The 61,972-nt window shown below is 51.1% G+C and overlaps 1 protein-coding gene across 1 annotated transcript; it reads left to right on the top strand.

Annotated features, from left to right (window-relative positions):
• Window positions 1–12,084: 12,084 nt before the first annotated feature.
• Window positions 12,085–23,267, top strand: LOC144676803 (uncharacterized; the record flags this gene model as incomplete). The annotated part of the gene is made up of 4 exons (XM_078537126.1): window positions 12,085–12,378; window positions 17,163–17,450; window positions 20,885–21,001; window positions 23,157–23,267. Coding segments are annotated over 4 exons (779 nt in total), but the record flags the coding sequence as incomplete, so codon positions are not given.
• Window positions 23,268–61,972: the final 38,705 nt, after the last annotated feature.

The following is a 61,972-nucleotide window of genomic DNA, read 5'->3' as shown; positions in this document are numbered from 1 at the left end:
GAGAGAGCGAGAGGGGTAGAGAGAGAGAGACGGTGAGAGAGAGAGAGTGTGACAGAGAGAGAGAGTGAGACAGAGAGAGAAAAAGAGAGAGAGAGAGACTGAGAGAGAGAGAGAGAGACTGAGAGAGACAGAGAGAGACAGAGAAAGACAGAGAGAGAGACAGAGAGAGGCAGAGAGAGAGACTGAGAGAGACAGAGACCGAGAGAGAGACTGAGAGAGAGAGAGAGACAGAGAGAGAGACAGAGAGAGGCAGAGAGAGACAGAGAGAGACAGAGAGTGACAGAGAGAGAGAGAGATAGAGAGACAGAGAGAGAGGCAGAGAGAGAGACTGAGAGACAAGAGAGAGACAGAGAAAGAGACAGAGAACGAGACAGAGAGAGAGAGAGAGAGAGATAGAGAGACAGAGAGAGAGACAGAGAGAGAGACAGAGAGAGAGAGAGAGACTGAGAGAGAGACTGAGAGAGAGACTGAGAGAGAGACAGAGAGAGACAGAAAGAGAGACAGTGTGAAAGAGAGAGACAGAGAGAGACAGAGAGAGAGAGACTGAGAGAGAGACACAGAGAGAGAGAGACTGAGAGAGAGACACAGAGAGAGAGAGACTGAGAGAGATAGAGACTGAGAGAGAGACAGAGAGAGAGAGGGAGACTGAGAGAGAGACAGAGAGAGAGAGAGACAGAGAGAGAGACAGAGAGACAGAGAGAGACAGAGAGAGACAGAGAGAGACAGAGAGACAGAGAGAGACAGAGAGATTGAGAGAGAGAGAGAGATAGAGACAGAGAGAGAGACAGAGAAAGAGAGACTGAGAGAGAGACAGAGAGAGAGACAGAGAGGGAGACAGAGAGGGAGACAGAGAGGGAGACAGAGAGAGAGAGAGACTGAGAGAGAGACAGAGAGAGAGGGAGATAATGAGAGAGAGACAGAGAGACAGAGAGAGAGAGAGAGAGAGAGAGACTGAGAGAGAGCGAGAGGGGGAGCAAGAGAGAGCCAGCGAGAGATACAGACAGAGAGAGAGAGAGACAGAGAGAAAGAGAGAGAGAGAGACTAAGAGAGAGCGAGAGGGGTAGAGAGAGAGAGAGACGGCGAGAGAGAGAGATAGAGTGTGACAGAGAGAGAGAGAGAGACTGAGAGAGAGAGACAGAGAGAGACAGGGAGAGACAGAGAGTGACAGAGAGCGAGAGAGATAGAGAGACAGAGAGAGAGACAGAGAGAGACAGAGAGAGGGACAGAGAGAGAGAGAGAGAGACTGAGAGAAAGACAGAGAGAGAGACTGAGAGACAAGAGAGAGACAGAGAAAGAGACAGAGAGAGAGAGATAGAGAGACAGAGAAAGAGACAGAGAGAGAGAGACTGAGAGAGAGACAGAGAGAGACAGGGAGAGACAGAGAGAGAGAGAGAGAGACAGAGAGATAGACAGAGAGAGACAGGGAGAGACAGAGAGAATGTCAGAGAGAGAGAGACAGAGAGAGAGAGAGAGACTGAGAGAGAGAGTGAGAGAGAGACTGAAGAGAGACAGAGAGAGAGACAGAGAAAGAGAGAGAGAGACTGAGAGAGAGACCGAGAGAGAGAGAGAGAGAAAGAGAGAGAGTGAGACTGAGAGAGAGAGAGAGAGAGAGAGAAAGACTGAGAGAGAGTCAGAGAGAGAGAGAGAGAGATCTACTGTGAGAGAGACAGACAGAGAGAGACAGAGAGAATGAGAGAGAGAGACTAATAGAGAGCGAGAGGGGTAGAGAGAGAGACGGCGATAGAGAGAGATAGAGTGTGACAGAGAGAGAGAGTGAGACAGAGAGAGAGACAGAGAGAGAGACTGAGAGAGAGACTGAGAGAGAGAGAGAGAGAGAGAGACAGAGAGAGAGACAGAGAGAGGTAGAGAGAGAGACTGAGAGAGACAGAGAGAGAGACTGAGAGAGACAGAGAGACTAAGAGAGAGCGAGAGGGGTAGAGAGAGAGAGATGGCGATCGAGAGAGATAGAGTGTGACAGAGAGAGAGAGAGAGAGACTAGAGAGAGACTGAGAGAGAGAGAGAGAGAGAGACAGAGAGAGACAGAGAGAGACAGAGAGAGAGAAAGAGAGACTGAGAGAGAGAGAGGGAGAGAGAGAGACTGAGAGAGGGAGACTGAGAGAGAGAGACTGAGAGAGAGAGACTGAGAGAGAGAGAGAGACAGAGAGAGTGAGACAGAGAGAGAGAGAGAGACTGAGCGAGAGACAGAGAGAGACAGAGAGAGGGAGACAGAGAGAGAGAGAGACTGAGAGAGAGACTGAGAGAGAGACAGAGAGAGAGAGAGACTGAGAGAGAGAGACTGAGAGAGAGACAGAGAGAGAGAGAGAGACTGAGATAGAGACACAGAGTGAGAGAGAGAGAGACAGAGAGAGAGAGACTGAGAGAGAGCAAGAGGGGGAGCAAGAGAGAGCCAACGAGAGAGAGAGACAGACAAAGAGAGAGACAGAGAGAAAGAGAGAGACTAAGAGAGAGCGAGAGGGGTAGAGAGCGAGAGACGGTGAGAGAGAGAGAGTGTGACAGAGAGAGAGAGTGAGACAGAGAGAGAGAGAGAGAGAGAGAGAGACTGAGAGAGTGAGAGAGACTGAGAGAGACAGAGAGAGACAGAGAAAGACAGAGAGAGAGACAGAGAGAGGTAGAGAGAGACTGAGAGAGACAGAGACAGAGAGAGAGACTGAGAGAGAGAGACAGACAGAGAGAGAGACAGAGAGAGACAGAGAGTGACAGAGAGAGAGAGAGATAGAGAGACAGAGAGAGAGACAGAGAGAGAGACAGAGAGAGAGACAGAGAGAGAGACTGAGAGACAAGAGAGAGACAGAGAAAGAGACAGAGAACGAGACAGAGAGAGAGACAGAGAGAGAGAGAGAGAGACAGAGAGAGAGACAGAGAGAGAGACAGAGAGAGAGAGAGAGAGAGACTGAGAGAGAGACTGAGAGAGAGACTGAGAGAGAGACTGAGAGACAGAGAGAGACAGAAAGAGAGACAGAGTGACAGAGAGAGACAGAGAGAGAGAGAGAGAGAGAGACAGAGAGAGAGACAGAGAGATAGACAGAGAGAGAGACAGAGAGAGAGACAGAGAGAGAGACAGAGAGAGAGACTGAGAGACAGAGAGAGACAGAGAGACAGAGTGACAGAGAGAGACAGAGAGAGACAGAGAGAGAGACTGAGAGAGAGAGAGAGAGACTGAGAGAGAGACACAGAGAGAGAGAGACTGATAGAGATAGAGACTGAGAGAGAGACAGAGAGAGAGAGGGAGACTGAGAGGGAGATAGAGAGAGACAGAGAGAGAGAGAGACAGAGAGAGACAGAGAGAGACAGAGAGAGACAGAGAGAGACAGAGAGAGACAGAGTGACAGAGAGAGACAGAGAGACTGAGAGAGAGAGAGAGAGATAGAGACAGAGAGAGAGACAGAGAAAGAGAGACTGAGAGAGAGACAGAGAGAGAGACAGAGAGAGTGACAGAGAGAGAGAGAGACTGAGAGAGAGACAGAGAGAGAGATAGACTGAGACAGAGAGAGACAGAGAGATAGAGAGAGATAGACTGAGAGAGAGACAGAGAGAGAGGGAGACAATGAGAGAGTGACAGAGAGAGAGACAGAGAGAGAGAGAGAGAGACTGAGAGAGAGCGAGAGGGGGAGCAAGAGAGAGCCAGCGAGAGAGACAGACAGAGAGAGAGAGAGACAGAGAGAAAGAGAGAGAGAGACTAAGAGAGAGCGAAAGGGGTAGAGAGAGAGAGAGAGACGGCGAGAGAGAGAGATAGAGTGTGACAGAGAGAGAGAGAGAGACAGAGAGAGAGACTGAGCGAGAGAGACAGAGAGAGACTGAGAGAGAGAGACAGAGAGAGACAGAGAGAGGGACAGAGAGAGAGAGAGAGAGACTGAGAGAGAGACAGAGAGAGAGACTGAGAGACAAGAGAGAGACAGAGAAAGAGACAGAGAAAGAGACAGAGAGAGAGAGATAGAGAGACAGAGAGAGAGACTGAGAGAGAGACAGAGAGAGACAGGGAGAGACAGGGAGAGACAGAGAATGTCAGAGAGAGAGAGACAGAGAGAGAGAGAGAGACTGAGAGAGAGACTGAGAGAGAGACTGAGAGAGAGACAGAGAAAGAGAGAGAGAGACTGAGAGAGACTGAGAGAGAGACCGAGAGAGAGAGAGAGAGAAAGAGAGAGAGTGAGACTGAGAGAGAGAGAGAGAGAGAGAGAGAGAAAGACTGAGAGAGAGAAAGACTGAGAGTCAGAGAGAGAGAGTGAGAGAGCTACTGAGAGAGAGAGAGAGGGGGAGCAAGAGAGAGAGCCAGCGAGAGAGAGAGACAGACAGAGAGAGACAGAGAGAATGAGAGAGAGAGACTAATAGAGAGCGAGAGGGGTAGAGAGAGAGAGAGAGACGGCGATAGAGAGAGATAGAGTGTGACAGAGAGAGAGAGTGAGACAGAGAGAGAGACAGAGAGAGAGACTGAGAGAGAGACAGAGAGAGAGAGAGAGAGAGAGAGAGACAGAGAGAGAGACAGAGAGAGGTAGAGAGAGAGACTGAGAGAGACAGAGAGAGAGACTGAGAGAGACAGAGAGACTAAGAGAGAGCGAGAGGGGTAGAGAGAGAGAGATGGCGATCGAGAGAGATAGAGTGTGACAGAGAGAGAGAGAGCGAGAGACTAGAGTGAGACTGAGAGAGAGAGAGAGAGAGAGACAGAGAGAGAGAGGTAGGGAGAGAGACTGAGAGAGAGACTGAGAGATAGACAGAGACAGAGAGAGAGACAGAGAGAGAGACTGAGAGAGAGAGAGACTGAGAGAGGGAGACTGAGAGAGAGAGACAGAGAGAGAGAGACTGAGAGAGAGACAGAGAGAGAGAGAGACTGAGAGAGACAGAGAGAGAGAGAGAGACAGAGAGAGAGACTGAGAGACAGAGAGAGAGAGACTGAGAGAGACTGAGAGAGAGACTGAGAGAGAGAGAGAGAGAGAGACTGAGAGAGAGACTGAGAGAGAGACAGTGAGAGAGACAGTGAGAGAGACAGAGAGAGAGACAGAGAGAGAGAGAGACAGAGAGAGAGACAGAGAGAGAGAGAGAGAGACTGAGAGAGCGACAGAGAGAGAGAGACTGTGAGAGAGAGAGAGACAGAGAGAGAGCGAGAGGGGGAGCAACAGAGAGCCAGTGAGAGAGAGAGAGAGAGACTGAGAGAGAGCCAGCGAGAGAGAGAGAGAGACTGAGAGAGAGACAGAGAGAGAGACAGAGAGAGACAGAGAGAGAGACAGAGAGACACTGAGAGAGAGACAGAGATAGAGAGAGACTGAGCGAGAGACAGAGAGAGAGAGAGAGAGACAGAGAGAGAGACAGAGAGAAAGAGACAGAGAGAGAGAGAGACTGAGAGAGAGACAGAGAGGGAGAGAGAGAGAGAGAGACTGAGAGAGAGAGACTGAGAGAGAGACAGAGAGAGAGAGAGAGAGAGAGAGACTGAGAGAGAGAGACACAGAGAGAGAGGGACTGAGACAGAGAGAGAGAGACTGAGAGAGAGCAAGAGGGGGAGTAAGAGAGAGCCAGCAAGAGAGAGAGACAGACAAAGAGAGAGACAGTGAGAAAGAGAGAGAGAGACTAAGAGAGAGCGAGAGGGGTAGAGAGAGAGAGAGACGGTGAGAGAGAGAGAGTGTGACAGAGAGAGAGAGAGAGACTAGAGAGAGACTGAGAGAGAGAGAGAGAGAGAGAGACAGAGAGAGACAGCGAAAGACAGAGAGAGAGACAGAGAGAGGTAGAGAGAGAGACTGAGAGAGACAGAGACAGAGAGAGAGACTGAGAGAGAGAGACTGAGAGAGAGAGAGAGACTGAGAGAGAGAGAGTGAGACAGAGAGAGAGTGAGAGAGACAGAGAGAGAAAGTGAGAGAGCGAGAGGGGGAGCAAGAGGGAGAGCCAGCGAGAGAGAGAGACAGACAGAGAGAGACAGAGAGAATGAGAGAGAGAGACTAATAGAGAGCGAGAGGAGTAGAGAGAGAGAGACGGCGATAGAGAGAGATAGAGTGTGACAGAGAGAGAGAGTGAGACAGAGAGAGAGACAGAGAGAGAGACTGAGAGAGAGAGAGAGACAGAGAGAGACAGAGAGAGAGACAGAGAGAGGTAGAGAGAGAGACTGAGAGAGACTGAGAGAGAGAGAGAGAGAGAGAGAAAGAGAGAGAGAGAGAGACTAAGAGAGAGCGAGAGGGGTAGAGAGAGAGAGACGGCGATAGAGAGAGATAGAGTGTGACAGAGAGAGAGAGAGAGAGAAAGAGAGAGAGAGAGAGACTAAGAGAGAGCGAGAGGGGTAGAGAGAGAGAGAGGGCGATAGAGAGAGATAGAGTGTGACAGAGAGAGAGACTAGAGAGAGACTGAGAGAGAGAGAGAGACGGAGAGAGACAGAGAGAGAGACATAGAGAGGTAGAGAGAGAGACTGAGAGAGAGACTGAGAGAGAGACAGAGACAGAGAGAGAGACTGAGAGAGAGAGATAGAGAGACAGAGAGAGAGACTGAAAGAGAGATACTGAGAGAGAGAGACTGAGAGAGAGAGACTGAGAGAGAGACAGAAAGAGAGACAGAGAGAGAGACAGAGAGAGAGACAGAGATAGAGACAGAGAGAGAGACTGAGAGAGAGACTGAGAGAGAGAGAGACAGAGAGAGAGAGAGAGATAGACTGAGAGAGACAGAGAGAGAGAGATAGACTGAGAGAGAGACAGAGAGAGAGACTGAGAGAGAGACAGAGACAGAGACAGAGATAGACTGAGAGAGAGACAGAGAGAGAGACTGAGAGAGAGACAGAGAGAGAGAGAGCCAGCGAGAGAGACTGACAGAGAGAGAGAGAGACAGAGAGAATGAGAGAGAGAGACTAAGAGAGAGCGAGAGCAGTAGAGAGAGAGACAGCGAGAGAGACTGAGCGCGAGAGAGAGAGACTGAGAGAGAGAGAGAAAGAGAGAGACTGAGAGAGAGACAGAGAGAGAGACAGAGAGCGAGACAGAGAGAGACAGAGCGAGAGAGAGAGAGAGACTGAGATAGAGAGAGAAAGAGAGAGACTGAGAGAGAGACAGAGAGAGAGACAGAGAGAGAGAGAGAGAGAGAGAGGTAGAGAGAGAGACTGAGAGAGAGACAGAGAGAGACAGGGAGAGACAGAGAGAAAGTCAGAGAGAGAGACAGAGAGAGAGAGAGAGACTGAGAGAGAGACTGAGAGAGAGACTGAGAGAGAGACAGAGAGAGAGAGACTGAGAGAGATACAGAGAGAGAGAAAGAGAGAGAGTGAGACTGAGAGAGCGAGAGAGAGAGAGAGAAAGACTGAGAGGGAGACAGAGAGAGAGAGAGAGAGGGCTACTGTGAGAGAGAGACAGAGAGAGAGCGAGAGGGGGAGCAAGAGAGAGAGCCAGCGAGAGAGAGCGAGACAGACAGAGAGAGACAGAGAGAATGAGAGAGAGAGACTAATAGAGAGCGAGAGGGGTAGAGAGAGAGAGAGAGACGGCGATAGAGAGAGATAGTGTGACAGAGAGAGAGAGTGAGACAGAGAGTGACACAGAGAGAGAGACAGAGAGAGAGACTGAGAGAGAGACAGAGAGAGAGAGAGAGCGACTGAGAGAGACAGAGAGACTGAGAGAGACAGAGAGAGAGAGAGAGAGCTACTGTGAGAGAGAGAGACAGAGAGAGAGCGAGAGGGGGAGTAAGAGAGAGCCAGCGAGAGAGAGAGAGACTGAGAGAGAGCCAGTGAGAGAGAGAGAGAGAGACCGAGAGACTGAGAGAGAGACAGAGAGAGAGTGACTTAGAGAGAGACAGAGAGAGGGAAAGAGAGAGAGAGAGACTGAGAGAGACAGAGAGAGAGACTGAGAGAGACAGAGAGAGAGAGAGAGCTACTGTGAGAGAGAGAAACAGAGAGAGAGAGCGAGAGGGGGAGCAAGAGAGAGCCAGCGAGAGAGAGAGAGACTGAGAGAGAGCCAGCGAGAGAGTTAGAGAGAGAGAGACTGAGAGAGACAGAGAGAGAGACTGAGAGAGAGACAGAGAGAGATACAGAGTGAGACAGAGGGAGAATGACAGAGACATGGGGCCGGAGGGAGAGGGACGGAGAGCGACAGAGAGTTGGAGTGAGAGAGAGAGAGAGACAGGGATAGAGTGGTGAGAGAGAGAGAGAGAGAGAGGCCATCGTGTGAAAGAAGAAGTGATGAAATTCAATTCAGAGTGACCTGGAGGAGCAAAATGGTGAAGGCTCTGCTCGTTGGCTGGGAAGGAAGGGATGCGATCGTGCCTCCCGGTCATAGGGACAGACACAAGAAAGCCAAATTTCAGAGGGTAACGGCAATAGATAGGGCAGGAGGAAAGGGCATGACAACACCCCGACCAATCAGAATCGGCTGACTAACCAATCGCCAAGGGCGTTGAAGACCCGGCACAAGATTTGATAGGCTCTTGGGAATGGGTGCGTTTTCCCCTCCTATGTGGGATGTTGGCATCGCTGGCAATGCCAGCATGTGGCGCCCGCCCTTAACTGGGCAGAGGGCAGTTTAGATTCAACCACTATGCTGTGGCTTGAGAGGGACCAAGTGAGGGTGGCTGATTCCCTCCCCAAAATGGCATGAGTGAACCGGATGGGTTTGTACCACCATCAATGATCCTTTCGCCGTTACTGACGCTCGATTTCAATTCCCATTCTTAAAATTGATTCACTTGCGCTATTAACATGGAAACTAGGAGCAGGAGTAGGCCATTCGGCCCTTCGAGCCTGCTCCGCCATTCATTATGATCGTGGCTGGTCATCCAACTCGATAGCCTGCTCCCCGCTTTCTCCCCATATCCTTTGATCCCTTTCGCCCCAAGAGCTATATCTAACTCCTTCTTGAAAACATACAATGTTTTGGCCTCAATTACTTTCTGTGGTAACAAATTCCACAGTCTCACCACTCTCTGGGTGAAGACATTTCTCCTCATCTCAGTCCTAAATGGTCCATCCCGTATCCTCAGACTGTGACCCCTGGTTCTGGACTCCCCCACCATCGGGAACATCCTTCCTGCATCTACCCTGTCCAGTCCTGTTAGAATTTTATAGGTTTCTATGAGATCCCCCCTCATTCTTCTGAACTCCAGCGAATATAATCCTAATCGACTCAATCTCTCCTCATATGTCAGTCCCGCCATCCCAGGAATCAGTCTGGTAAACCTTCGCTGCACTCCCTCTACAGCAAGAACATCCCTCCTCAGATAAGGAGACCAAAACTGCTCACAATATTCCAGGTGTGGTCTCACCAAGGCCCTGTATAATTGCAGAAAGACATCCCTGCTCATGTACTCGAATCCTCTCGCTATGAAGGCCAACATCCCATTTGCCTTCTTTACCGCCTGCTGCACCTGCATGCTTACCTTCAGCGACTGGTGTACGAGGACACCCAGGTCTCGTTGCACATTCCCCTCTCTCAATTTATAGCCATTCAGATAATAATCTGCCTTCCTGTTTTTTCAACCAAAGTGGATAACCTCACATTGATCCACATTATACTGCATCTGCCATGCATTTGCCCACTCACTCAGCTTGTCCAAATCACACTGAAGCATCTCTGCATCCTCCTCACAGCTCGCCCTCCCACCCAGCTTTGGGTCATCTGAAAATTTGGAGATATTACATTTAGCTCCCTCACCTAAATCATTAATATATATTGTGAATAGCTGGGGTCCCAGCGCCGATCATTAACTGAATTCTGTGAGTGGGACTTCAACTTACTGCTGGAGGTGTCAGCTGTGGCTCAGTTCATAGCACCCTCACCTTTGAATCAGAGGGTTGTGGGTTCATGTCCCACTCATGGAAACAAAGAACTGTGATTGTACTCGAAAGAGTGCAATCTGTGACTGTTGATAACTCGAAAGAGTTTTAACCCACTGCTACATCCATGACCTTCCTTCCATCAAAATGTCCGAAGCGGGGATGTTCCCTGATATTGCACAATGTTCAGCACCATTCGCAGGCTGGATGTGGAGAGGATATTTCCTCTTGTGGGAGAATCAGGAACCAGGGGTCTCTGCTTCAATATAAGGGGTCCCCAGTCAAGTCGGCGATGAGGAGAATATTTTTTTTCTCTCAGGGGGTTGTGAGTCTCCGGAACTCTCTTCCTGCAAAGGATTTGGAAGCTGAGCCTTTGGATATTTTGCAGCTGGAGTTGGAGAGATTCTTGGTGAGCAAGGGTGGGGTGATAGGTTATCGGGGGGGGAGAGGGAGGTGGGATGCAGATTTCAGGTTACGATCAGATCAGCCACGGTCTTATTAAATGGCGGAACAGGCTTGAGGGGCCGAGTGGCCTCCTCCTGCTTCTTTTCCATATGTTGGTATTCCCACCTAGCCTAGTATGGCTGCATTATGGTCAGTCTCTTCGCCTGGGTAATTGATGTAGATTGCAAAATAGACAGCGCTGACCCGCCTTGCCCTTCACTACTTAAATATAATATTGGGCTGGACATTGAAGAACCATAGAACCATAGAGAACTACAGCACAGAAAAACAGGCCATTCGGCCCTTCTAGCCTGTGCCGAAATATTATTCCGCTAGTCCCATTGACCTGCGCCCAGTCCATAGCCCTCCAGACCTCTCCCATCCATGTCTCTATCCAATTTATCCTTAAAACTTAAGAGTGAGCCCGAATTTACCACATCAGATGGTAGCTCGTTCCACACTCTCACCACTCTCTGAGTGAAGAAGTTCCCCCTAATGTTCCCCCTAAACCTTTCCCCTTTCACCCTAAAGCCATGTCCTCTCGTGTTTATCTCTCCTAATCTAAGTGGAAAGAGCCTACTCGCGTTGACTCTGTCTCTACCCCTCACCATTTTGTAAACTTCTATCAAATCTCCCCTCATCCTTCTACGCTCCAAGGAATAAAGTCCGAACCTGTTTAATCTTTCCCTGTAACTCAACTCCTGAAGACCCGGCAACATCCTAGTAAATCTTCTCCGCACTCTCTCGATCTTACTGATATCCTTGAGGGAATTCCGCCGCTCTTGTTTGGGTAGCGGCATGGTGCTTTATTCTTAACCTCTAGCTGAGAGGCCTGAGCCAAGATCCAAAGAAAAAAGCTCCACCGGCAATGTTGCACTCCCTCAGTAATGGCCGCACCCACCCCTCCATCCCCACCCCGGGTGTCAGTCCCAGGCTGGTGATGCGGAGGACATTGGGTTCCCATTGGGGCCAGATTGGCAACGCTGATCTTTGGTGAGGGGAAGTAATTCAAGATCACGCCCTCTCCCTGCCCCTTTTCAGGGAGAGAGTTCCAGGAACTCACGACCCCTCCGAAAGAGAGAGAGAGAGAGAGAGAGAAACCTCCTCATCTGTTTTAAATGGGGGGACCCCTTAATTTTTAAGCAGCGACTCCTCGTTCTAGACTCTCCCAGAAGAGGAAACATCCTCTCCACACCCACCCGGTCAAGACCCCTTCAGGATCTTTAAATGTTTCAATGAAGCCACCTCTTACTGTCCTCCTGGTTACTGTGTCAGCTGTGGCTCAGTGCATAGCACCCTCGCCTTTGAATCAGAAAGGTTGCGGGTTCACGTCCCTCTCCCGGAAACCAAGAACTGTGAATGTACTCGAAAGAGTTACATGCGATCTGTCGGTAACTCGAAAGAGTTACTGTTCATTTCCATTTGATGGCATCACTAACTTCCTTAACCACCGATGGTGCAAGGTTCTTGCAACACTGTTCTTCCTTGGTGAAATATATCCCCGCCCTGCCTCAACCTTTCTGTTTAACTCTCTAAAATTCCACATCTCGCTATTTAGTTTAAAGCCCTCTCGCCTGCCCTAGTTATAGGACTCGTCAGATCACTGGGCCCAGCACGGTTGATGTGAAAGCCAGTTAGTGATGCTATCGAATTGAAATGAACAGTAACTGGGAGATCAGTAAGAGGGTGACTTAACTGAAACATGTCGGATCCTGAGGGGTCCTGACAGGGTGGGTGTGGAGAGGGTGCTTCCTCTTGTGGGAGAATCTCTTCTCGAGTAGGAACTCCAAGCGGATACAAGCTGAGCCTGTCCAGCCTGGTCCTGGTACCCGTCCGGTGAACCTTCCCGGAACTGCTAGCCTTTTCTCTAACTGCTTCCGTCCGCCGTGTTATTCCCCCACCAGGGGTCAGACCCACCATCCTGCTGGAGCCCAACTACAGTGTATTCCTCAAAGGAGAGTCGGTTAATGTTACCTGCACCATCTGGGAACGCAACACCAGCCGGGGGATTGATTTTTACCTGGACGGCTCCTTCCTGACCCATCGTGACATCGGGCCCGGGAGAAACTCCGCCAGTGTGCGAGTGGCCAACTTGACCTCCAAGGGCGCTGGGAGGTACAGCTGCAAATATGGGAACCAGCTGGCCGGGGAGTACGCGAATTCTTCCCTCGATGCCTCGGTGCACATCGCCGTGACAGGTGAGCAGGGGAGACGTTTTACAAGCACTGCTCGGGTACCGATGCGCGCTCACCTGAAGGGGACGCGTGGCGTGGGTGGGGGTGATAGATACAGAAGGGGAAGATGGACGGTGGGGCGACTGAATGTGACTCAGGCTGAGGCAAATCGAGGGAGAATGGCGAAGAGAGAGTGAGAGAAACCAAAAAAAAGAGGGAGGGAGGGAGAGAGACAGAGGGAGACAGACAGAGACAGGGAGGGAGAGAGAGAGAGAGAGGCAGAAAGGGAGATACAGAGAGAAGGGGAGAGACAGAAGGAATGAGAGAGAAGGGGCGACAGAGGGCGACAGGGGTAGGCAGAGGGAGAGAAAGAGACAGAGAGGGGGAGAGGCAGAGAAAGATAGAGACATGGGGACAGAGAGAGAGAGAGATGGAGAAAGAGAAAGAGAGAAAGATCGAGAGATAGACAGGTAGACAGACAGAAGGAGAGAGAGACTGAGAGAGAGAGAGAGAGAGAGGCAGAGAGTGGGAGGCAGAGAAAGAGAGAGAGAGTGACAGAGACAGACAGACAGAGAGACAGAGAGAGAGAGAGATAGAGAGAGAGATAGACAGGTAGACAGACAGAAGGAGAGAGAGACTGAGAGAGAGAGAGAGGCAGAGAGTGGGAGGCAGAGAGAGAGAGAGAGTGACAGAGAGACAAGGGGGAGAGAGAGAGGCAGAGACAGAGAGAGACAGGTAGAGAGAGACAGAGGGGGAGAGACAGAGGCAGAGACAGAGTGGGACAGGGTGAGGGAGACAGGGTGAGGGAGACAGAGAGAGAGAGAGACAGAGAAAGAGAGAGAAAGATCGAGAGATAGACAGGCAGACAGACAGAAGGAGAAAGAGACCGAGAAAGAGAGAGGGAGAGAGAGACAGAGAGATAGGCAGAGAGTGGGAGGCAGAGAGAGAGAGAGTGACAGACAGACAGACAGAGGGAGGGAGAGAGAGCGACAGATAGAGAGAGACAGAGGGGGAGAGAGAGGCAGAGACAGAGAGAGACAGAGAGAGAGAGAGAGAGAGAGGGAGAGAGAGATAGGCAGAGAGTGGGAGGCAGAGAGAGAGAGAGAGTGACAGAGTGACAGACAGACAGACAGAGAGAGGGAGAGAGAACGACAGATAGAGAGAGACAGAGGGGGAGAGAGAGAGACAGAGGGGGAGAGAGAGGCAGAGACAGAGAGAGACAGATAGAGAGAGACAGAGGGGGAGAGAGAGAGACAGAGACAGAGAGAGAGACAGAGAGCGACAGAAGGGGAGAGAGAGAGGCAGAGACAGACAGGGTGGGACAAGGTGAGAGAGAGAGAGACAGCTGTAGATAGATAGAGAAAGAGGAAGTGTGTGCGTGTGTGAGAGAGAGAGAGAGTGAGAGTGAGTGTGAGAGAGACAGGCAAAGAGGGAGAGAGAGAGAGAGAGTGCGAGACAGAAACAGAGAAAGCAAAAAGAGAGAGACTGAGAGGTAGACCGTGAGAGACAAAGAGAGAGAGAGAGAGAGGGGGACAGAAACAGAGAGAGAGAGAGCAAAAAGGAAGAAAGAGAAAAGGAAAGGAAGAAAGGAAGATGGAGAAAAAGGAAGGGAAAAAGTAATAAAGAAAGAAGGAACGAAGGAAACAAATAATAAAGGAAGTAAGAATGAAATAAAGAAAGGAAAAGAACGCAGGGAGGAAAGCTGGGAAAGAGGAAAATAAAAACAAAGGAGAGGTGGTGGGTTATCTTAAAAAAAGAAACATTCTGAATCTCAGAGCCTCACAAGCTGAGGTTACGTCCCACTCAGTAAGTTTCCTGTCCGCAATGCAGGCGGGAGGCAGCACCTTAGCGCACAGCAAGATCCCACAAAGCGTAAGGTGGTCAGCAAACCCGGGCCGCCTGCTTTGCTGCCGCCGGGCAGCGGGTCCCACGGCTGCGCAGGTCAGCACCTTGCGGAGGCCCCTAACAGTGTCGGCTAACCGTCATACTGCATTGCTCCGAGGGCTTGCCCAGTTTTCACCAATCGGTGTTGGCCCTGGGCACGGGAAGGGTAACAGAAGGAGGGAGCCAAAGGAAAGAGCGGGAGAGCAGAGAAATAGAGAGAGAGAGCGAGCTCGAATTCGTACCGCACGTGTTGGGAACTCCCCGGGGAAGTTGAGAGGCAAGTGCGTAATTTGGAGGAGATGGGAATATCCACCTAAACAGCCTCGATTGGCTCGAGCGCAGATGGGATCAATCCCGTTTCGCGTCGTGGGAGTTTGCAAATTGCTCCATGCGCAGTTTCTGCGCTGAATAGTGGGAAGTAGGGAGGTCATGTTGGAGTTGTATAGAGCCTCGGTGAGGCCACAGCTGGAGTACTGGGTGCAGTTCTGGTCGCCACATTATAGGAAGGATGTGAGGGCACTGGAGGGGGTGCAGAGGAGATTCACCAGGATGTTGCCTGGGATGAAACGTTTAAGTGATGAAGAGATGTTGGATAGACTTGAGTTGTTGTCGTTGGAGCAGAGAAGACTGAGGGGCGACCTGATCGAGGTGTACAAGATTATGAGGGTCATGGACAAGGTGGATAGGGAGCAGCTGTTCCCCTTTAGTTGAAGGGTCAGTCACAAGGGGGCATAAGTTCAAGGTGAGGGGGGCAGGAGGTTTAGGGGAGTGGTAAGTGAGGAAAAGCTTTTTGACCCAGAGGGTGGTGAGGGTCTGGAATGCGCTGCCTGGGAGGGTGGTGGAGTCGGGTTAGCCTCACATCCTTTAAAAAGTACCTGGATGAGCACTTGGCATCGTCATAACATTCAAGGCTATGGGGCCAAGTGCTGGTCAATGGGATTAGGTAGGTAGGTCAGGTGTTTCTCACGTGTCGGTGCAGACTCGATGGGCCGAAGGGCCTCTTCTGCACTCTGTGTGATTCTGTGGAGTGCAGCAGGTTTGGGAAGATATAAGCCTTTCTTAAACATACAGATACACTCCCTATCATCCACACACACACACACGCACACACACACACGATCTCTCACACACACTGTCACGTTTACACGTACTCTCATACACTCATACTCTCAGACACTCTCTCACATATACACTCAGACACACACGTACACACACACACTCTCTCTCACACACAGACACAAACTCTCTCTCTCACACACACATACACACACACACACTCTCTCTCACACACAGACACAAACTCTCTCTCTCACACACACACACACACACACTCTCTCTCTCACACACAGACACAAACTCTCTCTCTCACACACACATACACACACACACTCTCTCTCTCACACAGACACAAACTCTCTCTCTCACACACACATACACACACACACTCTCTCTCTCACACAGACACAAACTCTCTCTCTCACACACACATACACACACACACTCTCTCTCTCACACAGACACAAACTCTCTCTCTCACACACGTACACACACACACACTCTCTCTCTCACACACAGACACAAACTCTCTCTCTCACACACTTTCATTCACTTCCTCTCATCCGCACTCACACGTTGACACACAGACGCTCAAACACGTACACACTCGCATACACACACACACAGTCTCATACACACACGCACACACTCACACACACGCACACACACTCACTCTCTCATACACACAAACACACATTGGCAGACACAGACAATCAAACACACACGTCCTCGCACACACACACTTTCATGCACACTTACCCATTGACACACACCAACATTCAAACACACACACACACTCTCACACAGTCCCTCTCTCTCACACACGCACTCTCATAAACATGCACATGCACACACTCACAGGCCCCCACACACAGACACTAATACGCACAACTCACACACACACGCAAACGCATTCTGTCTCGTGCAAATACACACACTCACGCATTCACACACAAACTCAAATGCTGCAGCCCATGCAGTGTCGGTACACCCACAGTGCTGTTAGGGAGGGAGTTCCAGGATTTTGTCCGTGTGGTGTAGGTACACCCACAGTGCTGTTAGGGAGGGAGTTCCAGGATTTTGTCCCTGTAGTGTAGGTACACCCACAGCGCTGTTAGGGAGGGAGCTCCAGGATTTTGTCCCTGTGGTGTAGGTACACCCACAGTGCTGTTAGGGAGGGAGTTCCAGGATTTTGTCCCTGTGGTGTAGGTACACCCACAGTGCTGTTAGGGAGGGAGTTCCAGGATTTTGTCCCCTGTGGTGTAGGTACACCCACAGTGCTGTTAGGGAGGGAGTTCCAGGATTTTGTCCCTGTGTTGTAGGTACACCCATGGCGCTGTTAGGAAGGGAGTTCTATGATTTTGACCCAGCGACAGTGAAGGAACGGCCGATATATTTCCAAGTCAGGATGTTGAGTGACTTGGAGGGGAACTTCCAGGTGGTGGTGTTCCCCATGTGTCTGCTGCCCTTGTCCTTCTAGATGGTAGTGGTCGTGGGTTTGGAAGGTCTGTCGAAGGAGCCTTGGTGAGTTATTGCAGTGCATCTTGTAGATGGTACACACACTGCTGCTACTGTGCGTCGGTGGTGGAGGGAGTGAATGTTTGTGGATGGGGTGCCGATCAAGCGGGGCTGCTGCGTCCTGGATGGTGTCGAGCTTCTCGAGTGTTGTGGGAGCTGCACCCATCCAGGCAAAGTGGGGAGTATCCCATCACACTCCTGACTCGTGCCTTGTAGATGGTGGACAGGCTTTGGGGGAGTCAGGAGGGTGAGTGACTCTCCGCAGGATTCCCAGCCTCTGACCTGCTCAAGTGGCCACTGCCTTTATCTGCCGCACGGTTATTCATTCTTCTGCATGTTCATCCAAACAGATCCCCTGCAGACTCCCAATATAGCCTTATTCACCGTCAGAGGGATGAATCTCATCAACTGCACGGTCCAGAACAACACAGGGAACGGCACAATGTACTTACTGGAGTTGGAGGCCAGCGGGTCTAGGCAAGTTCAACACGCGGAAGTGTTGAATTTCACCTCGACGTTTCCGTTGAATAACAGCGATGGCAACATTGCTGGCCGCTACGTCTGTTTATACGAGGTGCAAGTCAAGGGTAGATCGTTCAACTCCACCTACACCGAGTCTGTCCTAGTCGCTGTTCCAGGTGAGTGAGATTCAACTTTCCATCAACGCTCTTGGTAAACTAAGGCACCAGGCATTCTTCATGTTCTTGTGGTCAGCAGTAGTTGACCAAATGTCAAGCCAGATAACATTGACTTTTCCTCATTCACTGAGGGGGTGTGGGCGTCGCTGGCTGGGCCCAGCTTTTATTGCCCGTCCCTAATCGCCCCTTGAGGTGGTGGATGAGCCGCCTTCTTGACCTGCAGCAGTCCCTGTGGTTTAGGGTACACCCACAGTGCTGTTAGGGAGGGAGTTCCAGGATTTTGTCCCTGTGGTGTAGGTACACCCACAGTGCTGTTCGGGAGGGAGTTCCAGGATTTTGTCCGTGTGGTTTAGGATACACCCACAGTGCTGTTAGGGAGGGAGTGCCAGGATTTTGTCCCTGTGGTGTAGGTACACCCACAGTGCTGTTAGGGAGGGAGTTCCAGGATTTTGTCCCTGTGGTGTAGGTACACCCACAGCGCTGTTAGGGAGGGAGTTCCAGGATTTTGACCCAGCGACAGTGAAGGAACGGCCGATATATTTCCAAGTCAGGATGGTGAGCGACTCGGACAGGAACTTCCAGGTGGTGGTGTTCCCATCTGTCTGCTGCCCTTGTCTTTCTAGATGGTAGTGGTCGTGGGTTTGGAAGGCGCTGTCGAAGGAACCTTGGTGAGTTCCTGCAGTGCATCTTGTAGATGGTACACATGCTGCTGCTACTGTGCGTCGGGGGTGGAGGGAGTGAATGTTTGTGGATGGGGTGCCGATCAAGCGGGGCTGCTTTGTCCTGGACGGTGTCGAGCTTCTTGAGTGTTGTGGGAGCTGCAACTCATCCAGGCAAGTGGGGAATGTCCCGTGGTGGAATTTGAGAATGTTTGTGGACGAGTTTACTGAGACAGGGAGAGTCAGTTCTCTGGAGGGTTTGGAAACAAGGTTGAGAAGCGATGGACAAAATCAAATTTTTTTAAAAAGCAGACACGTGAAAATATACAATTTTCTGAGCAAAATTGAAATGTCAAAAGAGTAAATTGTCAAGATGTTTAAAAAGTGAACAGAGTGGGTGAGTGTGTGTGTGGTGGGGTGAATGTGAATGAGAACACTTGAGACTGGGAGTGCGGCAGACATAAACGGTGTCCCTTCCCTCTCACTCTCCCTACACACAGGCACTGACACACGCACAACACACACACACACACACACACACACACACACACTCACCCCTCACACACACACACACGCACACATAACCATCTCAGGCACACACTCTCCCTTTCACACATATAAACCCACCACTCTCACACACACACTCTCAACCCTCACACACACACACGCTCACCCATCACTCACACACACACTCACCCATCACTCACACACACGCTCACCCATCACTCACACACACGCTCACCCATCACTCACACACACGCTCACCCATCACTCACACACACGCTCACCCATCACTCACACACACGCTCACCCATCACTCACGCACACACTCACCCCCACACCCCCATCACACCCTACGCAAACACACACATACACACACTCCTAGACACACACACAGACAAACACACACACATACTCATCCCTCACACACACACAGTCACCCCCTGTCCCACCCTATGTAAACACACACATACACATGCTTCTCACACACACACACACACACATTCTCCTCAGTATCTCTCTCTCTCCCCCTCACACAAACACTCACACGCCTTTCTCTCTCTCTCTCACACACATACACATCCCTCACACACACTCACTCAAACTACCCTTACACACACACTCTCTCACACACACATTCACCCCTCACTCACTCACACACACGCCTCTCTCTCTCTCTCTCTCACACACACATTCACCCCTCACACACACACTCACACGCCTCTCTCTCTCTCTCTCTCACACACACATTCACCCCTCACACACACACTCACACGCCTCTCTCTCTCTCTCTCTCTCTCACACACACATTCACCCCTCACACACACACTCACACGCCTCTCTCTCTCTCTCTCTCTCTCTCACACACACATTCACCCCTCACACACACACTCACACGCCTCTCTCTCTCTCTCTCTCTCTCTCTCACACACACATTCACCCCTCACACACACACTCACACGCCTCTCTCTCTCTCTCTCTCTCACACACACATTCACCCCTCACACACACACTCACACGCCTCTCTCTCTCTCTCTCTCTCTCACACACACATTCACCCCTCACACACACACTCACACGCCTCTCTCTCTCTCTCTCTCTCTCTCACACACATTCACCCCTCACACACACACTCACACGCCTCTCTCTCTCTCTCTCTCACACACACATTCACCCCTCACACACACACTCACACGCCTCTCTCTCTCTCTCTCTCTCTCTCACACACACATTCACCCCTCACACACACACTCACACGCCTCTCTCTCTCTCTCTCTCACACACACATTCACCCCTCACACACACACTCACACGCCTCTCTCTCTCTCTCTCTCTCTCTCACACACACACACCCCTCACTCACACACTCACTCAAACAACCCTTACACACACCCTCTCACACACACATTCACCCCTCGCTCACACACATACACACATGCGCACACACACACACACACGCACATACATAAACACACACCCCTCACATGCATGCATATGCACACACACACACTCACCACTGAGTCACACACTCACTCACCCCTCACTGACACACATACACACACACCCCTCTCATTCACAAACACACACACACACACTCAACCCTCACACACTCATGCCTCACATGCATGCACGTGCACACACACACTCACATGCCCTCTCTCTCTCCCTCACACACACACACACACACATCCCTCACACTCACACACACAATCACTCCTCCCTCTCTCTCTCACACACACACACTTCCCTCATATATACGCACACACACACACACACACTCACTCCCCCCCCACACACACAAACTCACCCCGACACACACTGCCCTCTCGATTAGGCACTCTAGAGTCTAGTTGTTTCGTACGGTAGCCGCGAAGAACCTATAATGGGGGAGATGGTTAGCAAGTGCAATGGCCAATTTTGCTTGGATGTGCACTGCTTAAGGTGCTGACAAGGTGAGCACTAAATGTATCACACACTCCGAGTACCCCCGTGCTGTCGTTGAAGGGAACTGAGGTCGACCAATGAGATGATCAAGAGGGATGTGCAGATGGAGAATGACCATCACACCATCTCAGCACATTAACTGATAAAGCTTCTAACGTCTTCCACCTCCTATACACAACTGATCACAGCAATGGCGGCCGAGGGACCTTATGCAAGAGACAGATGCATGGATGCAATTGTGTTCAATGTGTTTGGCGTCAAATAAACAATGAAACTGATACAGTCAAAAATGACCCACGTTGTTTTCTTTCTCTCTCAATGTCATTGTAGCCTCCCCGAATGTGAAGAAAATCGTTGGCTGGTTCTTAGCTACGCTGATACTCCTCATGATTCTGGTCCTTTCCGTGTATTACTTCAGAAAGCCGAAGACTTGCAAGACCAAACGTGGTAAGATGGATACTTTCTGTCCATGTCTTTATTACTTCCCCTACTTTGCATCGCATATGTTGCGACGAGAGGACCAAGTTCACTCTTAGGGTGTGATCCCCACTGTAGGTCAGTGGCTGGTCATCCTGCAAGGAGCTCAACGCCATTCGGAGCAAAGAATCCCGCTTGACTGGCTCCCCATCCACAAACATTCACTCCCTCCACCACCGACGCACAGTGGCAGCCGTGTGTGTACCATCGACAAGATGCGCTGCCTTGTCCCTTCCAGTGGAATTATACTTCTCGCATTGAAACAAATGCATTTCAGACCCCCCCCCGCCCCCAGTCCCACACAGTGACAACGCAGGTGGGTAAGGTAGTCAGGAAGGCATATGGCATGCTTGCCTTCATTGGCAGGGGTATTGAGTATAAAAGCTGGGAAGTCATGCTGCAGCTGTGTAGAACCTTGGTTAGGCCACACTTGGAATATTGCGTGCAATTCTGGACGCCACATTACCAGAAGGATATGGAGGCGTTGGAGAGGGTGCAGAGGATGTTGACCAGGATGCCGCCTGGTCTGGAGGTTATTAGCTATGAGGAGAGGTTGGAGAAACTCGGATTGTTCTCACTAGAGCGACAGAGATTGAGGGGCGACTTGATAGAAGTTTACAAAATGATGAGTGGCATGGACAGAGTAGATAGTCAGAAGCTTTTTTCCCAGGGTGGAAGAGTCAATTACTAGGGGAACATAGATTTAAGGGGAGAGGAGAAAACTATAGAGGGGATGTGAGGGACAAGTTTTTTACGCAGAGGGTAATGAGTGTCTGGAATTCGCTGCCAGAGGAGGTGGTGGAAGCAGGTACGATAGTGGTGTTTAAGAGGCAGCTTGACAAATACATGAATAGGATGGGAACAGAGGGATATGGACCCCGGAATTGCAAAATGTTTTAGTTTGACGGGCAATATGATCAGCGCAGGCTTGGAGGGCCGAAGGGCCTGTTCCTGTGCTGTACTTTTCTTTGTTCTTTGTTCACTGCAGTGACTCACCAAGGCCCCTTCGACAGCACCTCCTAGGGGAGCTGGTGTACTGTGGTGGTGGCACTAGCAACGCAGAGACCCAGGGCAACGCTCTGGGGAATCGGATCAAATCCCGTCACAGACGCTGGTTGAATTTTAGTTCGGTTAACAAATCAGGAAGATAAAGCTTGGCATGAAACTGTCGTCGATTGCCGGGAAATCCCACCTGGTTCATCGATGTCCTTTAGGGAAGGAAGTCTGGCGTCTTTGCCTACATGTGACTCCAGACACACAGGGATGTGGTTGACTCTTAACTGCCCTCTGAAGCGCCCTAGCAAGGTTGGGCAATTAGAGACTGGCAACATTTTCTGGCCATGCCAACAATGTCTACATCCCACGAAAGTTCCAAAAAAAAAATACACCCGTCAACTCTACCGCCTAGAAGGGCATGGGCAGCAGACACATGGGGAACACCACCACCTGGAAGTTCCCCTCCGAGTCACTCACCATCCCGACTTGAAAATATATCGGCCGTTCCTTCACTGTCGGCTGGGTCAAAACCCTGGATGGTCAATGATGGTTACATCCACCTAAAATGAGTTTTTGAAAAATGTTTTTATTTCATGTTATGTTTTAGTCAAACTGGCTATAATTCTTTGTACGTTGTGTTTGAAGACTAGGCCTTTATTCACTGGAGCTTAGAAGAATGAGAGGAGATCTCATTGAAACATATAACATTCTGACAGGGCTAGACAGGCTGGATGCAGGGATGATATTTCCTCTTGAGTGGGTTGGGAGGGGGTGTGTATTCTAGAAGGAGGGGTTACAAACTCAGGATATTGGGGTAGACCATTTAGGACTGAGATGAGGAGAAACCTCTTCACTCAGAGGGTAGTGAACCTGTGCCATTCTCCACCACAGGAGGCTGTGGAGGCCGAGACGCTGAATATATTTAAGAAGGAAATAGATAGATTTCTGGACTCCGAAGGTGTCAAGGGGTATGGGTGAACGATGGCGTTGAAATAGGGGATGAGCCATGATCTTATTGAAGGGCGGAGCAGACTCAAAGGGCCGAATGACCCACTCCTGCTTCCATTTCCTATGTTTCTTAACAATTCTGTCTACAACTCTATTAACATGATCTTTCTCCCGCCCACAGAATACAGGATTTACGTGCGAGAAAGACTTCTCGACGACGTGACACATATCGAAGCTATCGATGATGATACTCCTTTTTAAATGGACGCTATTTTTACGTACTGTATTTGGATGACCCGTGAAGATATTGGGGGCTGGTGGGAGGTGGAGGGGTGGGGGGAAGGGTTGGGGGTAGAATTTGTTCTGTGCGGCAGAGCAGTATCCCTCTGGCCTTCAGTTATACTCGCTGCCCAGATGTAGATTTAGAGGTCGGCAATTGGAATGGCCATTGGCCGCTCGTGTAACAAGCGCCTGCTGCAACTTGGGATCCTCTCGCGATCAGGCCCAAGGTTAATGTTTTTACCCCCAGTCTGTTGGACGCGAAGACTGAAAAAGCCAAACTTTGATCCCGGTCAACGCAAGAAAAATGTCTGACAAAAGAACATGGTATTGCAAAATTAGTATAACCAACCGAAATTAGCCTAGCTGCTTCTATGACTAGCGGGACTGGCGCTGGTTAAAGACATCTGGCGGCAGAATTTTATTTGGGCGCAGCTGACGAATCACATCTGCGGCCCATCCGAAGTTCCAAACTGCTGGCTTCATAGGGAATAAACACGTCGATTGCACCCACTCTGTGTCTCCGCCCAAGTGTCATTTTGCAACCAACGGCCTGATTCCAAATTTGTCCCGTGCAAAACGTGACAGCTCAACACAGATTTGTAGTGCACATCTGTAGAAATATTACTCCGTGCAACGCGGGTTTCAATGTCCAAATGTTTGCTCTAACGTCTAAATAGTTATCGGTGAGGCTCTTCTACTCTCCGAGGTGAAAATAACTAATAAGACCATAAGACACAGGAGCAGAAATTAGGCCATTCGGCCCATCGAGTCTGCTCCGCCATTCAATCATGGCTGATAAGTTTTTCAACCCCATTCTCCCGCCTTCTCCCCCTAACCTTTGACCCCCTTACCAATCAAGAACCTATCTATCTTGGTCTTAAATACACTCAATGACCTGGCCTCCACAGCTTTCTGTGGCAATGAATTCCATAGATTCACCACTCTCTGGCTAAAGAAGTTTCTCCTCATCTCTGTTCTAAAAGGTCTTCCCTTTACTCTGAGGCTGTGCCCTCGGGTCCTAGTCTCTCCTACTCATGGAAACATCTTCCCCGCGTCCCATTCTATCCAGGCCTTTCAGTATTCTGTAAGTTTCAATCAGATCCCCCCCTCATCCTTCTAAACCCCATCGAGTATAGACCCAGAGTCCTCAAACGTTTCTCAAGTGTGAGGGATATTCATAAATTCATATTTAGGTGAAATTACCCTTCAACCAATAACATTGCAAATAATTATCTGGTCACACAGAGGCATCATGATGTCCACCATTGATGTGTTACACTCTTGGTTTAAACATGGACAAAAGAGCTGAGCCCCCGAGGTGAGGTGAGAGTGACTGCCCTTGACACCAAGGCAGCATTTGACCGAGTGGCATCAAGGAGCCCTAGCAAAACTGGAGTCCATGGGACTCAGGGGGAAAACTCTCTGCTGGTTTGGGTCATACCTAGCACAAAGGAAGATGGTTGTGGTTGTTGGAGGTCAATCCTCTCAGCTCCAGGACATCACTGCAGGATTTCCTCAGGGTTAGTGTCCTCGGCCCAGCCATCTTCAGCTGCTTCATCAATGACCTTCCTTCGATCCTAAGGTCAGAAGTGGGGATGTTCGCTGATGACTGCACAATGTTCAGCACCATTCGCGACTCCTCAGATACTGACGCAGTCCATGTCCAAATGCAGCAAGACCTGGACACTTTCCAGGCTTGGGCAGACAAGTGGCAAGTAGCATTCGCACCACACAAGTGACAGGCAATGACTATCTCCAACAAGTGAGATTCCAAACATCACCCCTTGACGTTCAATGGCATTACCATCACTGAATCCTCCACTATCAACATCCTGGGGGTTACCATTGACCAGAAACTGAACTGGACCAGCCATATAAATACTGTGGTTACAAGAGCAGGTCAGAGGCTGGGAATCCTACAGAGAGTTACCCACCTCTTGACCCTTCACCATCTACAAGGCACAAGTCAGGAGTGTGATGGAATACTCCCCACTTGCCTGGATGAGTGCAGCTCCCACAACACTCAAGAAGCTTGACACCGTCCAGGACAAAGCAGCCCCGCTTGATTGGCACCACATCCACAAACATTCACTCCCCCCACCACCGACACACTGTAGCAGCAGTGTGTGTACCATCTACAAGATGCACTGCAGGAATTCACCAAGGCTCCTTAGACAGCACCTTCCAAACCCACAACCACTACCATCTAGAAGGACAAGGGCAGCAGACACACAGGAAAACCACAACTTGAAAGTTCCCCTCCAAGCCACTCACCACCCTGACTTGGAAATATATCGGCCGTTCCTTCACTGTCGCTGGGTCAAAATCCAGGAACTCCCTCCCTAACAGTGCTGTGGGTGTACCTACACCACAGGGGACAAAATCCTGGAACTCCCTCCCTAACAGCGCTGTGGGTGTACCTACACCACAGGGTCAAAATCCTGGAACTCCCTCCCTAACAGCACTGTGGGTGTACATACACCACAGGGACAAAATCCTGGAACTCCCTCCCTAACAGCACTGTGGGTGTACATACACCACACGGACAAAATCCTGGAACTCCCTCCCTAACAGCACTGTGGGTGTACCTACACCACAGGGACAAAATCCTGGAACTCCCTCTCTAACAGTGCCGTGGGTGTACCTACACCACCTGGGCTGCAGCAGTTCAAGAAGGCAGCTCACCCCCCACCCTCTCAAGGGGTAAATAGAGATGTGGAATACATGCGACCTAGTCAGCGACACCCACATCCTGTACATGAATTTTTAAAAAAACCTCTGTTGGCTGCCACAATCCGTCTTTGGCGACTTCTTTTCATTGGTTTTTGAAGCACTTTGGCCGCCCTAAGGTCGCCAAAGGCGCTATATGAATGCAGGCCTCTTCTGCCGAAGAATTGCAAATCGCCTTACTTTAACACTGCGAGTATTTTCCGTTTAACGTGAAATGCTCTTCCGTTTCTCCTTCCCAAGGGAGCTCATTGCACATTTCTACTTCTGTCCTCCCGCCTTTAGTCCCGGTTAGAATTCACTCACACTGAGGATCACATGAGCCTAGGGAAGTGAGCGATCATTGTTTAGGAACGCTGAAAGGCTTGCTGGGTGAATCGAAGCTTTTGAGACTGAGGCCGGAAAGGTCTTTTTCCTATTAGGCAATAGGGTCAAGGGGTATGGACCCAGGGTGTAAATGTGACATCGAGGAAGAGATGGACCATCATCAAATTGAAAGGGAAACAGAAACACCTGGGAAAAAACTCAGCAGGTCTGGCAGCATCGGCGGAGAGGGGCACTAGTTGACGTTTCGAGTCCTCGTGACCCTTCAACAGAACTAAGAGGTAGATTCGATAGATAAGAGATTAGCCTTCTGGCTCACAACTGCTTGGAATGAATCAAGACTTACATTCAGCGATTGACCGCTCTACCTGCTCATAAAATGCTCGCTATACGTCTATGGATAAGGTTAACACTTGGAAGCCAAAAAAAAAAACCCACTCCTATTTCCCATCTGGGTCGACATTTAACTGCAGCGTTGTCTCCACAGGCGAGAGCCCACAATTACTGGCATTGCTACCCGTGGTGCCCCATGACCATATCTCCTTTCTCAGTGACTGTCTCTGTCTCCGACTCACCCCACCTGGATTTCAGCTGAGGTTCCATCCCTCATGTTTCGAACCCACCCCAGGATCACGGGTATCTCCGGGACACACGACGCTCCTCGGGCTGCTGTTCCCGTCGCATTCTGAGATCCACACTCAGTGCCATGCGCCGCCACGTGAACACACTCGACCTCTCCCTCCAGCAGCTCCGCCGCGCCCCTTTTCCAAAGCTGCCCGTGCCCCCAGTTTCACTTGATTCTTCGCCTCATCCGACGCCTCAACAAGGAGCTTTTTCCCTTTCTCTCAAGTGCCAAGGAACGCAAGCTCCAACAACTCATCGACACCAACACCCATCTGGGACCCTCCACCCCTGCTTGTCCCTCCGTCCCCACCCCCATCTTCCAATCCCAGCCCCAGCCGCGTATCCACCATACCCCCTGACCTTCCCCTCTCCGACGCTGAACGTTCAGTGCTCAGCAAAGGACTTAGTTTCATACCCTTACGCCCTCATCTCAATGAATTTCGGGCTCGGCATGATGCTGAACTCTTCTTCCGCCGTCTTCGTCTCCGTGCTCACTTCTTTGGGCAGGAGTCCTCTCCCCGTTCAACGGATCCTTTTACCCACCTCCAATATTCTCCCTCCACCTGGACCCCTCCCTCTGGATTCTTACCTTCTCTTGATCTTTTCATTGAGAACTCTCGGCGTGACATTAGCCGTCTCAATTTCTCTGCTCCTCTCGCCCACTCTAATCTGTCTCTCTCTGAACTCACTGCACTCCGTTCCCTCAGGTCCAACCCCAACATTGTCATCAAACCCGCCGACAAGGGTGGTACTGTTGTTGTCTGGCGCACTGACCTCTGAAACTACCATTTTCCACCCACGGCCGTTGACAGGGCCCTCAACCGTGTCCGGCCCATCTCCCGTGCATTCTCCCACCCAGAAACGTGATAGGGTCCCCCTTGTCCTCACTTATCACCCCACCAACCTCCGCATTCAAAGGATCATCCTCCGCCATTTCCGCCAACTCCAGCATGATGCCACCACCAAATACATCTTCCCTTCACCCACCCCTGGCGGCATTCCGCAGGGATCGTTCCCTCCGTGACACCCTGGTCCACTCCTCCATCACCCTCTACACCTCAACCCCCTCCCATGGCACCTCCCCATGCCCACGCAGAAGATGCAACACCTGCCCCTTCACTTCCCCCCTCCTCACCGTCCAAGGGCCCAAACACTCCTTTCAAGTGAAGCAGCATTTCACTTGCACTTCCCTCAACTCAGTCCACTGCATTCGTTGCTCCCAATGCGGTTTCCTCTATACTGAGTTCAACAATTTTAGATCTCCTCCATCCCCACCCGCTTTCCGTTTCTTCCCCCTCCTTTTTGTTTTTTCCCAATAATTTATATAGATTTTTCTTTTCCCACCTATTTCTATTATTTTTAATATATTCCACCCATCGTTTATCTCTACCTTTTATGCCCTTTCAGTATTATTTCACCCCACCCCCACTAGAGCTATCTGTACCTTGTCTGTCCTGCTCTCTACTCTTAATTAGCACATTCCTTTAGATAATATCACCACCTTCAACACCTCTTTGTCCTTTGGTCTGTGACATCTTTTGGTTATCTCCACCTATCACTGGCTGCTTGTCCTAACAACACCTCCCCCCCCACCTTAAACCAGCTTATATTTCACCCCTTTCCTATTTTTACTTAGTTCTGTTGAAGGGTCATGAGGACTCGAAAGGTCAACTGTGCTCTTCTCCGCCGATGCTGCCAGACCTGCTGAGTTTTTCCAGGTATTTCTGTTGTTGCTATGAGGCCTGCACCCTCACCCACCGAACTGCCAAAGGCCCATTCAGGCCATTTGGGTACCAATTAAAACAATTAACTGAGCTGCCCGTCCAGCCTTAAGGTTGGCGGGCAGGCAAAGAGACTAGTTGGCTTTTGCACTTATCACCAAACCTCATCCACGGACGGGAAGGGGTTTCATGCAGGTTTTAAAACATTAATAAAGACTTTACGGTAAAACGAACTAGCGGAATAATATTTCGGCACAGGCTAGAAGGGCCGAATGGCCTATTTTTCTGCACTGTCGTGCTCTATGGTTCTATGGTTCTAATAGACATGTCTCAGCTCAAGCGACACTGTCACCTGAGGGGACGTGTCTTAAATATCGTTTCCCTCTATTCAAAGTTTTCAAAATCAAAGTCACCCCCCCCGCCCCATTGAGGCAGCTCCGTGCCTCAGGGAGGTTGCTGCACTATTTCCGGGGCAGTCGTGAAAGAGCGCGGGCCCCGAATCTCCCCTCAGCACTTCCAGGCCCACCTCAGGCTCGGTTGGGCCTTGTTTGGCGCGCCCAGGCAAAATGGCGGCGCGCAGCCAATCGCGGGTGGCCATGGGCTGCTCACGCCCACTCCCACCCAACCAGCCGCCCCCCCCTCAACGGGGAGAAAATTCTCCCCACTGTTTCAGGGGGCTGGAGCAGGTGAAGCTGGATAGAAGTGGAGGCCGAGGAGATGTTGACAAAGGTGTCATGGGCTAAAGGACAAAGAGGGTGTTAAGGATAGCGGTAATGGCTAAAGGAGGTGCTAATGGCGGCGTTAAGGTCAGAGAGCAGAGTGTGATAATAACAGGGGAAGGGTAAGGACTCTGGAAAGAGCAACATGAAGAGGTGGTAGGTGGCCCTTGTGGGGGTAGAGTGGGGGTAGAGTGGGGGGAGGGGACAGTGGTGGGAAAACATATTGAAAATAGGATAAAAGGTTGGGAAGAAACAATGAATAAAATGAAAATAAATAAAAATAAGTGGGTAAAAAATAGAAATTAAAAAATGAAAGAATAAAAATTGAAATATGAATATTGAAAAAGGGGGTGATCGGAAAGGGGGTGGGGATGGGGGAGAGAGTCCATGATCTGTAGTTGTTGAATTCAATATTCAGCCCGGAAGGCTGTAAAGTGCCTAGTCGGAAGATGAGGTGCTGTTCCTCCAGTTTGCGTTGGGCTTCACTGGAACAATGCAGCAGGCCAAGGACGGACATGTGGGCATGAGGGCAGGGTGGGAGTGTTGAAATGGCAAGCGACAGGGAGGTCGGGGTCATGCTAGCGGACAGACCGAAGGTGTTCAGCAAAGCGGGTCACCCAGCCTGCGTTTGGTCTCTCCAATGTAGAGGAGGCCACATTGGGAGCTGTGGATGCAGTGGACCAATTTCAAGGAGGTGCAAGTGAAGCGTGTTTGGACTCTTGGACGGTGAGGAGGGAGGAGGTATTGGGGCAGATGTTGCGCCTTCTGCGATTGCATGGGAAGGTGCCGTGGGAAGGAGATCGGGTGTTGGGGGGGTGACGATGGAGGGCAGCAGGGTGTCCCGGAGGGGATGGTCTTGTGGATTCTTCTGGCCATCGTTGTCCTTCTTTGATGCCCTTTCGCGTTATGGTTACCAACGATGCTGAGAAGCCGGGCTTCCCACCAACTCGCCCCCTACCCTCCTCCCAGTCGTTGTCCCCCGTTATTGTGGCTGGGGGGCGCTGGGAGTGGACGGTTGGCAACGGAAGGAAATGGCGACACCTCCTGTAGGCCAGGGTGCACTGCGGCAGCTTGGCAACAGGCGGCAAGGTCACTTGGCAGCGCGTGGCAGGCCCTGGTGGGCTGCCCTTCACAGCCATCAACAAAAGGTGAGGTTGTCCCCCCCTCTCCCGCCCCACACCTCCCACCTAAAGGGGGGGCTTGCTGCTTGCCCAGCATAACACGTAGATGAGAGAATGCCAACGCAGGGCAGTTGATGAGCTCGGTGTGCTTTTAGATAAGAGCTGAGCCGCTGTGGTCTGGACTACTGAGGCTGGGCTGCTGCAGGCGCGACAAAACGCCAACATCCAACCCCGCAATCTTTCAACTGATATAAGACTCCACTCCTGAGGTTTTATCACCTACCACGATTGTGCACCCCGCTTTCCCTGTGGGCAAACCCCTGGACTGCCTCAGGACAACACCCCCACCAACTCCTCGCCAAAAACATTGAATGCTCCGTCATCATTTTCCAATCCTCTCTTTGCCTCATCGCTCCATGGGTCAGGCGGCTGGTGGCGTGGGTCAGGCAGCTGGTGGCGTAGACCAGGCTAGCTCTCCGGGGAGGCAAGGGTTCAAAACCCACCCACTCCGCCTGAATTGAACTTCAGTTAATACAATGCAAAGATAAAGCCCGTGTCACTAGTGGTGACCATAGCATTATTACTATAATTAAAAAAAAAATAATCTAGTATAAGCCCTTTCGGGAAGGAAACCTTCCGGCCTGTCCCGGTCTGGCCGATATGTGACTCGAGATCCTCATCAATGTGGTTGACCCTTAACTGCCCTCTGAAATGTTCCTTCCACGTGAAATCAGTGAAAGCCCCACAAATGCCCACTTTGCCAACGATGCCCAGAGATCCCATAAAAGAATCGAAATGAAAGTAAAAAGCTATCCCTGTGTCGACGAGGCACAAGTTCAGGAGTGTGATGGAATACTCCCCACTTCCCTGGATGGGTGCAGCTCCCACAACACTCAAGAAGCTCGACACCGTCCGGGACAAAGCAGCCCCGCTTGATCAGTACCACATCCACAAACATTCACTCCCTCCACCACCGACGCACAGTAGCAGCAGCGTGTGTACCATCTACAAGACGCACTGCAGGAACTCACCAAGGCTCCCTCGACAGCACCTTCCAAACCCACAACCACTGCCATCTAGAAGGACAAGGGCAGCAGAAACAAAGGAAAACCACAACTTGAAAGTTCCCCTCCAAGCCACTCTCCATCCTGACTTGGAAAAATATCGGCCGTTCCTTCACTGTCGCTGGGTCAAAATTCAGGAACTCCCTCCCTAACAGCACTGTGGGTGTACCTACACCACAGTGACAAAATCCTGGAACTCCCTCCCTAACAGCACTGTGGGTGTACCTACACCACTGGGACTGCAGCGGTTTAAAAGGCAGCTCACCCATCACCTTCTCAAAGGGAAACTAGGGATCGGCAATAAATCCTGGCCTAGCCAGCAACGCCCACATCCCATGATTGAAATAAATATCTACACTCACCCTGTCTTCCTATAAGACCATAAGACACAGGAGCAGAAATTAGGCCATTCGGCCCATCGAGTCTGCCCCGCCATTCAATCAGGGCTGATAAGTTTCTCAACCCCATTCTCCCGCCTTCTCCCCGTAACCTCTGACCCCCTTACCAATCAAGAACCTATCTATCTCGGTCTTAAATACACTCAATGACCTGGCCTCCACAGCCTTCTGTGGCAATGAATTCCATAGATTCACCACTCTCTGGCTAAAGAAGTTTCTCCTCATCCCTGTTCTAAAAGGTCTTCCCTTTATTCTGAGGCTGTGCCCTCGGGTCCTAGTCTCTCCTACTAATGGAAACATCTTCCCCACGTCCACTCTATCCAGGCCTTTCAGTATTCTGTAAGTTTCAATCAGATCCCCCCCTCATCCATTTAAACTCCATCGAGTATAGACCCAGAATCCTCAAATGTTCCTCATAGGTTAAGCCTTTCATTCCTGGGATCGTTCTCATGAACCTCCTCTGGACCCTCTCCAGGGACAGAACATCCTTCCTGAGATACGGGGCCCAAAACTGCTCACAATATTCTAAATGTGGTCTGACCAGAGCCTTATAAAGCCTCAGCAGCACATCCCTGCTTTTATATTCTAGTCCTCTCGAAATAAATGCCAACATTGCAATTGCCTTCCTAACTACCGACTCAACCTGCAAGTTAATCTTAAGAGAATCCTGGACCAGGACCCCCAAATCCCTTTGCACTCCAGATTTCTGAATTCTCTCCCCATTTAGAAAATAGTCTATGCCTCTATTCTTCCTACCAAAGTGCATGACCTCACACTTCCCCACGTTATATTCCATCTGCCACTTCTTTGCCCATTCTCCTAACCTGTCCAAATCCTTCTGCAGCCTCCCCGCCTCCTCAATACTACCTGTCCCTCCACCTATCTTTGTATCATCTGCAAACTTAGCCAGGATGCCCTCAGTTCCTTCATCTAGATCATTAATGTATAAAGTGAAAAGTTGTGGTCCCAACACTGACCCCTGCGGAACTCCACTAGTCACCGGCCGCCATCCTGAGAAGGACCCCCTTATCCCCACTCTCTGCCTCCTGCCAGACAGCCAATCTTCTATCCATGCTAGTACCTTGCCTCTAACACCATGGGCTCTTATCTTACTGAGCAGCCTCCTGTGCAGCACCTTGTCAAAGGCCTTCTGGAAGTCCAAGTAGATAACATCCATTGGCTCTCCTTTGTCTAACCTACTCAAAGAATTCTAACAGATTTGTCAGGCATGACCTCCCCTTGATGAAACCATGCTGACTTTGCCCTATTTTACCATGCACTTCCAAGTATTCTGAAATCTCATCCTTAATAATGGACTCTAAAATCCTACCAACCACCGAGGTCAGGCTAATCGGCCTGTAATTTCCCATCTTTTGCCTCACTCCCTCCTTAAACAGGGGGGGTTACATTAGCGATTTTCCAGTCCTCTGGGACCCTCCCTGACTCCAGTGATTCCTGAAAGATCACCACTATCGCCTCCACTTAATTCACCACCAACTTCCTCTTAATTCAGCTTATTGTGCAGCAATTTCCGTGCCAATGTCCTGTAATCAACAATTAATTTACAATAATGACAGGTCTTAGGTTCGGGCTTTGGACCCTTGAATACGATGAGGATGAAATTCGATTTATGGGGCCACAATCCTTTAATTTTCTTAATATCGTGTACAGAAACAACAACAGGACAGGACAATTAGAAAGCATACCTACCAATTGACATTTTGGATTGATTAAACAATGCACAACAATATTAAAAAGGCCAAGAATGAGCTCAATATAGCTACTTCATCAAAACAAGCACAGAACATCAAGACATACATAGAAACATAGGAAATAGGAGCAAGAGCAGGTTATTCGGACTTGCTCCCCATTTCAACATGATCATGGCTGACCCTCTATCTCGACGCCGCACTCCCGCTCTCTCCCCATACCCCTTGACACCTTTAGAGTTCAGATATCTACCTATTTCGTTCTTAAATACATTCAATGACTTGTCCTCCACAGCCTTCAGTGGTAGAGAATTCCACAGGTTCACCGCTCTCTGAGTGAAGAGGTTTCTCCTCATCTCAGTCCTCAATGGCCTACCCTGTATCCTGAGACTGTGACCCCCTTGATCTATATACTCCACCCCCAGCCAGAGGAAATGTGATCCTTGCATCCGGTCTGTCCAGCCCTGTCACAATTTGTTATGTTTCACTGAGATCCCCTCTCACTCTTCTAAACTCCAGTGAACACGGGCCTAGTCGGCCTAGTCTCTCCTCATACGACAATCCTACCATCCCAGGAATCAGTCTGGCGAATATTCGCTGCCCTCCGTCTATGACAAGTACATTCTTTCTTAGGTAAGGAGACCAAAACTGCACCCAATACTCCAGGTGTGGTCTCACCAAGGCCTAGTACAGATGCAGTAAGCCATACCAGGTAAATACAGGATATTTGATCCCAACAGGGATTAGTGAACTACGTGTGTTTTTTAACAGCACCCAGTGATTACTTTGTAGCTTATAATTGCAGATTTGCTAACTAATTGGATTTGGCAGGAGTTGAATCCCTGTCCCAACAGCATTAGCTTGGGCCTTCTAGAGTAACAGCCTGGTGGCTTTGCAAATGCACCGTAGTCGCTGGGTGGTCGCGTGCTGTGGTCACAGTGTCCTTCCTCCTAGCGGAAATCGACACTGCTCCATTTCTTTGATGTCCAACTTGGTGCAGCATTTCATTCCTGCTCACTTACCCGTCCGTCAAGTCCTGAAGTGAGCTTGTGGCCCAGAGGTAGGAATGCTACCCAATGCGCCACGAGTTCTCAGGCCACACCGCGACACCGAAGTTCAGCCGGGACAACCAGAATAAGACTTCATCCCTTTTGTCACGGTGGAGGGTTAACTTACGGAGGTGCCAAAATTGAAAAAAAACCTCATTAGATGCTCCGTGTTGCTCGTGTTCACTCTGGACTGTCTCAGCATCGGACTGAGGAGGACCAATGGAGCATAGGGTGAAAGAGTCCATTTGTCCATTGTGCATTTCGGAGGCACCTGATCTGGAATTGTGGTCCGATCTGCTCACTTTTGAAGCCCTACTAATAAAATATTTACTCTGAGCCAGCCATTAGTTAATCCCCCATGAGTACTGATGCGACGCTCGAGCCCTTAGACAAGACATTTAAAGGCTGTGGCCCATCTGCACAGGGGCACATTACAGCAACAAACACTCTGCATTTAACAAGACCGTACTGACACTTTCTTATGACCAAGTGAGTTCAGCGTAGGGATTTAACCGGGTGTGAACAGCATAACAAATGCTGGTCTTGCTGGCAACACTCAGATACTGGGTACGAATCTGATCGAAAGGCTCAGTCAAGCCTTGGACCGACGTGGTCCCTGGTTACAGGAAGGGAATTGATTAGGTCACCAGATCAATTGTGGTCTGGTCAACGCCTCCACCAGTTTCCTGCTGCCTTCCCATGTCTGCCAGCGGTGTTGACGATTAGGTAAATGGAGAGACACAACGAAGAGCATAAGGATCTCTGACAGTAACTAAAGGGCACGTTATTTTACAGAGATTGAGCATTGCTGTCGAATCTTTTTGTCTTGGACTCATCAGGTCGGATGCAAGCTTCAAAAGGGAGCAGCGGTTTACACTGAAAGGTTGCCAAGTCGACCCTGATTGGTCAAGGCCTGGCTCTGGAGAATGCACTAGGTACCTATTGACCTCCTGACATTTGTTTAATTCAAATGAAACGGCACCATGCCTGGGCATGCTCTTCCTGCTTGCAGAGGACAGGTTCCTGCCTGATGGAGCATTGCAGCGTAAAGTCAGACACAAGGACCCGCCCTGTGCAAGCAGAAAGGACATGCCCTAGTGGTGCACATTAAAAATAAAAACTACACTAGACCATGGGGGTACAATGGTCCCCTAACGCATTCTCCATGGCATCGTCTCGCCCTTTCAGAGTTGACTTGCCAATTGATCAGTGTCCTTTTCCCACGCGGTATAAATTGTTGTTGACTTTAAAATTTGCTGTTCTTGCATCTATCCCTGATGAGTGCAAGGCGAAGAGGTTCGACAATGTGTGTCCTTTTTGTCAGCAACACGCCTATTATCTTATTGCTGAACTGAACACTCAATACATGAGGGGGTATAGACAGAGTCAATGCGAGTAGGCTCTTTCCACTTAGATTAGGAGAGATAAACCCGAGAGGACATGGCTTTAGGGTGAAAGGGGAAAGGTTTAGGGGGAACTTCTTCACTCAGAGAGTGGTGAGAGTGTGGAACGAGCTACCATCTGACGTGGTAAATGCGGGCTCACTCTTAAGTTTTAAGAATAAATTGGATAGATACATGGATGGGAGAGGTCTGGAGGGTTATGGACTGGGCGGAGGTCAATGGGACTAGCGGAATGATATTTCGGCACAGACTAGAAGGGCCGAAAGGCCTGTTTTCTGTGCTGTAGTGTTCTATGGTTCTATGGACTGGGCGGAGGTCAATGGGACTAGCGGAATGATATTTCGGCACAGACTAGAAGGGCCGAAAGGCCTGTTTTCTGTGCTGTAGTGTTCTATGGTTCTATGGTTCTACAAACCAATGATCAGCTAATTACCCTAAGGGGAAGCTTCCCGATTCTCTCTATGAATTATCGATATCAAGTCCTGCAGGGAAATGATCGTCACAATATTACACCAGAGGGAACGAATAAATGGTCCTTCAGATCATGGTGCCAGAGGGAAAAAACGCACTTCTCACCTTGTTTTTCTGCCACAACTCAGCATTTAAGACCATAAGACATAGGAGCAGGAATTAGGCCATTCGGCCCATCGAGTCTGCTCCGCCATTCAATCATGGCTGATAAGTTTCTCAACCCCATTCTCCCGCCTTCTCCCCGTAACCTTTGATCCCCTTTACCAATCAAGAACCTATCGATCTCGGTCTTAAATACAGAATCTTGGTGGGAGTACAATTTCGTCCTGGACACTATCTCAATGTCGTTGTAATCTTATTGGGGGGGTCTGCTGTATGCTGAGCCCTACAACTGAGTTGCACTGACTGCCATGAATCAATTTATTTTATGTTCCCCTCACGCGTTGAATTTCTGCTCCTAATGCGTGTACGTGCTTTCGTGTTGTGGGGTATATGGTGGCTGTGTACTCATTCACTGGACTGTTCATCCCCAGGCTAATATTCTTGGTACATGGGTTCAAACACCCACCACAGTAGCTGGTGGCATGTGCATTCAGATGCTGAAGCAGTCTATGTCCAAATGCAACCAGGCCTGGAGAACACCCAGGCTTGGGCTGACAAGTGGCAAGTAACATTCGCGCCACACAAGTGCCAGGCAATGACCATCTCCAACAAGAGAGAATCCAATCATCGCCCCCTTGACGTTCAAAGGCATTACCATCACTGAATCCCCCACTGTCAACATCCTGGGGGTTACCATTGACCAGAAACTGAACTGGACTAACCATGTAAATACTGTGGCTACAAGAGCAGGTCAGAAGCTAGGAATCCTATGAGGAGTAACTCACCTCCTGACTCCCCAAAGCCTGTCCTCCATCTGCAAGGCACTAGACAAGGGTGTGATGGAATACTCTCCGCTTACCTGGAGGAGTGCAGCTCCAACAACACTCGAGAAGCTCGACACCATCCAGGACAAAGCAGTCCTCTTCATTGGCACCCCATCCACAAGTATTCACTCCCTCCACCACCAACGCACAGTAGCAGCAGTGTGTGTACCATCTACAAGATGCACTGCAGCAACTCACCAAGGCTCCTTCGACAGCACCTTCCACTACCACCTAGAAGGACAAGGGCAGCAGGTAGATGGGAACACCACCACCTGGAATTTGCCCTACAAGCCAAAAGCCATCCTGACTTGGAAATATATCGGCCGTTCCTTCACTGTCGCTGGGTCAAAATCCTGGATCTCCCTTCCAAACAGCACTGTGGGTGTACCTACACCACATGGACTGGACCGATTCAAGAAGGCAGCTCACCACCTCCTTCTCAAGGGGAAATTAGGGATGGGCAATAAATGCTGGGCCCAGCCAGCGACGCCCACATCCCATGAATGAATTCAAAAAAAATGAAAGCTAGTCTCAGTAATAGTGACCGTCTTCCAATGTTAACATCTGGTTCATAAAAAAACATATGATATAGGAGCAGAAATAGGCCATTCGTCCCATCGAGTCTGCTCCACCATTCAATAAGGTCATGACCGATCTGAATGTAACCTTAATCCCACACTCCTCCCTCCCTCCTCCCCATAACATTTCAAACCCCTTTTTAATCAAGAATCCATCTCGCTCAGCCTTAATAATATTCAAAGGCTCTGCTTCCATTGCCTTTTGAGGAAGAGAGTTCCAAAGATACACTAAGATAAAAAGCAAAATACTGCAGATGCTGGAAATCTGAAATAAAAAAACCCCAAAAAATGTTGGAAGAGCTCAGCAGGTCTGACAGCATCTGTGGAGAGAGGAGCCATAAGGACTCGAAACATTAACTCTTGTTTTTTTTCCTGCTGTCGGACCTGCTGAGTTTTTCCAATGTTTTCTGTCTTTGTTCCAAAGACTCCCGACCCTCTGTGGGAATACATTTCTCCTCATCTCTCTCTTAAACCGGTAACCCCTTATTTTTACACAGTGACCCCCTAGTTCTAGATTCCCCAACAAGAGGAATCATCCTCTTCGCATCCACCCTGTGAAGACCCCTCATCATCGTGTATGTTTCAATCAAGTCGCCTCTCACTCTTCCAAACTCCAGCGGATACAAGCCTAACCTGTCCAACCTTTCCTCATAAGACAACCCCACCCATTCCAGGTATTAGTCTGGTAAACCTTCTCTGAGCTGCTCCTAATGCATTTACATCTTTCTTTAAATAAGGAGCCCAGTATTGGACACAATACTCCAGTTGTGGTCTCACTAGTGCTCTGTATAACTGAAACTCTTTCGAGTTATCAACAGTCACAGATTGCAACTCTTTCGAGTACAATCACAGTTCTTGGTTTCCGGGAGTGGGACATGAACCCACAACCCTCTGATTCAAAGGCAAGGGTGCTATGAACTGAGCCACAGCTGACACCTTTAAAGACTAGAAGGAAACTCTTTCGAGTTATCAACAGTCACAGATTGCAACTCTTTCGAGTACAATCACAGTTCTTGGTTTCCGGGAGTGGGACATGAACCCACAACCCTCTGATTCAAAGGCGAGGGTGCTATGAACTGAGCCACAGCTGACACCTGTCTGTATAACTGAAGCATAACCTCCCTACTTTTGTATTCAATCCTCCTCACAATAAGTGATAATATTCTATTAACTCCCCTAATTAACTGCTGTACCCGCACAATAACCTTTTGTGATTCATGCACGAGGACACTGAAATCCCCTTTTGGGAAGGGAATCTAAAGTCCTTGCCTGGCCTGTTCCACTGTGAGTCCAAAACCCCCCAGTAATGTGGTTGGCACTTAACTGTCCTCTGACAAGGCGCCGCTAGTCACTCAGGTCAAGGGGCAATTAGGGATGGGCAACAAATGCTGGCCTTGCCAGTGACACCCACATCCCACGAAAGCATTAAAATGAAAATGTAACATCAACACTATGGAAAAAGCAACAACAGCCCATTCAGAATCCAATGATATGCTTTATTTGAAGATTACATTATTCCAGTTAACAGGCAAAGACTATAATCATTGCTTACAAAGGCAAGTGTTAGGTTCATTGAACAGAGTTACTAAAGATTATTCCCATCAAACATATAGAGCCAGCTTACTTCAGGCAAACAGGTTAACACATTGTTTTCAATAAACCAATTCACAACTTACAACCCTGGTCAGCAACGGGCATGGAATTTTGGACTGATCCCACCATGGATCCCGAACACTCGCCAAAACTGATTCATGCACACGGGCGTTAGAAATTAATGGGCTTGTCGTGTGGTGGCACAGAGCTTGAGTATTGCTGAAAAAAAACATCGTGTCAAAGCTTTTTGCCTTTCACTCATCAGGGCAATCGCAAACATGCCAATGTCAGGGCCCTGATATATCGTATCAAACAGCATGCTCCTTCTGCTGTTCGCAATGGGCAAGGTACAGACTGCACCCAAGGACCCTGTGCCGGCCAAACTCAAAACACAGTGTCCCACCTTAGATGGGATTCTGCGACTGGACAACACTTGCTAAATTACCCTCACCGTGCTACAAATCTTGCTGGCATCCAATTTACGATAGTCAGCCGGGCTTGCAGTAGGGTGCATTTGCATGTACTGCAGGCTGCCCGTATGAATCCACAGGGCAGACAGAAAGGACAGGTGCACACATTGCGCCAGCTCCATCTCAACAAAATAAGTGACAGCCGTTCGCTGGTTCAGTGCTCAGGGCAGCGCCTTGACCAACCAGAGTCAAGCTGCCCGGGTTAACATTTCAAACAATGCTTGGAAGTTAACTGTCAGCCACCAATAACTGGTGCATTGTGCACGGCAACGCCTCTAACCAGAGTCCACTTGCCAACCAATCAGCACTCTATTCTCGCACAGCTTCCCCTGAGATTGGTATTCTTGCTATTGTCCTGATGAGTTCAAGGCAAAAACCTTGGACACAATGTCTTCTTTCAGCAAGGCTCAGTGAATGAGCTGAACAAGATCGCCTCGTGTGGTGAGGCAGAAGAGGTGGCGTCGGAGCCTGTTACGCGGAGCGCCGGATATTCGGTCCATTTACAGGGACTAACACCGGGGACCCCCATTTGGTTCCACCGTTTTAGCGATTAGCAGTGCACAGCAGCCTCGAGTCCTAAGCTACCCACCGAATCAGCTTGGCGCACCTACACGTTCCCGCGCCAATCTGTCCTGACACTGGCGCAAAACGGGCGCAAGTGGACCCAACGCTTGCAACGTTTTAACAGGTGACTTCAGGCCCACAATAACGTGGCTGAGACTCTTCACTATAACTTCATGGGCCAATCTGTTCAAGGGCAGTTCAGGGGTTTTCATGGCAATTGATGATAGCTTCAGAGCTAACGATAGCTGAGAATAGCTTCACATGCCCAATGTCATGGCTTGAACTTAAACTTCACCCAAGTATCAGGTTGGGATTTGAACTCTTCAAGTTCAGTGGTATTACCACTACGCCACCGCCTCTCGCGTTTACATGAAGCAATGCTGACGCCCTGATATATTTAAAAGCCCCCGCTCTATCATGTTGAAACACCCCAAGCCTGAGTGCACATGAATCGAAAGGATTATTAGCCTGATATTTCATCAACAAAGAGGCACGATAGAATTTTGCTTTCTCAATTACGCTTGAGACTATCTCTCTCCGAGATCTCCGCACAACCTGCATCAAGGATCGAGTCAAGTCAAGGCTGAAAATCTGGCGGCTATATCAAAAAGTAATCGGGTTGAAATATAGATATATAATATATAGGTGCTGCTGAAAAAGGGACATTCTTAGAAGGGGGAAACATGATAAGCACCCTCATTTCCCGGTTTTTACCGGTGTTCCATTTTATGGTAAAGAAAAGCAGTTCGGGCCAGTACTCTTATATCCCAGGTTTTTATTGTTTGTCGTTCCGGGTTACATCGATAAAAGCAAAAAAAACTGCGGACGCTGGAAATCCAAAACAAAAACAGAAACAGAAATATCTGGGAAAAAACTCAGCAGGTCTGGCAGCATCGGTGGATTTTAAAAACAACAATTTTAGATCTTGAACTCTGTCCTCCATCCCCACCCCCTTTCCGTTTCTTCCCCCTCCTTTTTTGTTTTTATATAGATTTTCCTTTTCCCACCTATTTCCATTATTTTTAAATGTATTTCCACCCATTGTTTATCTTTTAGCCCTTTTAGTATTTCCCCCCAGCCCCACTAGAGCCATCTGCACCTTGTCTGTCCTGCTTTCTACTCCTAATTAGCACATTGCTTTAGATAATATCACCACCTCTTTGTCCTTTTGTCTGTGACATCTTTTGGTTATCTCCACCTATCACCGGCTGCTTGTCCCAACAAACCCCCCTCCTCTTAAACCAGCTTATATCTCACCCCTTTTCTATTTTTACTTAGTTCCGTTGAAGGGTCATGAGGACTCGAAACGTCAACGGTGCTCCCTCTCCGCCGATGCTGCCAGACCTGCTGAGTTTTTCCGGGTATCTCTGTTTCTGTTTTCGTACGATGTGTCGGGTTTTACGACCCTCTGAACATTCAGTTTCAGCGCCTTGTTAGGGACTGAATACCGAGGAGGACGGGTAACAGGAGGAAAGTGCAGTATCGCTGGCTTTGCCAGTGGTTAAGCTGAATTTGCAATGATTAATTCGGTAATCCGACGAACGCCTATGCTAATAATTCGAGCAGATGGGTTGTTTTCTCGTTACCTTGCCGTAATGAAACGACACTATCTGCCTGATTTCCCACCTACCCACCCATCTTCCGGGCCGAATTGATACCCACACTGGAGAAGGAAGAGGAAATTCAGCAGCCACACGACAGCCCCCCTTACCCCGCCCCAAAAGCATTTATAGGTAGAAGAACACCGCACAGAGGAGCACCAGCAGTGCCATGGCTTTCAGCAGCAGCGTCAGAGTGGCGTCCTCCTGACGGCCGGCCAGAGTGCGCGTTTTAGTCGGCTTCATGGCGCGGTCCCACTGGGTCAGGATGGTCCGTCGGGCCCCCTCCCACTTTCCGGGTCCCACCAGGCGAAACTGATAGGGCGAGCACGGGCCGAAGAAGATCTGATACGCCAGGCGTGGGTCGGCGAGGAAGAGGCGCTTGATGTCCAGTTTGGCTCCGATCTGCTCCACCATCGAGTCCATGTAAGGGATGTAGTCGATTTTCAAGGTGCGCTTCTGGGAGCCCCCGGTCCTTGAGTGATGGGAAACACAAAACAGAGAAAACGACGAGTTAATTGTCTGCGAAGTTAAAGTCTTGCCGATTACACGGTGAAGGGTTTTCGAAGCCAATTACATTAAGGGTTTTTGACTCGCTCGCGGAGGCTGAGAGTCAACTCGCAGACGCTTGCTCCTACCTCTCCCCCTGGACCATGACCCCACCGGGGAACATCAAGCCATTGTTTCCAGGACTGTCACTGACCTCATCTCCTCTGGAGATCTTCCTCCCACAGCTTCCAACCTGATAGTCGCCCAACCTCGGACGGCCCGCTTCTACCTCCTACCCAAAATCCACAAACAGGACTGTCCCGGCAGACCGATCGTGTCAGCCTGTTCCTGCCCCACGGAACTCATTTCTCGTTATCTTGACTCCCTTCTCTCTCCCCTTGTCCAGTCCCTTCCCACCTACATCCGTGATTCCTCTGACACCTTACGTCACATCAACAATTTCCAGTTCCCTGGCCCCAACCGCCTCCTCTTCACCATGGATGTCCAATCCCTCTACACCTCCATCCCCCACCAGGATGGTCTGAGGGCCCTTAGCTTCTTCCTTGAACAGAGGCCTGAACAATCCCCATCCACCACTACTCTCCTCCGTCTGGCTGAACTTGTTCTCACACTGAACAATTTCTCCTTTAACTCCTCTCACTTCCTCCAAATAAAAGGTGTGGCTATGTGTACCCGCATGGGCCCCAGCTATGCCTGTCTCTTTATGGGGTATGTGGAACATTCCTTGTTCCAGTCCTACTCAGGCCCCCTCCCACAACTCTTTCTCCGGTACATCGATGATTACTTCGGTGCTGCTTCATGCTCTCGTCGGAACCTGGAAAAATTTATTAATTTTGCTTCCAATCTCCACCCCTCCATCATTTTCACATGGTCCATCTCTGACACTTCTCTTCCCTTCCTTGACCTCTCTGTCTCAATTTCTGATGATAGACTGTCCACCAATATCCATTACAAGCCTACCGACTCCCACAGCTACCTCGACTACAGCTCCTCACACCCCGCTTCCTGTAAGGACTCCATCCCATTCTCTCAGTTCCTTCACCTCCATCGCATCTGTTCTGATGACGCTACCTTCAAAAACAGTTCCTCTGACATGTCCTCCTTCTTCTTTAACCGAGGTTTTCCACCCACGGTCGTTGACAGGGCCCTCAACCGTGTCCGGCCCATCTCCGCGCATCCGCCCTCACGCCTTCTCCTCCCTCCCAGAAACATGATAGGGTCCCCCTTGTCCTCACTTATCACCCCACCAGCCTCCGCATTCAAAGGATCATCCTCTGCCATTTCCGCCAACTCCAGCATGATGCCACCACCAAACACATCTTCCCTTCACCCCCCCCTGGCGGCATTCCGTAGGGATTTTTCCCTCCAGGACACCCTGGTCCACTCCTCCATCACCCCCTACTCCTCAACCCCCACCTATGGCACCTCCCCATGCCCACGCAGAAGGTGCAACACCTGCCCCTTCACTTCCTCTCTCCTCACCGTCCAAGGGCCCAAACACTCCTTTCAAGTGAAGCAGCATTTCACTAGCATCTCCCCTAACTTAGTCTACTGCATTCGTTGCTCCCAATGCGGTCTCCTCTACATTGGAGAGACCAAACGCAAACTGGGCGACCGCTTTGCAGAACACCTGCGGTCTGTCCGCAAGAAAGACCCAAACCTCCCTGTCGCTTGCCATTTTAACACTCCACCCTGTTCTCTTGCCCACATGTCTGTCCTTGGCTTGCTGCATTGTTCCAGTGAAGCCCAACGCAAACTGGAGGAACAGCACCTCATCTTCCGACTAGGCACTTTACAGTCTTCCGGGCTGAATATTGAATTCAACAACTTTAGATCTTAAACTCCCCCTCCCCCCATCCCCACCCCGTTTCTTTTCCCCCCCCACTTTTTTTTCAATAATTTATATAGATTCTTCTTTCCCCACCTATTTCCATTATTTTTAAATCTAAAACTAAAACCTTGTTAGTCTGTCCACCCCACCCCCACTAGAGCTGTACTTTGAGTGTCCTGTCTTTCATTCTTAATTAGCACTTTTCTCAGACAAATACCACCACTTTCAACACCTCTTTGACCCTTTTGTCTGTGACATCTTTTGATTATCTGCTCATCTCCACAATCACCACACCCTCAATGTGTCTCTCCACCCCCCCACCCACCTTAAACCAATTTATATTTCTCCCTTCTTCTAACTATGCTCCAGTTCTGCCGAAGGGCCATGAAGGCTCGAAACGTTAACTGATTTCTTCTCCGCCGATGCTGCCAGACTTGCTGAGTTTTTCCAGGTAATTCTGTTTTTGTTATAGATAGGTTCTTGATTGGTCAGGGGGATCAAAGTTTACGGGGAGAAGGCAGGAGAATGGGGTTGAGAAACTTATCAGCCATGATTGAATGGCGGAGCAGACTCGATGGGGCGAATGGCCTAATTTCGGCTCCTGTGTCTTATGGTCTTATGGTCTACGTACATGGCACTCTGAGGAACTTCATTGACCAGAAGGCTCTTTCAAACCCTTCACGATTGGTTTTTTTAAGTGACTTCCATGCCTGGATTGTGATTGGCCGTGCACAGTTCACGAATGGATCTCAATTGGCTGATGGGCCGCACCCATTGTAGTTTGGAGCAGCGAATGGTGATGGTGGATGCTCCAGGTTTCCCTGGTAGACAAGGATTCCACCCACACTCTTGCCGCTTGCGATTGGCGTGTGTTGGAAGGATTTACAGATTGAGAGTGACTCCTGTCTTCCTGGGCCTTCCAGTGCTGGGGTTGGAACCCGAGCTTCTGGCTCTGAGACAGGGCTGCGACCTCCCCCACCTCCCGCTGCACCAAACAGCGTCCGAGCAAGGGTTCAGAAACTGAACTGGGACCAGCCATATAAATACTGTGGCTACAAGAGCAGGTCAGAGGCTGGGACTCCTGCGAGTAACTCACCCCCTGACTCCCCAAAGCCTGTCCACCATCTACAAGGCACAAGTCAGGAGTGTGATGGGATAATCCCCACTTGCCTGGATGAATGCAGCTCCCACAACACTCAAGAAGTTCGACACTGTCCAGGACAAAGCAGCCCCGCTTGATTGGCACCCCATCCACAAACATTCACTCCCTCCACCACCGACGCACAGTAGCAGCAGTGTGTTTACCATCTACAAGATGCACTGCAGCAACTCACCAAGGCTCATTCGACAGCACCTTCCTTACTCATGACCACTACCATCTAGAAGGACAAGGGCAGCAGACACATGGGAACACCACCGCCTGGAAGTTCCCCTCCAAGTCACTCACCATCCTGACTTGGACATATATTGGCTGTTCCTTCACTGTCGCTGGGTCAAAATCCTGGAACTCCCTCCCTAACAGCACTGTGGGTGTACCTACACCAGATGGACAAAATCCTGGAACTCCCTCCCTAACAGCGCCGTGGGTGTACCTACACCACAGGGGACAAAATCCTGGAACTCCCTCCCTAACAGCGCCGTGGGTGTACCTACACCACAGGGGACAAAATCCTGGAACTCCCTCCCTAACAGCACTGTGGGTGTACCTACACCACATGGCCAAAATCCTGGAACTCCCTCCCTAACAGCACTGTGAGTGTACCTACACCACAGGGACAAAATCCTGGAACTCCCTCCCTAACAGCACTGTGGGTGTACCTTCACCACAGGGGACTGCAGCGGTTCAAGAAGGCAGCTCACCCACCACCTTCTCAAGGGTCAACTAGGGCTGGGCCATAAATGCTGGGCCCAGCCAGCGACGCGCACATCCCGCGAATGAACGCAAAACCAAAAGTAAACACACGAGTGTTGCACTTGCAAAGGCAGGGAGAGGGCCGGGATGAGGACAGCTGACTGGGTTGGGGCTCCGAGCGTGAGGTCGAATGATGGTAAGCCTGAGTGGATTTCCACTGGTGGACAGTGTGCTAACATGGGGCGCACACTTGGAGGGTAGCCCAAGCACTCCAGAGATTAGAATCCAGTAGCTGATCGGAAATGTTAGGGGCAGGATGGACTGTAAATCAAGGGGGCAGTGGGATACAATGGGGAAGGTGTTATAGTTATATCAATGCGGACAACTTAGGGAGCCAAGATTTCCATAACCTTGATAATCGGAGACTCAGGGCTGATGAAATAAGGTAACTTAGTTCGCCAGAAAGAATCGGAAAGGTTAATAGATAAAAACACAGTGTTTAGAGGGTGGCGTAGCGGTATTGACACTGGCATTCCAGAGACCTGGGTAATACTCTGGAAGCCCTGGGGACAACTCAAATCCCAGCACAGCAGGATAGTAAAATTTGAATTCAATAGAATTCTGGATGGCCAAGAAACCATCGCCGATAGTTTGTAAACCATCGGGTTCGCCAATGCCCTTTAGGGAAGGAAATCTGCTGTCCTTACCTGGTCTGGCCTACATGTGACTCCAGTCTCATAGGGGAATGTGACTGACTCTTAACCGCCCCACTCTGAACAAGGGTAATTAGGGGTGGGCAATAAATGCTGGACTGGCCAGTGACGCCAACGGCCAGTGAATGAATTGAAAAAAATCCTGGTCGGGGATCCAAAGTCCTGGAACTCGCTTCCTAACAGCGCGGCCTTGGAAACAGTTCCGACAAGCTTGGCCAGTTCAGAAGGAAGACCAGTTCAGACCAGTGCCCTTATTTCCCAGTTTACACAGATGTTCCATTTTAAGGAATACAAGACCAGTTCAGACCAGTGCCCTTATTTCCCAATATTTACTGGTGTTCCCTTTTTAGGAATAAAAGACTAGATCAGACCTTTACTCTTATTTCCCAGTTTATACAGATGTTCCATTTTAAGGTCTACAAGACCAGTTCAGACCAGTGCCCTTATTTCCCAGTTTATACAGATGTTCCATTTTAAGGTATACAAGACCAGTTCGGACCAGTGCCCTTATTTCCCAGTTTATACAGATGTTCCATTTTAAGGTATACAAGACCAGTTCAGACCAGTGCCCTTATTTCCCAGTTGATACAGATGTTCCATTTTAAGGTATACAAGACCGCCTCAGACCAGACCCCTTATTTCCCAGTTTTTACATCCTTTTCCCTTCTGTAAGATGTCCTTATGAGGAAAGTTTGGCTTCGTATCCGCTGGAGTCCAGAAGAGTTAAGAGGCGGCTTGATGGAAACATCTAAGGTCCTGAGGGGGTCTTGGACAGGGTGGATGTGGAGAGGATGTTCCCACTTGTGGGAGAATCTAGAACCAGGGGGTCCACTCTTTAAAAACAAGCGATCGACCCGTTGAAACAGAGGTGAGGAGATTTTTTTTGTCTCTCGGAGAGTGTTGAGTGTTTGGACCTCTCTCCCTCAAAAGGCGATGGAAGCAGAGTCTTGGGATATTTTTTGAGGCCGAGCAGGATGGATTCTGGCTTAACAAGGTGAGAGGTTATCGGGGGGAGGTGGGAATGTCGGGCTGAGGTGACGGTCAGGTCAGCCGTGGTCTTATTGAATAGCGGAGCGGAGCTGGAGGGGCCGAGTGGCCTCACTCCTGCCACAGATTTGCAGGGATGTGTGGTCACACCATGGACTGCAGCGTTTTTTTAGTAGGGCAGCTCACCGCCACCTTCTCGAGGGGCAATTAGGGAAGGGCAATAAATGCTGGGCCCGGCCGGTAACTCGTGAACAGATTTAAAAAGCAGTCGAGGACGGAGGTGTGGGTGGTGCGGGTGGTGTGGGTGTGGGTGGTGGGTGGCGGGGGGAGGGCTAGAAACTCAACTTGGGTGCAAAGCGGGCAGCATCGGACTGGCCGCCGGCTTTGGGCAGGGTTTCGATGGAACTGGTGGTCCCCCCGGTACTGGGCATTTTGTGGCAGCAACTGAGGTGCTATTGAAACCCGGGGCTGGTGGTGGAAAGACCAGGAAAGCCAGTGGCGGAATGGGGGGGGCGCTCCTATTATTTGCAGCAATGGTAAGGAAAGGCTGGAATTCTCCCCCTGTGAATGGCCTTGAAGGGTCAAGGGTCAACGGTTAAGGGTCAGGGTTGATGCCACTTGATGGGGAAGGCGCTCAATGTATAGGGCAGGGATGGGAGACCCTTTTACTTATGATAATGGGCCATTGGTGCACAGCCAAAATCAGTGGCGGGCCAGACACACACAGGCAGAAACACCCCCGCACACACACACTCCCCACACACACACACACACCCACATACACCCACACACACACACACACATACACCCACACACACACAACCCCACACACACACACACACAACCCCACACACACACACACCCCCACACACACACTCCCACACACACACACCCACACACACACACACACACACCCACACACACACGCACACACACACATACCCACACACACACACACCCACATACACCACACACACACACACACACACACGCACACACACCCACATACACCACACACACAACCCCACACACACACACACACACACACACACACCCCACACACACACACACACCCACACACACACGCACACACACACATACCCCCACACACACACACACACCCACACACACACACGCACACACACACATACCCCCACACACACACACACACGCACAGACACACATACACCACACACACAAGCCCACACACACACACACACCCACATACACCACACACACAACCCCACACACACACGCACACACACCCCCCCCCCACACACACGCACTCCCACACACACACACGTACACCCACATACACCACACACACAACCCCACACACACACACACACACACACATACCCCCACACACACATACCCCCACACACACACACACACACACACACACACATACCCCCACACACACACACACCCCCACACACACACACTCACACACACACATACCCCCACACACACACATACCCCCACACACACACACACCCCCACACACACACACACCCCACACACACACACAGACACACACACACACACACACCCCCCCACACACACACACGCACACCCACATACACCACACACACACAGACACACACACACAGGCACAAACACACACACACAAACACACACACACACAAACACAAACACATACACACAGACACACACACACAGGCACAAACACACACACACACACACACACACACACACACACAGGCACAAACACATACACCCACACACACACACAAACACCCACACACAAACACCCACACACAAACACACACACAAACACATACACTCGTGCACACACACATACACACACACACACACACACACACAGGCACAAATAAATACACCCACACACCCCCCCCCCACACACACACACACCCACATACACCACACGCACACACACACAAACACAGGCACAAAAACATACACACACACACACACACAGACACACACACACACACACACAGATACACCCACACACACACACACACACACCCACATACACCACACGCACGCACACACTTACACAAACACAGGCACAAACACATACACACACACACGCACACTCAAACACACACATACGCACATCCACACACAACACAAACATACACACAAACACATAAACAAACACACACACAAACAGATGGAGACACACAGATAAAAATCAACAGTGTAGGTGGAGCTTTAGTACATAGAACTGCATCGCCAACTCGTAATCTGATGATTTGCGTTCGTAAACACAAACTAGGAGCAGGGGGAGGCCATTCGGCCCCTCGAGCCTGCTCCGCCATTCAATATGATCGTGGCTGATCCTCTATCTCAACGCCGTACTCCCGCTTTCTCTCCCTATCCGTTGATGTCTTTAAAGTCTAGAAACGTATCTATTCCCCTCTTATATACATTCAGTGACTTGTCCTCCACAGCCTCCCTGGGGTAGCGAATTCCCCAGGTTGACCGCCCTCTGAGTGAAGACGTTTCTCCTCATCTCAGTCCTCAATGGCCTACCCGGTAACCTGAGACTGTGACCCCCTTGTTCTAGACATCAACCCTGCATCCAGTCTGTCCATCCCTGTCAGAATTATATACATTGCAGTGAGATTCCCTCTCATTCTTCTAAACTCCAGTAAACACGGGCCTAGTCGGCCTAGTCTCTCCTCTTACGACAATCCTGCCATCCCAGGAATTTATCCAGCTCCACCTTAAACACGTTTGAAGACTCTGCTCCCATCGGCTTTTTGAGGAAGAGGAGATCCAAAGATTCACGACCCCCTGAGAGAAAAGCATTCTCCTCATCTCCGTCTTCAATGGGCGACCCTTTATTTTTGGACAGCGAACCCTCCTCCCCCCGACCCGGGTTCTAGATTCTCCCACAAGAGGGAACATCCTCTCCACTTCCAACCTTGTCAAGTTCCCTCAGGATCTCAGGACAGAACAAGCAAACGCTGGACAAGGGGAACGCCTCTCAGGATTCCTGGCACCATTCCTTTGTTTAAATTCATGGAGACATAGAAACCAGGGGCAGGAGTAGGCCATTCGGCCCATCGAGCCTGCTCCGCCATTCATTATGACCATGGCTGATCATCCAACTCAATAGCCTGTTCCCCGCTTTCTCCCCCATATCCTTTGATCCCTTTCGCCCCAAGAGCTATATCTAATTCCCTCTTGAAAACATACAATGTTTTGGCCTCAACTATTTTCTGTGGTAACGAATTCCACAGTCTCACCACTCTCTGGGTGAAGACATTTCTCCTCATCTCAGTCCTAAATGGTCTACCCCGTATCCTCAGACTGTGACCCCTGGTTCTGGACTCCCCCCACCATCAGGAACATCCTTCCTGCATTTACCCTGTCCAGTCCTGTTAGAATTTTATAGGTTTCTATGAGACTCATTCTTCCGAACTCCAGCGAATATAATCCTAACCGACTCAATCTCTCCTCATCTATCAGTCCCGCCATCCCAGGAATCAGTCGGGTGAACCTTCCCTGCACTCCCTCTATAGCAACTATAATTCGATGATGGCCAAGAGTCTAAGCACTGTCCTAAAATTCACCCGGGACTTAATTACACCCACGCACCTCCCTGGCCAGTTACAGAGACAAACCAGCGGCCATACGGTCACGATGGGCTTGTTCACTAAAATTAGCGTTCGAGGCAACAGCAACAGTGAAAGCAAAGCCACTTTGGCAAGAGAAAGGTCTAGTTCAGCATTTAGATTCTACGCCAAACTTTTGATCTAGTTTCTAAACTCGAAATCTTGCCATAGGTTCCTTAGCCCTGGTACGGGGATTCAGAACAGATCAATGGAGTGTATAGATGGGTCCTGAGCTAATTTAATGACAGGAAATGCCGGAGAGGGGCGGGGGGGAGGGGGTTGTGGGGGGGCTGAATGGCCTCCTTCTGCTCTGTAGTGGCTCAAAACATTGTTGCTTCCTCTACACTTCTACTTTATAATCTCGCCATTCCTTGGTTGTGCTGGTCCTAGCAATGCAGAAAGTGTGTATACAGGGGCAGCAAGCAATAGGGGAGGAAAATTAACATTGGCCTTCATTGTAAGGGTATTGGAGTCCAAGGATAAAGAAGTCTTGCTACGTTGGCCACAGGGATTTGGTGAGACCACCTCTGGAATAGGGTGTGCAGTTCTGGTCTTCATGTTGAAGGGAGGGTATCATTCCACAGGGGGCGCTGCAGGGCAGGTTCACTGGGATTGGTCCGTGGGATGAGGGGGTTGCCCTATGATGAGACACTGAGCCAATTGGGTTTATATTCTCTGGAGCCTGGAAGAATGGGAGGCGATCTCATTGACTAGAATATAAAAAGCAGGGATGTGCTGCTGAGGCTTTATAAGGCTCTGGTCAGACCACATTTTAGAATATTGTGAGCAATTTTGGGCCCCTGTATCTCAGGGAAGGATGTGCTGGGCCCCTGGAGAGGGTCCCAGAGGAGGTTCACGAGAACGATCCCAGGAATGAAAGGCTTAACGTATGAGGAACGTTTGAGGACTCTGGGTCTATACTCGATGGTGTTTAGAAGGATGAGGGGGGGGATCTGATTGAAACTTACAGAATACTGAAAGGCCTGGATAGAGTGGACGTGGGGTAGATGTTCCCATTAGTAGGAGAGACTAGGACCCGAGGGGCACAGCCTCAGAGTAAAGGGAAGACCTTTCAGAACAGAGATGAGGAGAAACTTCTTTAGCCAGAGAGTGGGTGAATCTATGGAATTCATTGCCACAGAAGGCTGTGGAGGTCAGGTCATTGAGTGTATTTAAGACCGAGATAGATAGGTTCTTGATTGGTAAGGGGATCAAAGGTTAGGGGGAGAAGGCGGGAGAATGGGGTTGAGAAACTTATCCGCCATGATTGAATGGCGGAGCAGACTCGATGGGCCGAATGGCCAAATTTCTGCTCCAATGTCTTATGGACTCATTGAGACCTGCAGGATTGTGAAGGGGTTTGACAGGGTGGGCGCTGAGGGGTCATTTCCACTGGTCGGTGGGGGGGGAACCTGAAATGCGGGGGGGCGCTGTCTCGGGACAAGGGGATGGGGGGCGCGATCATTTAGGGCTGAGATGAGGAGGAATTTCTTCACTCAAAAAGGGTTGGGAAATCTTGGGAGTCCTCTACCCCAGAGGGCGGTGGATGATCCATCCGTTGGAAGGCCGGGATGGAGGGATCTTTAGGAATGAAGGATGTGGGGAGGGGGTGGGGCGGGGAAAGTGGGAGCCCAAGCCCCAAGTTCAGCCATGACCGGGTTGCATGGCTGGATGGGCCGAATGGACTACTCCTATTTCTCGTGCTCTTGTGTGTTCTAGGTTGACCAACAGAAGCCAGCAGTGTGTGGCCCAGCTCTTGTCGTTGTAGGGTGTGAGATCAGCTGAAGATGATATGGTTGGCTTTCCTAGTATTTGGTGAGTATATTCCTTGTCCTTTCGCTGCCGCAAAGGGTTTTATTTATTTATTTTTGCAGAGAGAAAGGGGCCTTCCTCGGAGTTCCCCTCTGGCTCCTGGGCGTCTAGAAGCGACGCTGCTCAAAGCGGAGCTGTGGGGCTGTCCATAGCGCATGTGGTCCGGTAGTCCCTCCCGTCTCAGTCAGGGTGTTCCCGCAGATCCGGTTTCCGCTGTCCTCTGTCTCAATTTTGCCGGCCCTCAACACTGCTGCACATTATCTCGCCTCAAATAGCGGCGCAAAACGGACTTGGCCGATACAGAGCGCCTGAAATTGCTCATTGGACAACATGTCCCCCCGGCATTGAAACCCTACATCGACCTGCTAAACATCTATACATTGATCGATATACCAATACAGCTGAAGAGGGGACTCCCTCTCCCAACTTTTTGTCTCGCACTCATCGGGACAGACGCCAGAATGCCGATAAGTAAAGGCAACAACAATTTATACTGCACGAGAAGAGAGCGCTCAAATCTTTTTGGGCAAGTGCACTTTGATGGGTGGAGGCAATGCGCCGGGGAGCAGTCAACTGCCAAAGTTTTGTTTAGATTCAAATCACGCGTGTGGACTCTGATTGGTCAAGGCATTGTCGGGGGTGGGGAATGAACCAGGGAAGGCTGACGCCCACGGTTTTGTTTAGTCGCACGCTTATAGCGACGATGTTTTTTTCACCAGATGTGGGCTTCGCTGGCTGGGTTATTGCCCACCCCTACTTGCCCCTTGCGAAGGTGGTGGGTGAGCCGCCTTCTTGAACCACTGCTGTCCGTGCGGTGTAGGTACACCCACAGTGCTGTTAGGGAGGGAGTTCCAGGATTTTGTCCGTGTGGTGTAGGTACACCCACAGTGCTGTTAGGGAGGGAGTTCCAGGATTTTGTCCCTGTGGTGTAGGTACACCCACAGCGCTGTTAGGGAGGGAGTTCCAGGATTTTGACCCAGCGACAGTGAAGGGACGGCCGATATATTTCCAAGTCAGGATGGTGAGTGACTCAGAGGGGACCTTCCAGGTGGTGGTGTTCCCATGTATCTGCTGCCCTTGTCCTTCTAGATGATAGTGGTCGTGGGTTTGGAAGGTGCTGTGGAAGGAGCCTTGGTGAGTTGCTGCAGTGCATCTTGTAGACGGTACACACACTGCTGCTACTGTGCGTCGGTGGTGGAGGGAGTGAGGGGAATGATATGCACCAATAATCTTCCTGTCCACCTACAACACTCTTCCTGTTGACCAGGTTTTTATGCCCCATTGCCCACCGCCCCGCTCTCATATTATGCCATAACCAATACATCCCACCCCCTCCCTCCCCGGACACATGTCCCGTTGCTTTAGTGGTCCCATTGCCAACATTATTATTTAACTATCAGTTCACCATTACTGTCGTTAACCACTTTGCGAGTGAAAACGGAAGAGCGCAGAATTCCTTAAGTGTTGAGAGATTGGGAAGTGTTCATGTGCAAAGGATCCTGGGTGTTTTCGTTCATGAATCATTGAAAAGTAAAAGGCAAGGGCAGCAGACACATGGGGAACACCACCACCTGGAAGTTCCCCTCCAAGCTGCTCAACATCCTGACTTGAGAATATATCGGCCATTCCTTCACTGTCGCTGGGGCAAAATTCCTGGAACTCCCTCCCTAACAGCACTGTGGGTGTACCTACACCACAGGGACAAAATCCTGGAACTCCCTCCCTAACAGCACTGTGGGTGTACCTACACCACACAGGGACAAAATCCTGGAACTCCCTCTCTAACAGCGCTGTGGGTGTACCTACACCACAGGGGACAAAATCCTGGAACTCCCTCCCTAACAGCACTGTGGGTGTACCTACACCACACGGACAAAATCCTGGAACTCCCTCCCTAACAGCGCTGTGGGTGTACCTACACCACAGGGGACAAAATCCTGGAACTCCCTCCCTAACAGCACTGTGGGTGTACCTACACCACAGGGACAAAGTCCTGGAACTCCCTCCGTAACAGCACTGTGGGTTTACCTACACCACATGGACTGCAGCTGTTCAAGAAAGCAGCTCACCACCACCTTCTCAAGGAGCAGTTAGGGATGGGCAGTAAGTGCTGTCCCAGCCAGTGAAGCCCACATCCCCATGAATAAATAATAATATTTTTTTAAAAAGCATGGCATTGGGAAAGGAAATGGTCTTTATTGCAAGGAATAGAGAGTAATAAAGATGTCTTGCTGCACTTGTATTGACCCTTGGCCAGACCACATAGAGTTTTGGTCTCCTTATCTAAGGAAGGATATACTTGCCATAGAGGGAGTGCAATGAAGGTTCACCAAACTCATCCCTGGGATGGTGGGATTGTCTTATGAGGAGAGATTGAGGAAACTGGACTGAGTTCTCCTCAGTCTCGGAAGACGGAGAGGAGACCTCACTCCAAAATCCTTCCAGGCCGTCACAGGGTAGATGCAGGGCAGATGTCTTGTCTTGTGGTGGAACGGGTGGGGGGGTGTGGGGGGTCGAGGTGGGAGTGAGTCTCGAGAGCCCAGGGCCACAGCCTCACAACAAGAGGCGGGTCACTCAGGACTCCGGTGAAGACGGAGTTTGACACAGAGTATCTGGGACTACCCCCACCCTCACCTCTATCCCACCACCCAAAGGGGCAGTGGAGGCTCAGGCATTCATTCTGTTCAAGGCTGAGACCGATAGAGATGTTAGAGGCGCCGAGGGATATGGGGAGGGGGGTGTGGAATGTGCCGAAATGCCACTGAGGAGCCACGGTCTAGCGGAACAGCAGCAGGGCAGGCTCGAGGGGCCGAATGGCCCGTTGCATTTGGCTTTCCCCCTTTTTCATGGCTTCTAACCGTGTCCTTTCCTTCTTCCCTTCCCCCTTCTCCCTCGACCCGCAGTTCCCTCCGGAGTGGAGCTCGGACTGGCCTTCGAAGGTAAGAACCACGGGCGCTTTACCGATTGCTTGTTCAACGCTTCCCTCGCCTGAAACCCGACCGACCCTGCGTCTTGCGAGAGCCCCCAAACCCCCCCAATCCACCCCCTCCCCCACAATCCACCCCACCCGCCCCCTCCCCCGCCCACTCCCGGGAACCCCTGAGCAGCCCGACCGGAGACCCCAGGCGCACCGAGCGAGGTGGGCGCCTTCTGGGCGTTGGCGTGAAATGGTGGCCCCCTAACTCCCCCCCGCCCCCACCCCACACGCACACAGTGCCGGGTTTCTGGGTGGGTGGGTTGGGAGGGGGGGGTGGGATAGCCTGGAAGATGCGCTGGGGAATCCCGCCGGGGAGGGTCCCCAGGTGACGTCCTGCACGGCCATAGCCCACGAGTGCCCCGGTGCCTCTGGACACCTGCCCCTGCGCTGGGCATTGCCGGAGGGCGAGGGCGACAATGGCCAACGTGGGGGAGGTTCCACCGATTTTGCGCCAACGGAAGAAGTGGAACCTCTTCCAACGTCGGGGCCTTTATTGTAAAGGACCAGACTGACCCCCCGGGACTGTCCCCCCCCCCACCCCAATCCACCCCCCCTCCCCCCCGGGACTGTCCCCCACCCCCCCCCAATCCACCCCCCCTCCCCCCCGGGACTGTCCCCCACCCCCCCCCAATCCACCCCCCCTCCCCCCCGGGACTGTCCCCCACACCCCCCCAATCCACCCCCCCCTCCCCCTCGGGACTGTCCCCCACCCCCCCCCCAATCCACCCCCCCCTCCCCCACACCCCCCCCCAATCCACCCCCCTCCCCCACCCCCCCCACACCCCCCAATCCACCCCCCCCTCCCCCACCCCCCCACACCCCCCAATCCACCCCCCCTCCCCCTCGGGACTGTCCCACCCCCCCCCCAATCCACCCCCCCTCCCCCTCGGGACTGTCCCACCCCCCCCCCAATCCACCCCCCTCCCCCACGGGACTGTCCCCCCCACACCCCCAATCCACCCCCTCAATCCATCCCCCCAAATGCACCCCCCCCCAGTCCACGCCCCCATCCCACATGGGACTGCCCCTCACCCCCGATCCGCCCATTGCTCCCCAGCCCCCGACCCCTACACCCCTCAACCACCGCGCCCCCCCCCCTCCCCCCACACCCCCCTCCCCCGACTTCCTGACCTGGCCTACATGTGTCTCCATTCACCCACCCACCCACAAGCGGCCCCGACGATGGCTCTTCACTGCCTCCCCCCCACACCCCGCCCCCAACCCCCTCGCAATGACCCAGCATGCCCCTCTCTTCAAAGGGGGCAATTAGGGGCGGGCTACATACACCATGCTACCCCGGACCAAAACCAAAAACACAACGAAGAAAAATGCCGAATGAGTGCCCAAGTTACCCGGTCAATGCGCCGCGTGTGTGTGTGTGGCCCCGGCCTGAGCCCGATGTTGGCGTTGACCCTCTCTCTCTCTCTCTCTCTCTCTCTCTCTCTCCCTGCTTCCCCTGAGCAGCCCCGGACGTCCTGAGGGTGAGGCTGGTGAACGGGAGCAACCCCTGCGCCGGCCGGGTGGAGGTTTTCCACAACGGCTCCTGGGGCACCATCTGCGATGACTACTGGGACGTGGCCGACGCGGTGGTGGTGTGCCGGCAGGTGGACTGCGGCTTCGCCGAGCTGGCCCACGGCTCCGCCACCTTCGGCCAGGGCTCCGAGGAGATCTGGCTGGACGACGTCAAGTGCTACGGCACAGAGGCCTCGCTGCGGGACTGCACCCTCAAGCCACTCGGCCAGCACAACTGCAACCACCGGGAGGACGCTGGCGTCGTCTGCAACCGAGGTCAGTGACCGGCCGGCCGGGAAACAGCCCGAGCGTCACGCGGGGAGCCTCACAGGCCTAGTGTTCACATCGGCCTGTTCGTCTGTCTGTTTATCTCTCTGTCCGCCTGTCTCTCTGTCCGCCTGTCTCTCTCTGTCTGCCTGTCTCTCTGTCCGCCTGTCTCTCTCTGTCTGCCTGTCTCTCTGTCCGCCTGTCTCTCTCTGTCTGCCTGTCTCTCTGTCCGCCTGTCTCTCTCTGTCTGCCTGTCTCTCTGTCCGCCTGTCTCTCTCTGTCTGCCTGTCTCTCTGTCCGCCTGTCTATCTCTGTCCGCCTGTCTCTCTGTCCGCCTGTCTGTCTCCTCTGCCTGCTTGTTTGCCTGTCTGCCTATTTATCTGTCTGTCTATTTATCTGCCTTTCTGTCAGTCCGTCTGTTTATTTGTCTGTCTGTCCGTCTATCATTCTGTCTGCCCGTATATCTGTCTGCCTGTATATCTGCCTATTTATCTGTCTCTCTGTCCATCTGTCCGCCTGCCCATCTGTCTAGTTACCTGTCTGTCTACCTGTCTGTCTGTTTATCTGTCTGTCTGTCTATCTGTCTGTCTGTCAGTCTGTCTAACTGTCTATTTATGTGTCAGTCTTTATTTATCTGTCTGCCTGCCTGTCTGTCTGTCTGCCTATCTGTCTATTTATCTATCTGCCTGTCTGACTACCTCTTTGTCTATATGGCTATTTTTCTGTCAGTCTGTCTATCTGTCTGACTCCTGTCTATCTGTCTGCCTGTCTGTCTACCTGTATGTCTTTCTCTGTGTCTGTCTATCTGCCTATTTACCTGTCTGTCTGTTTGTCTATTTGCGTGTCTGTCTATCTGTATTTCTTAATGACTGTGTATCCACCTATCTATTTGACTGCTTATCTGTCCGTACGTCTGTCTGTCTATCGATCTATCTGTTCAGCTACCTCTCTGCCCATCGGCCTATCTGTCCACCCATCTGTCCATCCCCCCGACTCTCCATCCTTCCATCCAACCATCTCTCTGCCTATCTGTCTGCCTGTCTATATATCTATCTGCCTGTCATGTCCCTATTTCTGTTTGTCTGCCTGTATGTCTGTCTATCCATCTATCTATCTGTTTACCTGTCTGCCTATTTGGCTAATAGTCTATCTGTTTGTCCATCTGCCTGTCTGTTTATATATGTGCCTGTCTGTCTATCTGTCTATCTATCTGTCTGTCTATCTAATTGTCTGTCTAACTGCCTGTCTACCTGCCTGTCTACCTGCCTGTCTACCTGTCTATCTATCTCTCGGTGTATCTGTCTATATATCTGTCCATCTGTCTCTCTATCTGCCTATCCGTCTATCTGTCTGTCTACCTGTCTGTCTGTCTATCTGTCTACCTAGTGAAGGAACGTCCGATATATTCCCAAGTCGGGATGGCGAGAGGCTCGGAGGGGAACTCCCAGGTGGTGGGTGTCCCCCATGTGTCTGCTGCCCTCGTCCTTCGAGGTGATGGTGGTGGTGGGTTTGGAAGGGGCTTGTCTAAGGAGGCTTGGCGAGTTCCTGCAGTCCCCGCCTTGTCGGTGTATTCAACGATGGGGCACCCACAACCCTCTGGGCTGGAGAATGGCCATCGATTCACAGCCCTCCAGAGCGATGCAAGTTCACCTCATCTCAGACCTGAATGATCGGCCCCCCTGCCCACAACCCACTGACCCTGAGACCTTCTAGATTCGCCCGGCCAGCGGGAACGAGCTATCAGCGTCCACCCTGCCAAACCCCTTCAGTATCTGGCGGGTTTCAAGGGGACTTCAGCCAAGGATGATGGGGAATCGTGCGCTGAAATGGATGGAAGCAACTCTTAACCCCTTGCACTCCTTACGTCTCTTTCAGATCAGCCGCCCAAACCGTTCCTATCGCTCAGTCGGCCCTTCGACACGTTCGTGCAGGGAGAGAATGTCTTTATCCAGTGCAATGCCTTTGGTTACTATCCGACCACCGCCTTCTACCTTTATAAGGGGGACGGCGATGACCACATCGCCACCAAAGCCCCGTCGGCCAGGGGCGACTCCGCCATCTTCAACTTCCCGAACATCCAGGCGGAGAAGGAAGGGAACTACAGCTGCAGCTATGAGACCGAGGTCTCAGGGAGGCTCCACCGATCACCCAGGAGCGACACGGCCAGGATCATCGTGCAAGGTCAGTCCCGGAGATTGGACCCGGACGGTGGGGGCAGTGTGGGCGCTAACACCACCCCCCCTCTATCACCCACCCCCCCTCTCTCTCTCCCAACCCCCTCTCTCTCTCTCTCTCCCACCCCCTCCATCTCTCCCACCCACTCTCTCTCTCTCTCCCAACCCCCTCCTCTCTCTTTCCCACCCCCTCTCTCTCTCTCTCTGTCTCCCACCCCGTCTCACTCTCTCTCTCTCTCCCATCCCCCCTCTCTCTCTCTCTCCCACCCCCCTCTCTCCCTCTTTCTCCCACCCACTCTCTCACACTCACAACCCCGTCTCTCCCTCTCCCGCCCCCCCCTCTCTCTCCCACCCCCTCTGTCTCTCTCCAACCCCCCCGTCTCTCTCTCCCACCCCCTCTCTCTCTCTCTCCCACCCCGTCTCTCTCTCTCCCACCCCCCCTCTCTCCCACACCCCCTCTCTCTCTCCCACCCCCACTCTCTCTCTCTCTCTCTCCCACCCTCTCTCTCTCTCTCTCTCTCCCACCCAGTCTCTCTCTTTCCCTCCCACATCCTCTCTCTCTCCCACACCCACTCTCTCTCCCCCCACCCCCTCTCCCTCACTCTCTCCCAACCCCCTCTCTCCCTCTTTCTCCCACCCCCTCTCTCTCTCCCAACCCCGTCTCTCCCTCTCTCTCCCACACCCTCTCTCTCTCCCACCCCCTCTCTCTCTCTCCCACCCCCTCTCTCTCTCTCCCACCCCCCTCTCTCTCTCTCCCACCCCCCCTCTCTCTCGACCACACCCTCTCTCTCTCCCACCCCCCCTCTCTCTCTCCCACACCCTCTCTCTCTCCCACCCCCCTCTCTCTCTCTCACACCCCCTCTCTCTCCCCTCTCTCCACCCCCCTCTCTCTCTCCCACCCCCCTCCCTCTCTCTCCAACCCACCCCCTCTCTCTCTCCCACCCCCCCTCTCTCTCTCTCTCTCACACCCTCTCTCTCTCCCACCCCCCTCTCTCTCTCTCTCCCACCCCCTCTCTCTCTCTCCCACCCACCCCCTCTCTCTCTCTCCCACCCCCCCTCTCTCTCTCTCTCCCACAACCTCTCTCTCTCTCTCTCCCACCCCCTCTCTCTCTCTCCCACCCACCCCCTCTCTCTCTCTCCCACCCCCCCTCTCTCTCTCTCACCCACAACCTCTCTCTCTCTCTCTCCCACCCACTCTCTCTCTCCCAACCCCCTCTCTACCTCTCTCTCCAACCCACTCTCTCTCTCTCCCACACCCTTTCATTCTCTCCCACCCCCTCTCCCTTTCTCCCACCCCCTCTCTCTCTCTCCCAACCCCCTTCTCTCTCTCTCCCACCCCCTCTCTCTCTCTCTCTGACCCCCTCCTCCCTCTCTCTCCCACTTCCTCTCTCTCTCTCTCCCACCCCCCCT

Source organism: Cetorhinus maximus, unplaced genomic scaffold, assembly GCF_964194155.1.
Source record: "Cetorhinus maximus unplaced genomic scaffold, sCetMax3.hap1.1 HAP1_SCAFFOLD_1937, whole genome shotgun sequence".
Taxonomy (NCBI): Eukaryota; Metazoa; Chordata; class Chondrichthyes; order Lamniformes; family Cetorhinidae; genus Cetorhinus; species Cetorhinus maximus.
Note: the sequence above shows the minus strand (reverse complement) of the source record. Positions and strands in the feature narration are given on the sequence as shown.